Here is a 72,089-nt window from a genome sequence, read left to right on the forward strand (position 1 = left end):
CTTTTGCGAGGAGCCAAGTTTCACGAAATGAAAATGCCGCGAAGGTTCATGTCTACACAGAATTGCTTTGAATGCCAGTGGCATTTTGCGAAAATTTCATGCAGAGGAAAAGGATGTCGCCTCCAATTCCCGAAAATTTCATGATGCAATGATTTCTGGATTTACAGTATACCTTATCAAAAGCCTTACAGAGCATAACAATAAATAAAGGCATTTTCTTTGATTTGCCAATGCTAGCCTAAACAGACCAGCAGCAGTGTTGTTTGAGACATGCTACCAAATTATTGCCAAGCTGTACTTGCACCAGTATGAACGCTGCCCTCTACTGTTCAATAATGTTTAGAACTGCCAGATCAATCCAGTACATGTAGTAACTAAGAGACGGCTGCTGTACACCAACACTGATGTACGTGTTCTGCCTATGGTACAAAAATTAAATGTGTAGATGTACAGGTAAACCACATTAAAGCCTTGGATTCTGAAACATTGCACAAGCTTTCTTGCATTTCTCTTTTTTTTAATATTTGGCACACTTATGTGGTGTATTTTGCGGCGATCTTATTATCTACTTTACAAGTCAGCTGATACTCACAAAATGAACGCTTCATGAAGACAATGCTTCCTGTCACTCAAAATGCACTGTGTACTGTAACCTACAGTGGGAAATCACATACTTTTCTCCTGCAAAGAGATAATACTCGTTTCTTATTCCACCACTTTGGTTATCGATTGTGAATTAAATCACATGCAAAATTGTCTCACTTGTCCAAATTTACGAAATAAAATACATTAGGTGTACATTCCATATCCGTTTCTTGCTGTAGTACTCCAGAATATTCACCCCTGTTAGATATATCTCCCTATACCTGGGGTACACAGCTCTGGATGCATTTTGAAGCAATGCTGGTAGATTTCTCATCTCCTCTCTCCTGGAGTATAGGGATTGAAATGTTTAAATGTAGAAAGAGCTATACCTTTCTTTTATTCATTCCCACTTTCCTTCTTTAACTCTCTCCTCCTGTTATTTGTGGTCGGGTCAATGGTTAAGATTTTCCCCAAAATTAGAGAGATAAACATTCCACACGAAGACTTGGAAATAATCCTGATTGAATGTATAACGAAACTTGAAGTGAGGGAAATACTATAGAGATTGATAACATCTCTAAATAAAAGAAATCTACACATTATGGTACATCCGCATTCAAGTGTCTTTATTATTCTCGAAGCACGGACCTGGCATTACATATGGCGACCCTGCCAGGATCAATTGCTTAGAGGATAATTTTATAAATTTGTATTTTCCTAAGTCTTACATTCAAGATACATTTAAAATTGTGTGTCGTTTCATACAATCGAGTAAATTATTGTTTCATCGTTAGTGTTGATTTATTAGAGTTACAGCCAGTACCAGTGCAGGTTGAATTTGATTTATCTGTTCAGATAAAGTTAGTCATGGCAGAGTTCAAGACTGAGTTCATTGTGTCAGCATGAGCAGTGTGTAAGGAGGATATTGCCCTAGAAAAGGCAATTTTAGTGATAGGGGATGACGTAAGCTCACAACATTCTGTTCTCGATAATATCTTGGTTGCGTTGTCGATGATAACTGATGGGGTACAGAGTGTGGTACTGCTGGAGAGTCCAGCTTGCTGTCAATCATCCGCAGTAACTGCCGTTGTGGACCTAGATGTCGAAGCAGCACAGATAATGCAACATGACCAGGACATTCACCTGTGTGTGGACGGGAACGTCAAACCCTTCCACTTAGCTCTTCTCACGTTGGGAGAGAAACCACTTTGCTGATGCGTGACTCTGGTGGAAGCCAAACAACATTGAGCTATGGCTGGGTCTTTGTCTTTCCAACAAGATGAGCCATCTTACATCCCAACTACTAAGCAAGAAGAACTTTTTGCTGCATCACTGGAGTCTGTGTGCTAACTATCGAAAGTTACGACCATTCTCAGGGTCACCAAATGAACCAAAGGAGGAAGAATCCTTCAAGGTATGGATGGAACAAGTCAAAGGACAGCTTCAGGAGTGGACTGATGCTGGTCTGGATGAATTTGAAAAGAGAAGGAGAGAGAGTGAAGCAGTCCGACCCCCGGTCGACCATAATTAGGGACTTGAAGAGAGATAGACTTAAAGCCACGGTACGGGACTATATTGCAGCCCTGGGGGTAGCATTCGGGACAACAGAGAGTGGCGAAGAAATTTTGTTAAAATTTCATGAGCTCACCAGGGGACCCCACAAGAAAGTATCAGATTTCCTTCTGAGAATAAATAATGTTCTTAGACAAGCCCTGGAGAAGGGAGGCGTAGACGCTGTTCAAGCAGACGTCACTGATCCCGCTTGCCATAAGGCCAGCATGACGCACTCTGGTAGACATCGTGGTTACTGGTACCCTCACAGGTGGACTCCGCAGAGTACTACATATCTTGCTGGACAGACCTCATCCGCGACAACCTTGCCGAGCATGCACGCAATCGTCGTCGGTGCTACTACAGGAACGTTCCATGCGCGGTTTGAAGTACTGTAGTTGCCTCTGGTCTATATAGCTAACCTTGTAGCTTTAACCTTGTAGCATGTGCGGGTCTCTGGAGTGTAATAAGTATCCGGTATTTGGAAACATTTATTTGTTCTTTTTGTTTTTTCACCTTGCTTTGTTTCTTGCCTTGACAAGACAAATTACAAATTAAACTGATTTAGTTGAAAAGTATTCCAGGAGTCATCGTGCAGTGTGTCGTAGTTTATGGTAGTCTCCCTTGGGCAACGCCCTTGTGACAGTCTGTCCTACCCACCTATTGTGTCTGTACAAGAAACATTATGTCTATCTATGGTGTAGCAGTGAACAGCATGTCTCATTCATTCCATAGTCATACATCTCGCCGCCACTCTTCCACAATCAAGTTCTTATCGTTCTCTGGTTTCTTTCTCTCATCAAGATCTTCTGATATGCTGACAACCTCTTTCTATTCTCACTTCCTTTCCGCTCCCCCTGTCATTTGTCACTTCATCTCAGAATATCAGTGATGTAAATGTAAACAACACCTGAAAGTCACCGGGACATGTTTTGTAAACATGATGTACAGTGATGTATCAAATGTATTTGTGTTGGAGTAATATGCTGGAGAACAATGAATTAAGAACACTTGCATTCTGACTCCAGAGCCAAGCAGTCGTGCCTCCATTATTCTCCTGAGTCCATAAGCATCTAACTTCCTCCCACAAACATAAAAATGGCATCGAGGATGCTAACTCCGTCTGCTCCCTTCGATATTTCGGCCAGAGCATCGCATGCTTGGTCGAAGTGGAAGATGGCATTCGAGTATTACATTGCCGCTACGGGAGTCACAGAAGATGCAGCAAAACGGGTATTTCTTCTTCACTGCGGCGGACCAGATGTGCAGCAGCTTTTTGCCACTCTGAATGGAGGAACATCTTACAACTCTGCTATGTCAGCCTTAACAGGCTATTTTGTACCAAAGAAAAACGTTGTATTTGAGAGACACTCATTCCGCCAATGTGAGCAACGTGACGACGAGTCTGTTGATGAGTACTACATGAGGCTTAAGACGCTCTCCTTCACGTGTGAATTCGGTGACAATGAGGACAATCCCATTCGAGATCAGTTCATTGACAAATGCAACTCTAAGTCGCTACGCCGTCGATTGCTGAGAGAGCCGGACCTTAAGCTTGCTGGTCTTCTCTCTATCGCTCGCGCTGCGGAAGCAGCTGATCGCCAAGCCTCAGCGATGGAGATGAAGAACTCGACCCCTCCACTGAGCACGTAGACAAAGTGACTGCTACACAGAGCTATCGAGCGCCTAATGACAGGCGTGGTCGGTGGTTCTCAAACCGCGGTAGACACCGCAAAGGAGGAGGAAGAGGAAGCGTGCCACAATAATCGCGCCAATCTAACTTTGGACCGTGTTCTAACTGTGGGATCAACGGACATCGACCTCCAGATCAGCAGTGCCCAGCTAGAGGACAGGAGTGCAGAAAGTGTCATAAAATCGGACACTATTGTACTGTGTGGACCTCTACCGACTGGAGAAACGCTTCTATTCGTCATTGATGCAGCTACACGGTGGCCAGAAGTTGAAATCCTCTGATCAACAACATCGCAAGTGATCACGTCGCGGCTAGATAAAATTTTCGTGCAGCATGGATTTCCAGATGAAATCGTGACGAACAATGGACCGCAGTTTATTTCGCAGAAGTTCGCGGAATATCTGAAAGCGATCGCTGTCGAACACTGCCGCGTCAAGACCTACCATCCACAAGCAAACGCAGAAGAAGAGAGATTCGACGCTACTCTCATGAAAGCAATCAGGACATCGAAACTGAGGAATAGCAACCGCAATGGCATCGAGCTATGCTAGCTTTTCTTCTTGTCTATCGCTCAACGCCCTATCTGGCGAAATTGGCGACACCAGCAAAGCTCGTCTACAATCGTGAGCTTCGCACGAAATTGCCGTCAACGCCAACAACACCTCGCAGAGCATACAATGTACACCAGTGCGAGACAACACTATCAGTGGTACAAAGCGAACATGAAAGCGTACCATGACAACAAGAAACGCTTGCGACCACGGACTGTCGACCCAGGGGATCATGTTCTCATTATGCAGCAGGAAGCGAGACAAATTCTCCTTGCGATTCGACCCCAAACCGTGGGTAGTTATCTATCGTGAGAAAAGGTGGAAGCGTCAAACTCCGCAGGGGAAACGAGACAGCTTTGAGATACATGTCGCAAATACGCCAGATCCCTGCTCCACAAAAGCCCGATTCACGAGAACGCGACGACCACACCAACTTCGACCTTCACGACGACACGCAGGGTGACCGTCAGACCGCTCCACAGCAGAACGGAGTAGAGCTTTGACTATCGTACAGACAATCACGACCACTGGACAGACTTACATACTTCAGGTCAGGTGTAATCATGTGAATACTCATGTGAATCATAGTGATTGCCTGTCTCGTTCACTAAGTGGACTGATAAATATAAAGGAACATTCAGCTGAGAACTATCAGTGCCACAAGAACTGTAAATAACTGTAAATATATAGATGCCAGTGATGGACTTTTCAAAAAAGAACTCGAACTGAAACACAAAAGGACTCACTAACAAAAAAAGGGATTCCAAAACATACTTTGCAAATATTTGACAAAGAAGTGTAATGTTCAATCATTATGTTTGATCGAAATGTGTAACCCTTGTAGCATTCCGCCTTAGTCTTTCTTTCTTCTTCGCTCCTTCGTTCACGACCACTTCCCTTGTTCACCCAGGGAGGTGGTCTCTCTTTCCACTTCCCTGGTTCACCCTAACATAAACAGCTGACCATAATTTCATGGATTCGCCCTCGATAATTCATTCACCGAAGACTATTAATGGCACTCCTCTCCTCCACCGTTCCCCTCAAGCATAAAATATCATTATGCGGCATAAACAAGATTGTCAGACATGAAAACATGAGTCATGGTCAGCTGTGGTCAACGAACTTTTAGGGTCTGGCCTGTTTACTTATTATGCCCTCTCTCTTCCCTCTTCCACTCACTTCTCATTTTGTCATTCCAGCTTTCAACAACTCATTTTTTTGTCTCGCTCGACAATCAATGCGGCCAACTTTTCAGCTAAATGTGCTGATACGGATTTCATAAAGTAACGGATACTTTTGCCTACATCACGTGTTCGGCTCCTTCCCATAAATAAGTGCAGAGTGTGAATCATTAAACATCCACAAACACATTCTCACACCCTTTATAAGATGTGTATTCACAGAATAAGTTTGGACAACTCATAACGATCTCTGTCTACATGCTTGAAATGAAACTCATATTGCATTGCTCGTATGACATGATTTGCATTTGTGCATTGTCATATTATAATTAGACTCCTAAATCACATTCAATGGCAAGGCAAGAAATGCAGTCTCCGTACCCTCAAATTTGCCTTTTATCTTCCATTCTAACTCTATACTCTTATCTTCTGTTTCTATGGTTACGATACGATGAGTATGAAAGTTTGCGATACAACTTTGTTGGTATACCAAATTTAAGTATGCAGAGTACATATATAAAGCTCATAAAGTATATTTTGATGTATGAATGTCTATCTTCACAAGTTGATGATGTTAGATATCCTTACATACAAGTACATGTATAACACAGAGCATGGATTCATATTCCACTGAAGTTTGACATGCAAAGCATAATTTGTTTCAGTTTATCATGACCGTATTTTGCTTGAAAATCACTTGTGACTGTATTCCGTATATTTCTATGTCTATTGCTCTTCCTTAACTCTTGGCTATCATTTCATTTTCAGACAACATAAGTGATGTGTTTCTTTTCCAAGAAGGGAAGGGATATCGTGTCTGTACAAGAAATATTATGTCTATCAATGGTGTAGCAGTGAACAGCATGTCTCATTCATTCCATAGTCATACATCTTGGTTATCACCGCCACCCTTCCACAATCAAGTTCTTATCGTTCTCTGGTTTCTTTCTCTCATCAAGATCTTCTGACATGCTGACAGCCACTTTCTATTCCCACTTCCTTTCCGCTCCCCCAGTCATTTGTCTTCATCTCATCTCACGATATCAGCGATGTAAATGTAAACAACGCCGGAAAGTCACCGGGACATGTTTTGTAAACATGATGTACAGTGATGTATCAAATGTAAATGTGTTGGAATAATATGCTGGAGAACAATGAATTAAGAACACTTCATTCTGACTCCAGAGCCAAGCAGTCATGCCTCCATTATTCTCCGGAGTCCATAAGCATCTAACTAACCCCACAAACATAAAACCACTATCCTTCATAGACCTATTAATCCGAGTGAGAAGATATGAGGAAGATGCATCTCAAAAGAGGCAGAGGGCACCTGCCAAAATTAGGAGCCTGCAGGCAGTTGGAGAACCTGCAACAGGCCCAACTGAAGCACGCTTGGTGATACTGGAGTGATAACTGCAGGAGCGGAATCAACCTAGCCAGGAAACATTTCCTCCTGCATCTGTCCAAACTGTGCAGATATTGGATGCATCACTGCAAAGACCAACCAGTTTCTATTATAAGTGCGGTGAGGAAGGCCACTACAGCAGAAACTGTAAGAACCAGCAGAATCTTACATTGGTAAACCAGAAGCTCATCAGGTGACTGCACCAACAGTCGGGAAACGACAAAGGGCACCGGTCCAGGAGCAACCAGGGGCCCATGTCAAGCAAAGCTCCAATACCATCGAACCCAGACGAAATGTCCCAGACGGTCTGGTAGAAGATAGTGCAACGTATCAACGTTTCATTGATGGTCAGCCATCAACGTACCTATTGGACAGTGGCTCCCAAGTCAAACTACTCTCTGAAGAACTTAGCAAGAAGCCAGGCAGAGATATGGCCATTGAAGGACTTCATCCTATGGCATGGTGGGGGAGGTCACATACCCTATATTGGATAAATGCACACCAACCTAGGTTTTGATCCATCATTTTCAGGGACGTCCAAATGTGTTCACACATTGGCACTAGTCATCCCAGTCAATCCAAACACGGCTGTCCATCCTGTGGGGGTAGTAATGAACTCTGGAATATTTGAATTCCTGCACCAAGCCTGTCAGATTAAGAAGGAAGGTGAAATCAGCGCTGTCTGTGCGGCAATTTACAAAAGAATGCCTGCTGAGACTGGGACAAATGTCAAGGAGTTACCAATCAAGTGGGGACCCATCCCACAGATGGAAAAGGATCGTCTGCTTGACAAGCTTCAAGAGAGGTCTAGTGTTTTAAGCATCGCCGACCAAAATTATGGATTGACAAATATGATAGAGCACCGGATCAGACTGACCGACGAAACCCCATTTTGAGAACCATTGAGAGGAGTATCTCCCTCTAACTTGGCGGATCTGCAGGCCCACCTGCAGGAGCTCTCCCAAGCAGGGATAATAATTGACTCAAAGAGCTCCTATGTTTCACTGATTGTCCTCATCAGGAAGATGAATGGGAATCTCCGTCTTTGTGTAGATTATCGCACATTGAATTCTCGAACTGTCCCTGATCAATACACTGTACCCCTGATCCAGGAAGCCATTGATGCCCTGAATGGAAACCACTGGTTTTCTGTCATAGACCTGAAGTCTGGGTATTATCAAATCCCTATGGCCGACTGCGACAAAGAGAAGACCTCATTCATTTGTCTGGTAGGATTTTTCCAGTTTGAAAGAATGCCTAAAGGAGTGAAAGGAGCCCCCGCTACCTTTTAGTGGCTGCTGGAACGATGCATGTCAGGTCTCCATATGTCCGAAGTTTTGGTTTATAAGGATGACGTCATCGTTTTAGGAAAAACTCTGGAGGAAATGGGAAGAACGCCTTTTCTGTGTTGACAGTCTACAGGAGTATGGTCTCAAGATTTCGCCTGAGAAGTGCCAGCTGTGCTATACCTTTATGAAGTACCTCGGGCACATAGTTTCTGGTGAAGGTGTGAGGATCGACCCAAGCAAAATGGAAGTATTCCAAGATTGGCCTGCTCCCAAGACCGTGCCTCCTTGGCTTCACCGGATATTACCGGAGATTCGTGAAGGGGTATTCCAAGATTGCCCGCCCGCTTCATGAATTGATTGCGGGCACAACACAAAAGGGTCTTATGAAGGAGGCTGGGAGACCCAAACCTTCAGCAAGTATATGCCAGAGGTGGACTCCACAGTGCTCTAGTGCCTTTGAACTCCTGAAGAAGGCCTTAATTATTGCATCTGTACTGGCGTTTGCAGACTTGCAGAAGCCATTTGTCCTCCAATTAGATGCGAGCCGAGACGGGCTAGGTGCGGTTCTCTGTCAGGATCATGACGGGCATCTGCGCCCGGTAGCATATGCCTGTCGTGGCCCCTCTAAGTCAGAGCGAAACTACCCAGCTCACAAGATGGAGTTCCTAGCATTGAAATGGGCAGTTGCTGAACGCTTCAAAGATTACTTGTACCTTGCTAAAAACACAACGGTATTCACGGACAACAACCTTCTGACATATGTTTTCAGCAAAGCTAAATTAGACGCAACGGGCCACAGATGGGTATCAGAATTGGCAAATTACGACATCACCATCCACTACCGTCCAAGCAGAGTAAACATCAATGTCGACGTACTTTCCCGGCTACCCAAGGTTAGAGGTACAGATGACTACGCAGACCTCAGCTACCTTGAGGCACGGCTGAGAAATGAGGTTGCGGAACTGGACCAACAGATCAGACTTGAAAGCTACAAATGCTGTCCTGATGTCTATGTTTACCAAGGAGGACACACATTCTGCACACCTACTTTTTAGTCCACTGGCCACCTACCTTTCAATATGCTCTGACGCCATACGAGACAACTACGAATTCCTACACATCAGTAATGTGTCTAGCCCTACCAACTGGGAGAGTGCTGAGAATGCAGACATAACAATCAAGAAGGTTACTTCTTGGGTTCAGGCTGGTCACAAGCAAATGGACACGCCATGAAGATGCCAGAGGAACGTATCCTTGCAAGAGAGCTTCCCAAGCTGAGACTCATCGAGGGCGTGCTTCGTAGGATGCTAAAGAACCAAGATGGCGAGCCTGTTTATCAACTAGTGCTTCCTGAGTTTCACAGGATGGATGCACTTCACAGACTCCATGACGAACATGGACATTTAGGGACAGACAAGACTTCTTCCCTCATTCAGGCTAGGTTGTATTGACCCAAGATGGCCCTGGACATTGAGGAGTGGATAGGGGACTGCAGAAGGTGCCTTGCCTGCAAAATTCTTCCGACCAGAAGTGGACCTCTCCACAGCATCCAGACGACTCAACCAATGGAGTTGGTCTGCATGGACTTCCTGGCTTTGGAAATTGATGAAAAGGGTTTCAAGTCGATTCTAGTCGTAACCGACCATTTCACTAGGTACGCACAGGCATTTCCCAAGAGAGATCACTTTGCTCATACTGTCGTTAAAACTCTATGGGAAAAGTACTTCGTGCACAATGGCCTACCTCAATGGCTACATTCAGACCAGGACCGAGAGTTTGAGGGAAAGGTCATAAAGGAATTGACTACATTCCTAGGTTTCAAGAAGTTTGGTACCACACCATACCATCCCCAAGGGGACCAACAACCTGAACGTTTTAACCGTACACTCCTGGACATGTTAGGTACTCTGACTGAAGAGCAGAAAGTCAATTGGAGCCAACACATAGCGAGCCTGGTCCACGCTTACAATGCTACAAAGTCAGCGAGCACAGGGTACAGTCCCTACCTGCTCGTGTTCGGCAGGGAAGCAAAACTCCCAATCAACGTAACATTCAACACTAATCGTCCAGATGGGACATCTGCCCTGGACCACGTGAAGTACGTGTCACAATTCAGAGCAAGCTTGCATAGAGCCTACCGTGCTGCTCAAAAGGCATCAGAGAAATCTGCTGCATCAAACAAGAAGGGATATGATCAGCGGGTGAGAGGAGACAAGCTCATGAAAGGAGATCGCGTTTTCACCTGAAAGTTGGGGCTGAAAGGTCGTTATAAGCTTGCATATTGCTGGGAATCTGATGCTTACAGTGTTGTAGGCCACAATGACCCTTCCCTCCCCCTATACCGGGTGAAACCTGAAAATGGTGGTCCAGTCCGGTCGTTACATCGGAATCTTCTACTCCCTACCGGTTGCACGAATGACCATGACAAAGCGCCAAATGGGAGTTCAAGGGACCAAGAACTACAAGTAAACTTCCAAAGAACAGATCGCGTTACACTCCCTGAAGTGTTCGAGGATCTGACGACATGAGTGAGTCAGAGAGTGGAGGCTGGTTTGTTCTCAAACAACCGCCAACAGCCATTCGACCTGGATATAAGGTGGGACTACTTCACTTGGTTAAACACCCTGCTCTTTGCGATGAATAAATGAAGCGGGATATTTTACATGCATGAGTTATGACTTTCTCACACACGGGACCTCCATTTTATGTCCTATCTGAGGGGCAAAAGTCTGCAACATTTTCTAGGGTCAAGGTGTTAGCAATATGCTGCTAATATCAAAATATCATTACCATGCATGATGTGATTTTTCTTGGAAAAAAAAAAAACCAACATTTTTTTTTCTCTTTTTTTTTTCCTGGAGAGCCAGTGCTATCTGTCCTTGGAGGAGTGGAGCTGAGGGAGAAGATCCACCTCCGGGAATCCATACAGGATGAGAAGAATAATCGCCATGGCGATGGTTGGTATTGCCAGCAGCCACTGGATGTCATCCACGACTTTGGTGTTAAAACTGTGAAGAGAAGAGACATTGTACAGGAATCTTTAATTACATACAGTACTCATGAGGCACAACAAAGTACAGTGTAACCAGGGCTTTATTGTACCTGGTACTGTAAAAGCTGTTATTTTCACAGGAGTTTAATTTCGGTGAATTTCAAGAATCACTGTTCAGGGTTGCCAACCTCTGGAGATCTAAAAACATGATATATGGTTAAAAATTTTGAAGGCCAAAATCATATTTTGGCATACTGCAAATGCAAAAATTTTTGCAGCGCATTAATTTTTGTGTACAGTATTTCACACTTCTTCTGGCTAGCATGAATTCTAAAACCCACAATAGTATCTTCCCAATTTTCTCTGCACATTTTGAATGGGTTGACAACTGCACACCACAGATTCAAGAACCTGCGAAAATGTTTTTTGAGCCGTTCAGCGCAAAAAATTACTCATGCAAAAATATCAACATTTACAGTAAAACTATGATAATTCCACATAGCATTTATGCTGAATCAAATTAAGGAAAAAACTTTTTTTTTCCACATAAAGCCAATATTATTTCCTATTTTCGGGAGAAAAAGCATAGTTAAATATTGTAAAACAGACCATTTGGCAGCTATGTAATTATTTGGCTGGTAAGAACAGGGTTAACAATTGGCCACATTTGCAAGGACAGACCTTGTGAGGAGTAATCACACAGATGATTATGTAAACAGTGATACCATTTGAATATCAATGAAAAGATGCCCTCAACTTTATCGAATTTCCTTCCAAAAATGATAGTGATACCATAAATACACATACCGAGACACGAAAAAAAGCATTGTTCATAATCTGAATGCTGTCAATTAATCTTAAAAGGATGTTTATGATGTAGTTATAACGGCTGATGCAGATTGCATTCTTCTGCATCCTTGCAAACTACACCTTGTCTTGTAATCCGATACCAAAGCTGAAACCATTGAGGAGGCATGTTATTGGTATTCAAAACGGAAATAACTGCCAAGTAGATACATCTTTCCATTCGCTTTGTCATATGATGTGACAGTTAAAAGGGCATCAATATAAGATTTTTGTAGTCATAAAACTCTATAAAATTTGACAACTAGGAGTAATAAATGAAGGGCTGAGGGTGATTCACTATGTAAACAAAACCTGGGGGGCATTTCATGAATCGTTTTGTCAGATATTTTTTCTGACAAACTGTTACAAGCTACTGAAATCCTTGCATCTGATTGGCTAAGAGCAAATTTGTCGGACAAATTTGTCGGACAAAACACTTCATAAAATGCCCCCCTGAAGACAATTTCATCTCAACCTGATGTACAATGAATAGTAATGAATGCTATCTTGGACAAATGGAGGATTAAAAATCTGTCATCTAATGAACAGCTGACATGGCTAGTAATCTGGCCTAGAATTGCCCAGGTATCTTATTGGCTCTCGGTTACCTACCCTCACTACCTGACCATAATGCCAATCAGGCAAAGGCACCCAGGTGAGTTCTACAGGAAAGCCACGGTCATAGTAGATGGATTAATAGGATTACATAATCACTGTTCATTAACAGGTAATCCAATGATATCTGTGCCAACAGATGAACATAGCTGTCAAGCGGAAATTCTGATTGAGGAACTGAGCTGAGTATGCATTAATCATTGTCAATCTGAGCTAATATCAAGGCTTGGAATGGTACAATACCTTGCTGCAAACGCATCTGTGAAGTCTTGCCCGTAGTTATTAGTCATGTGAACCTCAACGAGTGCTGTGATTGGACGGACAGGTGCAGCTACCTGAAGGCTGTGCCGACCTGGTCTGGTAAACAGTATTGGTGGATGCAGACTTATAGAGCCAACAGACACCTAAGCAACAGAAAAATCAGACCAAGGGGGTGCAAATTAAGGGGGCACTTGTGAACGTATCATCATTTCAAGTCTTCGGCAAAAGGGAAAACTGTTTTAATGGACACAATTATGGTAACATTTTTGAGACACTTTAAAGGGACTGTACAGTACTGGTTGAGGTAGGGATTCATGTTTTGAACATTCCTAAGTGAGATAATGAAATGCCTTTTATGAAATATGAAAGAGCATGTAATTTTAAGAAGGATTCAACGTTTATTTGATGAAAATAGGTTTTCAAATGGCTGAGATATCAAAAAAAGAGCTAATAATAAAAGGCGACATGCCCCAACTTTATTAGTATCTCTTTGTTTCACCTTGTTTTTGGATATCTCAGCCATTTCAAAACCAATTTTCATCGAATAAACTTTTGATACCCCTTAGAACTGCATGCTCTTTGACATCTCATAGAGTGGTTTCCGAATATCTCACAAAATGTTAAAAGCTAAATCTTCACCTCGACCAGAACTGTACACACCCTTTAATTTTACTGCTTAAGTGGGATAAAACTCAGCCAGAAGAGACACTTTTGTTATTAGATGTTCATACAAAATACAAACTTTGCACAAGAATACTACATTTGTAATTCCTGAAAGAGGAACATTCAAGAGATATAACCCCCCCCCCCAAAAAAAAAAAAAAAAAAGAACAAAAAAGAGAAAAATGTGACCATGGAATATTAAAAACAAAACATTTTGCAGTAATGGAATCTACCTGTACTAGTATGTACATTGTATCACAATATTGGTTACTCTGAACATTTACAAGTACTATCCTGACAACCATTAAGACATCAGATCAATTATATATCTCATATTCCTTTCTGTCAATCACCTGCTATTCATTACATCAGTAAACAGATCTGAAACTAAGCCTCATGATCAATAATTTATTAATTAGCGTTTCATGTTTCCTTCATCAAATAAATATACTACAAGTGTACAGGGCATAGACCGCTGGACACTCTCCTAATGTACTAGACTGTATGTACAGACTTGAAGACGAGATTTTAAATTACTTTGTTGCAATTATGCACAAGGACATTCTCTTGCATTATCTGAATAGAGTTCATGATTTGAAATGTAGAACTGATTGAAATGTCAAGAGTAGTTGGAAGAGATTTGCAACCCATCAATGTTCAAACTAAAAAAAGTGAAAATTTGTTGTGAAAAGTGAGTACAGTGCACTCCCTTTACAACGAACATGCTTATAATGAAATTTTGCTTACAACGAAGCAAAAATTCACATTGCAACATTATCCACACTATGAATTTTTAATGTCTATTTGTTTGGTTATAACGAAATTTTGATACAACGAAAGAAAACTGCCTGTCCCAAGGACTTCCTCATAATGGGAGTCCACTGTAAATTGTAGTTTAGGTGAAAAAAAGACAAACAGGAGACACAAAGTTCTAAATAATGACTTTGAATAGCATCAATATGCCTCTCTGCCATCTATGACTGGCTATACCTGAATGATGTATGTCTGTTTTGTCCTAGTTGACTGATCATCTTCAATGTCAAAGTCGACAGTAAAACTTGCACCACTGATGTAAGTCTTGAGTTTGGTCTCCACTGTCACAAAGACGCCATACTGCAGAGGAAATGAATAGTTTTGGCAGAAAAGAGTCAGAATGATCAACAGATAATGATGATGATGATCATGATGCACTGGATAATCTATGCTCTATCTCTTTGATGTGTAAACTTATTATAGACATTACTCTAACAGGAATCTTAGTACATGATGAATATTTAGGGGGTTGTCACATCAGGCTTGCGTCGAGGTGCATAGTGCGGCATACCAAATATGCTGAGCTTACTCCGTCCTACGCTGTGCCTATGCTGGCCTACATAACAATATGTCATGGGACTGCAAAGAAGTATGCTAGATGGATGCAAAAAATTATACATGTTTAAATTTTGTGCATACTTGCAGTGTAAAGTGCAGGATGCAGAAAATACCTGGTACAGTTTATATGCAGGTCTATGCAAGACTATGCTTCTGTACACCATGCCAATGCAAAAGTATGCTACCCTATGCCAGTCAAAAAAATAATAATAATAATAATACTCGAGGCTGGATCCAACCACATCTACACACTTCTTCTCATTCTTGCGATAGCTTGCTTCCTTCAAAATATTTCTTTCAGGAGTACACAGCCTAATTTTGGCGTACTATGTAAACCACACTACAAAAATTTATGCACACTTGGTGTGAAAGCCCCTTTACAAGATAATGAAATTACAAATTACGCATGGATTGAAGATGAGGCACAGGATGTGAAACATAAATACTTTCTAAACTCATGTCAATCGAAACTACAGCAAACTGAATACACAATTTCATCTTACAGATACCATTTCAGTATAATGCATTTGAACATGGGTAATCATAAATCTCTGTAATATCAGTGAGGCCGAGAACTTTCTATCAACCAAGTCATCACAAAGACATATCAAGCTACCTTTTTTTTTTATTACACTCTCAACTCCTGTACCTACAGCAACTACCTAAAGTGAAGGGTCTACTGAGAGTTGATACTTATTGTAACACATAACAACTTCAAAACAACTTTGCAGTGTGTTCAATATTCAGTATGATAAGCAATGCACCATTCACATTGAAACAGTTGTTCACATGTTCTCTATGCACACAACTTTCATCTATATATTCTGTAAAATGTAAAAAATGCACATGATGTTCACCTATACATTCTGTATAATGTAAACACACACACACACACACACACACACACATAAATAAACAATTCACTTCAATGGAACAAGGATGGATCCATTGTTTACAATTCATTTTAACCCGTTGAGGACAAGTCCCGAGTATACTCGGGCAGGTGTCTGTGGGAAATGCTCGTTGTAGCAAAATCAGTCCGTCCTCAATGGGTTAAATGGCAGCCAACAAGGATGGATCTATTGTTTACAATATAATTAAGCTACAGCTGCCTGAATACCACTAATTCAATAGTTTCAAAAAGCAGACGTACCTTCCGTTTCCTGAAAGAGACTTTATTGTCATTTGTGGAGCCAGACCATCTCATCGCTGTGTTCTCACGAAGAAGGTCGCTGTCCTCCAACCCCTCACCCTCATCACCAGACGTCGACATCAACAAGATGCTGCCGTGCATCGTGGCAGCCACTATCTCCAGCCCAGGGGTACTCGGGATGATGTCTGCAACTTTCAGCGGGGTCAAAGACCTTTCGGCAAGGTCGATGTCCTCGATGCAGGGTCCCTCACCGGAAGTGGCAATGATGTACATGTTACCATCGTAGCTGGTGACGACCTACAGAAATGACATTTATATCACATGCTTTAAAGTGACAAACACATCATCGCATTGGCATGAGAAAGTTTTTAAAATGTAAATGGCCATACTCATGAAGTTTTCAATTCTCAGAAGCCAAAGATCGTTGCTGGGGTGACAAGACTTTGTATCTCAAATTTTGGTGAAAATGATTTTTTTTTTTTTTGGATTATTGGTCAGATAATCAGTTAGTTGATGTTCTATTCAAATCCCAGCTGTCTAACCCCCAAAATGAAGCCATCATGGCATGTCAAAGGAAAGGCTCTTCTATTTGACATGGTGCTTTGGCTGTCATGTTCTTTTGCTCTCCTGAACATTTGACATTTTGCATATAGGAGGTCTTGTCGCCCCAGCGACGATAATATATAGGTTGTAATGATCGGATTTGAAGCTCCAGTTGTCCTATTTGATTTCAAATTTGTCACCACCTACAACCATGCGCTTACAAATACAGTTGAACCTCTCGTATCCGGACAAGTCGGGACCGGGGATCATCCGGATAAGGGATTTGGCCGGATACGGGAGACTCAATGCTTTATACATGTACATATACATACACACGTACTGATGTAGCCCATTGTAGTACCACATGTAGTAATGTGTATACTGCAACCTTTTCATTGTTACACTCACTAACAGACCCCAAAATAGAGGTTCGTGTTTGCAAGAATGAAATCATTTTCTTTTATAAATTCTTGGGATGATTTACCTAAATAATCATTAAGAAATGCATCAAGTATATGTAATTCATGTGTTTTTGTGCAGGAGTTCTAAAGGAGTTGGGAATCCCCCTTTCCTCCTGTAATCATTAAAAAAAAAATCACGGCAAGATTGCGTCCGTATAATAGAGAGATCCGGATAAAGGGAGGCCGGATAAGAGAGGTTCAACTGTACTCAAGCCCTCCTGAGAAATTTGATAAGAGGAAAAATGAAACCACAACAGATGCTGAAAATGAAATGGATGAGCACAGGCTAGAGTTCATACACAATAATGCAGAGATGAAATTCAAGAACTTTTCAACAACTACACATGGACTTGTTTTCCTTCCCAAGGAGTAGACACTTGATACAGAAAACTTGAAGAAAAAAATTGTCTACTCCCCTTTAAATTGGTTTGCCTAATCAACTTCAAAGCAAACCTCTCTGAAAAACATAGTTACAAATACAAATAGATTCCCAAAAAGAGAGAGAAAAAGTAAACAAAAATAATATAACATGGACTTCTGTCAATTATTTTTCTCACAAAGACTTGCTTTCCTGAACTTTCCACAATGAATGACTTTGCAAAACTTTTTACTGACATGAGTTTTAAATCAAAACAGTTCCAGGATGTTTTGGAGGGGGAAAAATTGATGTACCTTTCAAAATTAACCATATTTCAAGACTTTCTAATTGATCTCTGTGATCAATCTGGGTGGGTGATTAATGGCTATTCTAAGATCAAAAAGTGCCCTAAAAAGAGCAAATATTAAAAAAAACTTCAAATGGCTTAGTATGATGAAATGTGACCGTGCACCTCAAAACGAACATAAAGTCACACACACCGATTTTGCGTGAGGACTGAAAATAAGTGAAATGGGTCAACCTCGCCGAACTTGACTTTTTCATATTTTCTAAAAGAGCGGGTGTTCTTCTACGTTATGTTAAAATTTGGTATCATAAAATGGGCAGGAAAGTGTGTTTTTTTAGCAGTTTATCTCGAACATTTTTGGTAGAATAGTGTGATTAGGTGTGTCTTTAGAATCCCTTTTTCATTTCTGAAAAACCTTGTCCACACTCTTCACTTTCAACTCTAATAACTTTTGAAAGGATAGTGCTACTGCTTTGAAAGTTGGCATTAATTATGGACAGAATGTGTTAATGAGGCATGCTTCATTTCAGTTTAATCTGATAATCCCTTCATTGTTGTTACTCTGGTGGTTTACTTCCTGTTTTTTGTCCCATTAATCGCACAGCCAGCACGGTTTGGTAAAGATTAAGTGCTTGAATAGACACTGTACTTCAGAGCCTCTTTTCTCAGTTCAAACTTTTCCTGAGTTTGTGCTTTCTTTCCAATATTTAGATAGGTTAGGAGAGTCCATTTGATTTGAGTTATACATCATTTTAAAGCTTAACGTCTGTTCTTTCAGAATATGGTCCTAACTAAAAATTCATGTCTGGCATTTTTTTGTTCGTTTTGAGGTGCAGGGTCACAAATATAAAAAAAAAAAAACTTCAAATGGCTTAGTATGATGAAATATTACTAGTCTGATGCTTTATTTCATTTGCCCTTTCACCTGTAGACAAACAGATTTGTATTAACACCCTGCAGGAAAGCATAACATATGTGACCCTGCACCTCAAAACAAACAAAAAGTGGCCAGACATGAGTTTTTAGTTGAGGCTATATTCTGAAAGAGCAGACATTAAGCTTTAAAATGATGTATAACTAAAATCATACGGACTCTCCTAACCTATCTAAATATTGGAAAGAAAGCACAAACTCAGGAAAAGTGTGAACCGAGAAAAGAGGCTCTGAAGTACAGTGTCTATTCAAGCGCTTAATCTTTACCAAACCGTGCTGGCTGTGCAATGAATGGGACAAAAAAACAGGAAGTAAACCACCAGGGTAACAACAATGAAGGGATTATCAAATTACACTGAAATGAAGCATGCCTCATTAACACATTCTGTTTATAATTAATGCCAACTTTCAAAGCAGTAGCACTATCCTGTCAAAAGTTATTAGAGTTGAAAGTGAAGAGTGTGGACAAGGCTTTTCAGAAATGAAAAAGGGATTCTAAAGACACACCTAATCACACTATTCTACCAAAAATGTTTGAGATAAACTGCTAAAAAAACACACTTTCCTGCCCATTTTATGATACCAAATTTTAGCATAATGTAAAAGAAGACCCGCTCTTTCAGAAAATATGAAAAAGTCAGGTTCGGCTAGGTTGACCCATTTCACTTATTTTTAGTCCTCACGCAAAATCAGTGTGTGCGACTTTATGTTCGTTTTGAGGTGCACGGTCACATATCAACCCTCAATGACACCGGTACCGAAGGCACTCTTATTTTCATGTCCATACACGTTAGGGACTGTTTCTTGACACCTGTCTGACATTGGCCTCACAAAGATATAGGGCCTATTGTGTTAAAAAACATTAAATCAATTATCAGCAGTTCTGACATGCTCAGACAAGTTTTTCTCCACAATATCTTGTAAAAACTTGCATATTTTTCCATGTCTACTAAACAATATACTGTTCTCAAAGAGTGATTCCTAATATTGCACTTTACAAAGTCATTATGCATTCAAGACCCCTTCTGCACTTTGCAGATGAGAGTCATACTACCTTCATTCAGACCAAGAACAAGATTTGGACCACAAGACTTGGATTAATGAGGAGCTAAATCCAAGTGGATTATAAATCTCAACAAGGGTGAACACTACAATATAAACAATGGAAATTTACAGGGCACAAGGTCAACGGGATGTGAGTTATTTACCAGGGTATGGGAACTCGGGAGCTGACTGGCAGTTTTTATCGTCGTTTGAAATGAATTGAACCAATGACACGGCGGCCTAACCACAAATCAATGCCCACTGGTGATCAACAGGAAACAAGCACACATTGACACAGATGGGATAATCTATAGACGACAGCACAGCTGGTATTTACACGGAAAGAAATAACGGAATACCTTGAAAAGGTGCAATGACGTCACAAATAAGAGCCCAGTAACCGTCACTGCCCACAAGTTAACCCATTGAGGACGAGTCCCGAGTATACTCAGGCAGGTGTCTATGGGATATGCGTGTTGTAGCAAAATCAGTCCGTCCTCAACAGGTTAATGTAGACATACAGTACAAACGCGCGAAAACATGCAACTAAGTGGCCTAACCACAATGGCAAACACACAAAAACAAGTACAACACATGCATATTCTGATTCTAAGGTGGAATATCTATTTCTTGGTAAAGGGTGATGACATAATTTGCCAGCTTGGTCTTACTCATGGCTGCCCAATCCTTACAACATCAAGTTGACGACAGAAAGTCACTGCCTCACCCTGTCTCTGATATGTGACCTTGCCTCACAAAACCAACAAAAAGGCACAGGACCCAATCTTACATGAGGACTCAAAATAGGTGAAATGGGTCACCCTGGTCAATGTTTAGTTTTTTTCAACATTTTCTGCGAGAGCATATCTTCCTTTGTCTAACTTTAAAGTGTGGGATCATATTACCGATGAATGGATTTTTTTTTTCAGTTTTCTGGAACACTTTTGTTATTGGTCTTTTATAGTGATTAGGTATGCCTTAGAACGTCATGTACAAAGTATGCCCCACTGGGTGAGATTAGACCCTTTGTATTGAGTTATATGTCACTTTTAAGCCTAGAGTTTGCTCATTTAGAATCTGCAATTAACTCAAAATCCATGACTGGGACTTCTTGGTGGCTTTGCAATGCAGCGTCACATATGCTCAAATCAGCCACTGTGAAAACACTTCAGGCACTTACTATGTCTGGACTCTGTGATGTATTGGACAGAGTGGTGATCACAACATTGGAAACTAGCCTGCTTCCCAGGTACACAGGCCACTTAGGCAAAGGGTTACCAGTCTGACCAGACAGCGCCCAGACATAGCTGAGAATATAAAGCAAAAGAAAGACAATATCATGAAAACCTTACTACACTACGGCATTCATACCAAACATTGATATCTATAGTATCAAAATCAATTTATTTGAGCTAAATCTTTTCATAGGAAGCTTCATGGCTGATTCACTGTGAATACAACTTTATTTTCATTACTTTATATTCCATTACATAAGAGTGAAATCATGGGCTAAATTGTGTTACAGGTTCATAGGTCAAATAATCATTAATCAAAAAGTAATGCAGACAGATGAAGTAGGTTTGCCTGATGAAAGCCAGTGCATAACGAAGACTTCTCAGAAGACCCTCCGAACCACCAGTGACATCAACAGAAATACAAATTCCGTATAAACAATGGCTCACTTGAAGATTTCGATAAGGAATATGGAATGCATGTGGTACAGGAGCCTGCAAAATGCTGTGATGATCTGTGCGAAATCATGTTGAGTTTGAAACTTTGAAATCCTGGTAAAGTAGATATCTACATTTATTGGTGGGCATTACACATTCAAGAGTCCATCCCCTGATATACCAACTACCAATAAAAGTAGTGATTATTTTCAACTTCAAGCTACTAAAAGTCACTGTTGAGTGGCAGTACGATGAGTTTAAGTACCCATTATCACTTGGTATGATGACATCCATTACGGTGTCGCCATCCAAGTCAGCCAGGCGTGACCCCGGGAAGGAAGTGCCTGAAATCTGGGCTGACCATTTCTTGTTGCCATGGTTACTCAGACAAGTGACCTCTCCAGAGGTGTGTAAAGCCACTATCTCTAGGTTGCCATCACCGTCCAAGTCACCTACTGATATCTGACAAGGAGACATTGAGGAAAATAAATACAGTCAATATTTTGACAAACTTGCAGGGAAAGGGAAGCAAGACAAAATGTGGTAAAAGTTATGAAACTGAGAGATCCTCTTGAAATTAAAGAATGCGTTTCCTGCTTTCATTTGGAGAAACATTTTTCATAGTTTTACTTATTTCCTCCCCAATCCATAGTGTGAGATTACTTCCACTTGACAGAATAACCTTTGGATTTTAGACAGATAAAAAAATGCCATGTTCACTGGAAATAAAAATCCCACTTCAAATCCATATAGACTTATAACACACAATTAAAAAACCAGCTCATTGATGTCATTTAATTCTTTATTTGTGCTGCCATGATAACACATTTTCTGATCATCAACGCATTAAATGACTTTATTAATACCAAGAATAACAGAAGTGTGTGATACTTCCTGGAAAAAGTCATAAAACTACTCCATGGAATAGGGTGTGCACTGATAAATGACTAAACATTAGTGTGGGAAAACCTGATTCCTCATGCAGGCAAAATCAAAATGACTTATGTCTGCAGTGTTTTAGTATTACTTTGATACCAAGCAAAGCTTTCATGAAAACATTAGAGCTGTTTTGCACTGAACTTTGCCTTAATTCTTAATTATATTACACTGATACAGATGGGCAGTCAGTACTTTATTTTGCCAGATTTGCCACCATCATGTTATCTAGTACAACTCTTGTAAAATCACATCACTGATGCAAATACTTTGAAATAATGAAATATACCTTTAATCCTTCAGTTTAGGGTGAAACTGAAAGGTGCATATTTTCTTAGTTTATAAAGCATTGCATAACACATATTTGCTGATCACATTATGATGTTGCAATTTATTTTAGTGTTATAAATGTAAGTCACCTTTTCATGGATGTACATAACACGCAATTCAATTGCTGAAAAGGAACAAAGAAAGACCATTATTCAATATTGCATTGCATTGAATTGAATACCATGGTGAGAAAAAAAAAGATGTAATGTAACAGATAGTATCAGTGTCCACCCTGTGACTGATGGTCAGCTTTATAGGACTGTCCATTGACCTTCCAGTAGCCAGTTTTAAAGTATTATCTTCTCTTACATGATCAAATTTTCTCAATGCTTTGAGTTTTGACTGTCTCTTGGCATTAGAAATTCCATGTTGCATGCAATTTTGCAAAAAAATGCAAAAAATGGTGTTGCCAGCAATGTCCATCACTATCTGTGTTTTGTTAAGTTATTTTCCAATCTAATAAAATCATGATGTCATGTTTCCAACAGTTTTCTTTAATCACAGTGCAAATATCCAAGCAAAGTTTCACATCAAGGCTTCCTCAGTTCCTACTAATGTTATTGAGACTTGAGAGTCATCTGCTAAAAGTACGTTTTCCATCATAAACCATAACAGGATATGGCTAAGTCATAAGGGTAGAAGGCAAAAACAAAGGCATATAACCACGATACAAACAAGGACTGTGGGGTGATTACGATCCGCTCAGAAAAGAGCAGAAAATAGACTGACCTGACCACTGACGGGCTCGCTGAGACGAACAGGAAATCCCGATCTTGTCTGACCCTCCACATCAACTGCTACTACAAGGCCTGATGCGGTCACCATGACAACCACAGGGGGGTCATGGTTTCCATCCGGGTCCACTACCGTGGGAGAATGCAGGAGATAGGCGGGGACTGGGGCCGATTTCTGATGAGCGAGAGTGAAACGTGATGTCATTGATCCACCAAGGCACAGATAGTCATTTTCACAGGCTTCTACCATGGTTCTCCATGAGAATTAAACAATAAACACTTCCTGCTCGGCTTATCACTGTGTGTATCATAACTCAGACTGCATGAACTGCTGCTTATGTAGGCCAATACACAGGAAACATTAAAGCAAAGAAAAAAAAAAACGAATAAAGGGCACCATAGCATAAACAGCTCCTTTCACTTTGTTCATTTGCTTGTTATTGTTGCAATTTTGCTTATGAAATATCAATGCTATTGCTCTTGGTAGCTCTATTCAACAACACAACTTCACTTTGACAAACAAAAAATTGAGGTCACTAAAGCTATGCTGTACTAAAAACAAACTTTACTCTTTATCATTCTATCTAACTTGGAAAAGTTTTTCAGGGCTGATAATGCTGAAAACAATGCAGGGTCATTTCAGCGTACCTTTGATAGGTGTAGAGGAATCTGCCTGATGACCTCTCCACTGGTCAGATTCAGGATGACCAACGCACTTCCCACTACATCTGGGAGGATGTCGCCGGGACTGACCGTTCTAGGTAAACCGGAAATACGTGGACACAGGAGACATGGGCAAAAGTTAGGACACAGATTACCAACAAAGGTGGTTTTCTACTGTAATTGTGTACCACTAAGTGAAAAAAAAAAATGAAATAAAGATAAACAAGTAAAAGTAACACCCAAGACAAAGTTCACGTAAAACTGTATTATTACCACGGTCTATGGTGGCCACCTGCTTTTGAATGAATGACCGGACATGTGTTGTGGCGTATGTTACAGATATTACATGACAAAATCAAACTAGAATTATCACTGAAGGTGATTAATACCCCCGCCCCTAGTGTTGCTTTATAGTATGTGATGTCACGAGGGCAATGACGTTAATACCAAGTTTGTGCATTTTTGTCGATTTGGAAACAGAATAATTTTAGTTTACTGTACAATTACAGAGTTGACACTGAGTATAAAACTTACAGCAAATGGAAACATGCTTTCCCCCAGCATCACTACACTGAAAGATCATTATACACACCAAATTTGACCTTCATAGCTTGAATGGTTTATTTTGATACTAAAATGAGTGGTTACCATGGCAACACATTTTCCTTAAACTAACACATTGGTGTCTTGCAAAACTACACTTCTAGATCATGATACATACTAAATTGGACTTTAATTGCTCGAATGATGGAAAAGTTATTCGATCTGCAAGGTTTTGGTAAAATTGTGGTTACCATGGCAACGGTTTGTGTGACAAACACAAAAATTATGTGTTCCACATCTATACCTCAGGGCCATAATGCCTACCAAATTTGGTTTCAATTGCTTGAAACCTGTGGAAGAAGTTCACTCCATAGGATTAAAAAAAAAACATGTGGTTTCCATGGCAACGCATTGTCCGTTACAAATACAAAGGACATTTTGCAAAACTACACTTAAAGAGCATCATACACACCAAATTTCACCTTCATAGATCAAATGGTTCAATTTGATACAAAATGAGTGGTTACCATGGCAACACATTTTTCTTATATCAACACATTGGTGTCTTGCATAACTACACCTCACGATCATCATACATACTAAATTTGACCTTAATTGCTTGAATGATGTGGAAGTTACTCAATCCACAAGGTTTTGGTAAAATTATGGTTACCATGGCAACGCTTTGTTCGACAAACACAAAAATTATGTGTTCCACATCTATGCCTCAAGGCCATAATGCCTACCAAATTTGATTTCAATTGCTTCAAAACTGGAAGTTGTTCACTCCACAAGATTTCGAAGAAAACATGCGGTTACCATGGCAACGCTTTGTCAAGTACAAACACAAAGAGTGTCTTGCATAACTACACCTATAGATCATCATAGATACCAATTTTGAAATTGACTGCTTAAATACTATGGAAGTTATTCAATCCACAAGGTTTTGGTAAAATTATGGTTACCATGGCAACGCATTGTCCGACAAACACAAAAAACATGTCTTGCACATCTATACCTCAATATCATCATTTACCCTAAGTTTCATTTAAATTGCTTCAAAACTGTAGGAGGAGTTCGCGACGCAAGATTTTGCAACAGTCCGACTGACCGCCCACCCACCCGCCTGACCAACATCATGGTGATTCCTATTATACCCCCTTCACACTATGTGTGGCGGGGGTATAATTAAGACTGTATATAGTGGCCAACTGTTTACACAGACCATGTTATTTATAGTTCCCTGAGTGGTTGCTATGCACAGGTTTGATGCATTATGTTATCACATTTACCGGGGAAATTATCTGTACAATAATTTTTAAAAAAAAAGAAATTAGTTCAATGGTAACCTCTGATTGAGCACACAAATATAGGCCATGCATACATAACAAAATATTTCACTCTCAAATGTTGCACATGGGATAGTCTTCAAACGCTGCTTTGACAGAATTGAGAGGAAGTAGAAAACAGGTGTAAACTTCAGCAATACCGGCAGACTTAAAACCCAAAGTAATGCTAGTGGTATTTACTTAGTTTAACATGGAGCACCTTTGAACACCTGTACAACAGATGTACCAGTATCAAAAATGCTCTTCCACCACGCTTCCAGAGAGCAAGCTGGGAGCAGCATGGAGGAAAGTTTTCTGGGGTGGAAATGTTTACGAGGGAGGAAGCCGGGAGAGGAAGTGGACGGGGCCTGTCCTCAATAATCAGCTGATGTACTTTACACAGGTGGGAAACCAGACAAGGACTAAACATGGGTGGACAAAAGTGCAGGTGAAGAATGAGAATAAATATTGTAGTTGATGTTCATTGGTAGACTGGCACAGTTCCGGGATTGAATGCTCAAGAAGAAATTCTTTGGGGGCACATATTACATATGACATGAATGAATGTACTTCATATCGTACTTGTCTTTCTCAAAAACATACACAAAGTGATTCTTCACTAAGTTTAAAAAATGATGTATAAATGTCACTTAAATGTTAATTTTCTTACATAAGGATAATATTGACAAAAGGAGTAAAATGGTGTTTGAGTATTTTGTTTTCAGTCCACATCAATTCATCACATTGACTTGCTCTAAGCCTTGCTTTCCACTCTCAAATTTACTGCTCCAACAAAAGATTAATATTAAAGACAATTTGCTTTCCAGGATTGTTGCTTACAGTAAATCTAAGCTTTACAGATTCCAATAGTTTGTAAACACAGATGACTACCTTTAAAAATCTAGTTGATGCAATTGAATATCATGACAGATTCTACAGAGTGAAAGGCTGGAATTCACACAAGCAATTTAAATTTAGACCATGGGTTACATAAATTTTGAGAGCATAGTATTTCAGAGCTAATACTCCATCATGTACACTAACAGATGTTTAGCAATGAATGCACATCATGGTATTATAAGGTAACATGCTTTCCAATAACAAACAAGGAAAAGTAGAAATTACGCGGTGCGTAAAATATGTCCCCGCTGGAAGTAGCATTTAGTAGCAAAATGTACAATATAGGTAAAAAGATCAAGGTCAAAGGTGAAAGAAGTCAAGGGTCAAAATTCTATGTAGAAGTTTTGAAGCCCTCACCTAGTGCCATCACATAAAGCAAACGGAATCGAAATCGGGTTAGAAATGGCGAAGGAGTAGCATTTTGTAGCCAATGTACAATATAGGTAAAAAAAATCAAGGTCAAAGGTCAAAGAAGTCAAAGGTCAAAGAAGTCAAAGGTCAAAATTCTGTGTAGAAGTTTTGAAGCCCTCACCTAGTGCCATCACATAAAGCAAACGGAATCGAAATCGGGTTAGAAATGGCGAAGGAGTAGCATTTTGTAGCCAATGTACAATATAGGTCAAAAATCAAGGTCAAAGGTCAAAGAAGTCAAAGGTCAAAATTCTGTGTAGAAGTTTTGAAGCCCTCACCTAGTGCCATCACATAAAGCAAACGGAATCGAAATCGGGTTAGAAATGGCGAAGGAGTAGCATTTTGTAGCCAATGTACAATATAGGTAAAAAAAATCAAGGTCAAAGGTCAAAGAAGTCAAAGGTCAAAATTCTGTGTAGAAGTTTTGAAGCCCTCACCTAGTGCCATCACATAAAGCAAACGGAATCGAAATCGGGTTAGAAATGGCGAAGGAGTAGCATTTGGTAGCGAAATGTACAATACAGGTCAAAAATCAAGGTCAAAGGTCAAAGAAGTCAAAGGTCAAAATTCTGTGTAGAAATTTTGAAGCCCTCACTTAGTGCCATCACTTAAAGCAAACGGAATTGAAATCGGGTAACAAATGGCGAAGGAGTAGCATTTTGTAGCAAAATATAAAATATAGGTCAAAAATCAAGGTCAAAGGTCAAAGAAGTCAAAGGTCAAAATTCTGTGTAGAAGTTTTGAAGCCCTCACCTAGTGCCATCACATAAAGCAAACGGAATCGAAATCGGGTTAGAAATGGCGAAGGAGTAGCATTTTGTAGGCAATGTACAATATAGGTCAAAAATCAAGGTCAAAGGTCAAAGAAGTCAAAGGTCAAAATTCTGTGTAGAAGTTTTGAAGCCCTCACCTAGTGCCATCATATAAAGCAAACGGAATCAAAATCGGGTTAGAAATGGCGAAGGAGTAGCATTTTGAAGCAAAATGTACAATATAGGTCAAAGGTCAAGGTCAAAGGTCACAACTGAAATTCTGTATAGAAGTTTCAAAGCTCCCATGTAGTGCTATCATATAAAGCAAACAGAATCAAAATCGGGTTAGAAATGGCGAAGGAGTAGCATTTTGAACATTTTGATCACACACGGACGCACGGACAGACGGACACACGGACACACGGACACACGGACACACAGACACACACACGTACGGAGCCCGTTTCATAGTCCCCTGCTCGAACTCGTTCGGCGGGGACAATAATTATTTCAGATCACAGACTAAATAGAAACTGTGGATTTGATATCAGCCATCTTTGTACGTTTGGGTGAAAAAGTCTAGAAATGAATCGAAGTGCTTGGTGTCCATTTCCACAGCAGGATGTTCAGTGAACATCGGCCCATATGACAGGAAGGTTGTGAGAAGTGATTTCCTGCACAACTCGCACGATTCCGGGAAAGTAACTTTTAATGCAGTTTTCTCATAAGTCAACTCATGGCTCATATTAAAGACCATATTCACAAAACTCTGCATCTTCTGGCGTTTAACTCTCTAAACGTTTCTATCGAGGCATCGATGCCTTTTGAAGTTCTTCTCAAAGACCATCAAATTTCACCAACAGGCTGAATAAAGACATTACAGAATGTGTGTATGTTAATCAGCGTGAGTTGCCAAATGGAATAACTTGTGAATAGAATTTATGTGTGCACACTGAAACTTGCAAATAATGTCTATTTGAGATTTGAGATTCAACCCTCAACAACACCCCCTGTGCAACAACATGGGTGAGGGAGATAATCTTTGTTGAATATAATATTTGTTCATCCTGATAATTGAGTATCTGAATATAAGAACAACCCAAGTCCATGGAAGACCATTTCGAGTAAACTTAAAAAAACTTTATATTTTTTTTTATTTGTCCAATAATATTCTATTTAAGTGTAATGGGAAGGCAACATTGGTAACTTAGAACATATATTATTATGACAATTAACATTTACATTAATTGTGGAGAGGCCATTTTGTGTGATGGACCTGGATCGTTCTTTGAATCGTATGGACTTGGGTCGTTCTTTGATTCATATACATGACATTCTGCTATAGAGATGAGAGAAGGATGATAGAGGGCGCTATAATATGAATGTAAGAATGACCCAAGTCCTTCATTCTTACATTAATATACGATTTAACTCATTCATGTCAGGCACTTCCGGGGGTAATTAGGATTTATCATTTATACACAAGATGAGTCCATGCATAAGCTACAATTTCCCATGTCAGACTGAATTTGGCCAAAAATTGGACAGGGTCGTTCTTATATTCAGGTCTTCAATTGCATACAGGGAATACCCTTTGGATATGACACAAAGAGGTTAATTCACTTGTGAGGTATTTAAAAGAGACCATACATGATTTGCCATTACATGCTTACTAGAGGAGCCACTATTCTGTTCAAGACCCCCTCCCTCAACCCCAAACCCCCCCCCCAAAAAAAAAAGACTTGCACCAAAGAAGGCCATCCCCATTAGCTTCACCTACAAACCACATTAGATGATGTCAACAGATAACTGATTTGTCCTCTCTGAAGGTATCACCTTGTCTCATGAATGGAACACAATTATATTTGTAGGACAACAATGCATCAACAGAGAAAGAGACGATTTCCTATGAAATGAATGACAAAGAGAATATCACTACAGACTTGTCAATGGCAGACTGCTTTGTCTGGAATCTGTTAAAGGGATAGTATGGTATTGGTTGAGGTGAGGATTCAGCTTTTAACTTTTTGCAAGATACTTAGAAACCACTTTATGAAATCTTAAAGAGCATACATTTCTAACAGGATTTCAAAGTTTTTGATGAAAATTGGTTTTAAAATGGGTAAGATATCTAAAACAAAGTAAAACAAAGGGATCCTAATAAAAGGTGGGTGCCATCTTTTTTTTTTTAAGGATCACTTTGTTTGGGATATCTCAGCAGTTTCAAAAACAATTCATCAAATAAACGTTGAATTCCTCTAAGAATTATACGCTTTTCCATATTTCATAAGAGGTTTTTCATTATCTCAACAAAAAACAAAAAAATCATCATCAAGACATATTGGAAACCTGAAGCACCATCTCAACTGAAACTGTACCATCCCTTTAAGTACACCTACTGCTACAAAAAAGTGGTTCTCCTAGATTGATTTGGTGGTGTTGGGAAAGGATTAAGATCTCACATGCATACATTGTAGATAAAGCCACAAATCAAGCCAAACTCACGAAATGTAGAAAATACTTGAAACAAACATATAAAACATATCTAAAGAACTTGTCATAACTTTCTGTGGACATTTTCATGTTAAAATAAATAAACACATATCACTAATATTTCAAAGTCTTTATTCACAGAAGAAAGTTGCTCTGTGACACTATATCTATGCACACTGTATTACTACCGTCAAAATATGAGAAAAAAAATGTGCATAATACTTATTAGACTAGAATCAGTATCCATACAAATGTAGTTGTACTTGTCCTTGAACAACCTGTTTCAATCAAACAAGTTATCAGTATAAGCTAAGTTTTTCTATTTCCTGTCTTTATTTTCATTTGTTCATTTGTTTTGGGGGTATTTTGAGAGAAAAAGTTGGCATTATATGGCTTTGGTTTAGTTCGTATCAAACATGGTGTTCTCTACTTTCTAAGATATACATGCTATTGTGAAACATGATGCTTCAGCGGCAAAGTTTGAGTGTGAGTGCATATATACCAGGGTATTATGTGTGTGTGGGTGTGTGCATGCGTGCGTGAATGTGTGTATGTGTCTACTGGAACAAAAGCACAAGACTCTTGTTCATAATATATTACAACAGCTGATCCTTTCAGCTTGTGGTTACACAAAAGGAGAAACTCATTATCTATTTCATGCCCTTGTACATTTCCTTCTATTTGCACAACTTGCACATTTTGAATAGAATCTGCTAATCACTTGATCTGTTTATTCACATGTGAAACAACCCAGTGTTATTGTACACCTTTCCGCCACGCAAAAGTTGGCAAAATCAAGTACTAACATGCTGCTTTATCCACTACAGGGAAATCATGTGATATTCTTCTGCACACTGTGTTTCCATGGCAACAGATATTGCAGTGGTAAAGTGATCTAAATATGCTGTCTCACTCTGGTCATAGATCTCACCTGATTTGAGACTGTGATGATACACCTACGTATTAAAAGGTTTGACACAGGTCATGTGGTTTAACAGACTGCTGATCTGCCTACTGGTACCACAAGGTATCAAACAACATTGTGCAATGTATACAAGATGTGTCAATTGTCTCTGGTAACCAGGATATTATGAACTAATGTATACCTAACACAGTCAACCACAATCAATCTCTGCTTTGCTGTATGACTCAAACAAAGATAGTTTTTGAAATACCGCATGGGCCTAAAGAAACATCTGGATTCATATGAAAAAAAAAACACAGAAAATTCTTGTAAGAAGCTAATAATGAGATACTCAAGGTATTCAAGTATGGAAAAACTCAAATGTTTTACTTCTAATGGAGATGACTATAACCTGTATGGTATCATAATGTAGAATGAAAGAGATTCATATTCACATTAAACAATATGGTAAGAACATTTAGATCGTTATCATCAGATTGCCACTCACAGACCAGGGATTTCAAAACTTTTCTTTCGTGAATATAATTGATACCTGATTTCTTGAAATCTCTTTATCATTTGTTTGATGGTAGATGACATCAGTCATGTGCTGTTTGATAGTTGGCATTCTACCACACAAGTCCTTTCAGGACAGCAATTTTAATTACAATTTCTCTCTCCAACAGCTCTTTCCCCACAGGAGTCTTACCAAGGATCCACCCAAGTCCGCATTCTCAATAGCTTACTTCCTTCGTTTTTTCTCACTTCATTTTGTGATATGCATCTTTTTCAATTCCTCTCACTTATCTCTATTATTTTCCACCATTTCCTTCCCCCTCTCCTTACTCCTTTCTGGTTCATCTTTCTCCTCCGACCAACTTGCAAACAATTATACCTGATTATCACTCTATTCTTCCCTACAAGCTGTCCCTGTCTCCTATCCTTCCGTCTCCATTAGGACAGCCTCAGCTTCCAGCTCACAGCTGCCCTTTGACTATCACTAAATTGCCTTCCTTTACACTCTCCCCTTGCCGCTTCCCTCCTCAACTCTCCTCTCTCTAGGTTCTTCTTTCACCAACCACCAGTCCTTTCAAGGACTACATGCACGTGGTGTCACTGCAAACCTCTCTTTCAAGTTATTACTTGTATCATATAGAGGATTAGAAGTATTTTCCCAAAATGCTGCATTCTAAAACAAAAACAACAAAAATATCACACTATGCAACCATTTTTTTTTTGTAAGTAAAAATGATCTCACAAACTTGTAATTTAAGTATTCACTGGTTGAATTCCAATGCTATAATAAGTGCCTTAATTCTGCTTCAGTCCAGTCCCGTTAACATTTTCCTTTGTAGATGCTTTACAGTCATTTCGTAATACATAATAAACAAAGTGACAAATCATAGAGAAATAATATGATATCACATACTGCATACGCCGAATATTTCGCGAGGTTTTTATTTTCGCGAATTTCGTGAGTCAGGTGCTATTCACAAAATTAAAGATTCGCAAAAATAATGACTCTGATCCCGATATTCAATGTGACACATGGGTATACATTTCTCCGTTCAGTGCAGAACTCCACGATCGCGAATTTAACCACTCGCGAAATCATGGCGAAGTCACGCTTCGCGAAAATTTAGACTCGCTAAATATATGGCGTATACAGTAACAAACCATCATCTTTGCTTGATACACAGTAGGCTCATAGTCACGTTGTTACCATGCATACTCATCAACCCTTGTGTGGCTGTTAAAGCATATTTCCTATAATCTTCTGCCCATGATACATCAGTTTGCTTCTATCTTTGTCAAATAATGGCCACCCAATCTCTGTTCATTTAAATGGTAGAGACCTCCAATTAGAAAAGTAAAAATCATGTCATAGACAATTGTAAAATGGAGTCAGAGTGGAGAGAGAGTTTGTTAAAACCATACCCAAGCCAACGCCCTCATGACGGCTGCAGTGTGATACATGAACAGGAATTTCAAAATCCTTTTAAAGCCTCAATACATCAACACAAATATTGCCCACTCTTTAAAACAATTTCCTGAGAGTAATTCTGCAACAGTTACAGATCTGTCAGTACAGTAATAATCACTTAGTGACATGATAATCTTTAACAACCTAACTACAAGGTGAGTCATTAGTCTGTCTGTCTATCTAAATCTTTTCTGCCAGGATGAGCTCTGGATACGTGTAGGTTCTACAAAAATCAGCAGGTCTGCGGCTCTGGGTCAATATAACATTTTATTCTTTATTGGACAGTTTTGCTAAACAACGCAAACATACTGTAAAACGAGGGATGTTCGCGTGCATTTTAATTTCACGAGCACCAAGATCCGCGAAATGAAAATGCACGTGAAAGTTCTTGTCTACACTATACGCATTGAACGCCAGTGACATTTGCGAAAATTTCATACCACGAAAAAGGCCGTCGGCTCCAATTCGCGAAAATTTCATGCCATGAATACATCATGTTTTACAGTAAGTATTCCTTCCTGGCTTGTCTGAATTCTGTGATCGGAGTGAGTCCAATATTACTGTGATGCTGTCTTTGGAGTAGACTACTATATTAATGTAGAGTCAACCACTGGAGCATTGTTTGCCTTATTTCCATGTAATTTTTATAAACTGTGTTTTGAAGTCACTTAGATGAAATGCTGCCATAAGCAATACCTGTAACATGTAAGTCTTCTTCAGTCTGACTGGAGAATTTGTATAAAACTGTCCCTTTGAGAAGAACTTTCACTCTTTTCCACTTGCATTTTTTTTTGTTTCTATTGCAGAGTGTGTATTGCTTTCCCATTATATAATTAATCTGTACATATGTTTTGTATTATTTTTCTTGACTTGTATTTTTTTTTTTCAAATTGTTTAACAATATGAATTGACAAAAATGTATACTTCATATTATGTATCACTTTCTGTTTGATGGAAATAAATTGGATTGAATGAAATTCAATTGAAGACCAGCAAATGAGACATACACCTTGCTCAACAGTGTGAACGTACTCCATTCAATTGTCAATGACTGCACACGTGAGAGAAGAATTACTGCTGGCTGGACAGTGGAGGTTACAGAGTACATCCTTTTCAGCCATCTCTGCAGGTGGATGAACTCTACGCTGCCAAGTGTCTGGTTTCAGCAACTTCTTGGCAAGCCTGGGATGAGGCATGCTTAAATGCTTTCGTGAGGCTTGGAAACTAAGCTGAGAGTGCTGCCGCCACGGACTCTCTACTTCCGTATGAAGATTGCCGGTTCTTTCTTGGACTCTCATACAAAGTAGAGATGTGTTTATTGCTCAAGTCAACGAAGACATAAGTAGGGTGAGGAGACACGTGCACAAAACTTGACTTGATTTGGTGGAATAACTCTCTCAGAGCTCACAGATAGTAAGTATGCGCAGTACCGGTATTTCAACTTCTGCTTTGCCCACCTTCTTTATGTTGTAACCATAACCAGGCTTCTGTAAAAGTGGATATTTTCGTGTGAGTGCTTTTTCACGCTTGGCAGGGTAAGACAAATTTGCCGATTATTTAGTTCCACAGAGTCAAGATATTAGTGAAACATACAGCAAGCAGATATGTGTGCCGAAGCATGCATGCAGTGCATGCATGCTTTTATTTTCATGCTAGTTTCTGGTCGCATGAAAAGCACAAAAATTTCCTCACTGTGAAAATTTCCACTTTTACAGTATGATACATCAAATGCAGCTAACAAAGGTCTATGATAAGAAAGCTCACAGAGGTATTAAAATTTGTCAACCTATTTTGAAAAATTACAGCGAAATCATCTATCTAGAGCAAGTCATCGTGCAGTAGAGTAGCACATAACCTAAGTATGTATACAAATCAACATGACCATGCTAATTATTGCTTAATCTAGGATGCTAGTTCTTTTCATTAAGTTTTTTTCTTATTCTTTAATGTCTTAGGCAGTAAACTGATTATCTTTATTAACCCTGAGTTAAAGACCAGAATTATGGTTGATCAGCATTTTTAAAGCATCCCCTCTCTGACTGAACTAACTAAGCGACAATAAAGCCCACTGGAGTACTATCATATTGTAACATCCAGCACTCTAATGGCCAGAACTTCAGGTCTTGATGTGCTTATCCTTGTAAGTGCATGGTCAATTTGTATACTATATACAATGTTGATGGCAGCTGTAAGTTATAAGACCAATCTAAAAATGCAAAATCTGAGAATGGACAGAACATAACAGCAGAGGAAGAGTCTCTCTCAAAAGTGATGCATTTATTAAACCACTCCTCAAATAATCATGTTGAGTCATGTATTAAATCTAAGGGGATTTACAGTATCTTGAAGGCACTGGGTAAAATTGGACAGAGTGCAGGTGGCAATATATTAAAGGGAAAGTCCACCATGAAAACTGATTTGTGTGAATAGAAGCAGAAAAAAATTGCAAACAGGAGAGTGAAAGTTTGAGCAATTTCTGATGAAAACAAAGATAAGTAATGACATTTTTAAGTTGTGATCCATCAAACACAACTGGCAGTTCTGTGACGTCACGCACGAGTTCACCCCCCCCCCCCCTCCATTTGCTCTGTACTATACAATAAGAAGTTTTCATTTTCCCATCAAGTAAATTTCTAATTGTACATGCCCTGTAAATACAATCACTATAGAAAACATTGATACAACCCCTTCATGCAACAAAAAACAACAACAACAAAAATCATATATTCTGTCATCGATAGCAGCAAAGAGAGAGGGGGGAAAAAGATTTAATAGAATTTTATGTACAGGAAAATGGAAGGAAAGCAAATGTGGTATATCACAGAGTTATCAAATTATTTGATTGGTCACACCTTCAAAACCATCATTATCTTTATAATCTTTTAATATAATTTGGTTTAACTATCAGTTCCCTGTTCCTCTCATATTTCTGGTTTTAATCAACAAACTGATTTAAGGGGTTGACTTTCCCTTTAATGCTGAGACTGAGAGTAAGATTACCCACTTAGCTATGCCTGCACTGGATAACACTTGACCTTAAGTCCAACTTCACCTGTTTAGTGTCCCAGGGAGAGCTTTTGACTTCCCTGGTAATTGGATTGGGAAGTATAGCATCAGATCAGGAATTCAACCTACCTTGGAAATTTCTGAAGTTATAATCTGAGGATATTTATGGTAATATTAGGCTGCAAAATCTTATGCATGCAAAGCAATGTTACATCATCAATAGAAAGTGTGATTACCAGGATCAAAGAAATTGGGACGATTTTTTTTTTCAAGGATCTGCTGGCCTAGAAGTGGATTGTTTGTGATATTCTGTTAAAATTGTTTGTTTCCATCAGAAAATGTCTGTGCAAAGTGCCACTGCTTGTGTGAGATTCACTTGAGGATATTTTCTTTATCTTTTATTTTTGAAAAAAAAACAAAAACCTCTGGCTTTGGTTTGTTAACTCATTTTCACTTAAAATAGAAGATTATCATCATGCTGAAACAGTCCTGCAAAACAAATAAATCTTAAATTTACATACCATTTGAAATTGTACCTTGTATTCTGAGATCCTTGCAGTTATATGACTGGATATAAAAATTCATTCAAAAAACAAAAGCCACATTAAGTGAATATAGTGTGATTGCTAGAAACTCACAAGTAAAAAGTTGTGCAAGCTCTATATATTACCTCAGTGAGTCAAGCTCATCATAATACGACACAGGAAGTGCAAGTTCCTCCTTTCTGCCATCTCTGTTGAGGTCTGCTAGAGTTGGCGTGGCCAGGATGTGAGCGTCACAGGCGATAAATTCACTGGTCTGCGCAGTCAGATAGAGTCCGCAGGCAGAGAGAGTTAGGGAGAGAGAGACGATAAATTCAATCACAACAAAAACTAAAGAGCACTTGTGGTTTCGTATCTCTGAGAGACTTGTTGATATCGAGCCAGCGTGGGGGCTACTCCTCTGCAATCATGTTCAGGAGAACCAAACGGGAATATATTTTCAGCACCATATTTTCAAGGCGGAAGAAGAAGAGGTAAGACTACATATTGCTTTAGCTCTTGCTGTCTGGTCTCTCTATGCCTACATATAGACATAAGCTTTGCCAAAGTGCACTGCATAGGAGCTAAGTAGTGTACTGGCTATGGTAGTTTGTTATTAGTACCTACAATGCACACTATCATGTTTTAGAGTTTAGTGATGACAAAACTAGTTTTACATAGTCTTTACATGAAAAGCTAATTGAGTTGTATAAAACTTAAGTAAAAGCAGTTTGTCTTTTCACAAACTGGATTCTCTGAAGACCTGTGGAACTTCAACCCCCATTTGTGTGCGTGTGTGTGTGTGTGTGTGTGTGTGTGTGTGTTTCACAAAAAACAGCCCTTTGATTAAGATTTTGATGAGGTCACACTGTTTTTCTTTCAACTCGGTGAATTGGTCTGTTTTCACTTTTGATATTTCTAATGAATTAGTCAGTGCAGCTAATATCAGGTGTGACTGCATATCATAGAGGCAAGTTCATAGCCCTACAACAGTGTGATATGAATAGCATTCTATTTTTATCAATTCCTTTCTAAAAGACTTGATAGTGAAAGAAGTGGGAATGTATGTAACAACTCTGAAACTACATAAAAGATATTGTCTACGACTATCACAATTCCCAAGCTATAGCACTTCAATTACTGGTGATACTAAGTGCAACTTTCCTTTTCAAAGTTACAGATGTTAACTTGCTTGAACCAAATTGGGAATATCAAAGCACTTTACCAGGAAAACTTTGAGCAAAATCAGACAGATATGAAGAAAGAAAAAAAAAAGAATGTGAAAACACTAAAACAATGTTATGATACTTGAGTAAAAGGTCTTGGAAATGGTCTTACTTTGTTAAATTTTGCTGCATTTTAAAAAAAAAAACATCATTAACTGCCATGTTGCTTCCATTGGACTGCACTCATAAAAAATGTGAATCGCTATGTCGGGTACATTTCCCTTTAAACAGTTGCACAAGTAACATGGCTCTGCGTTGAGACATTCACATCTAGGTTAATTCCTCCAAACATTAACATGCTAAGTCTCGCTGGAGGAAAGCGTAATCCAAATTCCCAAGCAGCCTGGCACCAATGAAAGAACCGGGCGAGCTTGACATTTTGTGATAGATATAACTGTAGCACAAAAAAACAGCAAGCAGTTCTTCACATGAAGGAAACTCTCCGATTAGCTCAAACTTCTCGAGCACATACGAGGTCAGCTCCTCACTGCAGTGGGGCCTCAGTGCCACTTCCTTGCCGATTGTTGAAAGTTCCTCTTAAATTCCCCCTCTCTCGTTGAGTAACAGACGGCACACCGAGGGCCCTGCCAAGTGAGTTGGCAAAAGTTTAGAAGCCTGGACTTCTTCAAAAACGAGATCACCTCCAATAATCCTCTAATTTGCCGTATCAAATGACAGAGGCTACCTACAGGGAAACAGAGAAGGGCGAGTAGATTCTGCTACACAGAATGCTTTGGACCAAAATAACACCAGACCTTACGAACTCATGTCTTCTATTTCACATACTTCATACTGGGGGGGGGGGGGGGGGGGGGGGGAGGGGTGAAAACAAGCTAATCTTTATAAGTTAAGATTAGAAAGTATTTTTATCACAGCATTTTGCTTATGAATACTCTTACCTTTGTGTTGAAATTTCCGGTAGTTTTGACAAAATCTGAAACTCCCTCATCGAGTGATCTGCCATCTTGAAACCACTGTCTTGCAACATACATGGGAGGAATCTGTATAGTTTAAAAGAAAAAATGTAACTTTATTTAGAAATGAATCCTCGGTGACAAAAATCAAACAAACATCTTATGAGTATACAGGGTGATAATTGCATTCCCATATGCATAATTCATTGCATCATCATCAAAAGCCTATGTGCAACTGAATTATTGTATTTTATTACTTTCAAGCATTTTGAACTTTTGCCTCTTATTGCTGCTTTGTTAAACAAATTGTATGTTCAAATGAAACATTTATGCATAAAAGCATATTATACTGATTTGATTTTTCACTTTGTACATATTACATGATGCAGTAATAGGATTATTACAGAATACAGGAAAGTATCAATTTGGGGAGATTGACACAAGAAGCTGATATCACAGTCATTGAATGTTTCTATACGGACAGCAGCATTCCCACACAGAAGCTACAACCTACTCTCCACATTCTCAGGTCCTTAGAATTCATTGGAAAGAAGCCAAGGGTCACTGAACTTAGTGTTAATAGAATATCAGGTTCCAGTTCTCTTAAGTTCTAAATCCATTGCAAGCCTTCCAATATTACATGCGAGTCCCACACCAATCTTATGGGTTCATAATCAATGTACTATCAACGGGTACAGTAGACTTGCATTGGATTTTTAAAGGCCTTCAGACAGATTAAGCACTGCAGTGATCTGCTTTGAGTAAGCACTAGCTCTCACTACTCAGACTCTGAGAGCCACAAATTTGTGGCCACGGGGCAGAGCCATGAAACAAAATTTAGAAATAACTTTTTGACTTCGTACATCAGGAGCAGAGGGAGGGGCAGAGACTCCTTCCATCCAATGAAATTTGATGAATCACTGAATGCCTGACCTCCATGGTTTCATTACCAGTAATTTGTTTCATAGGGAGTTGTCTTCATGAATGATATATAGCGTAAGTCATTCTACCATGCTTTTCATACCTCTTTCTTGCTACAGTACATGACACACTTCATGAAAGTGAGGAAACATATTACTTCAAACTGAATGCTGTAACAGGCTGATTGATTGGGACCAGTAAAAAGCACAAAAGCAAAAAACAAAAACAGAGATTACAAAAAAAAGTAATAATTAACAGAAACAATGGTCTAAATAGTGATATATTCTGTTTATCTTCAATGTACTGATAAATAAAAAAGGATGTGGTAAATCTTTCCTTGTAAAACATACACACACAAAATATCATCTTTTCAGCAGATAACTTGCTATATGTGCACAAGTCATGATCTCACTACATTTACTTTCAAAAGTGTCATGATCTCACTACGTTTACTTGAAAGTGTTGTCATAAAACGTTAAGTCACTATTTAATTACTGTTGACTGCACCTCTGTACTCGAGGAGAATGGGTACATCTAATATCACTGATGGTGTATCTCGGCATAAAGTTGTAGGTTTACTTGATAGTACCTTTCATTGAACATCATAGCTTAACTTAAAAGGAAATGCTATCTTATACTAATCATTCACTTGATAGCTAAAAGCTGTTGAAAATGTGTAACACAACAATAAGCTATTCATGCCAGTATATAATTTGTTTGGTTGGGAAGATGGGGCTGATATGCTTTTTTTCTCTAAAAAAAAAATAATAATATGTGACCATGCATCACAAAACAAACAAAAAGTCACACCCCTTGATTTTATATAAGGACTCAAGAAAGGTGAAATGGGTCAACTGGGTCAATTTTAAGCTTTCCATATTTTCTGAAAGAGCTATATTCTTCTTCTACTTTACTCTTGAGTTTGGGATCATAAATTGAATTGGAAAGTGGGTTTTCAGCAGTTTTTCTACAACCCCATTTTTGGTAGAGTAGTGTGATTAGTTTTTTTAGAGGCCCCTTTTCATTTCTTGAAAATCCTTTGCACACTCTTCACTTTCAACTCTAATAACTTTTGAAAGGATAATGATACTGCTTTGAAAGTTGACATTTACATGGATGGAATGTGCTACTAGAGCATGCTCAATTTCAGCTTAATTTGATAATCCCTTCATTGTTGTTGCTGCAGTGGATTACATCATGTTTTTTGTCCCATTCATGGCACAGGTAGCACAGCTTCTATAGAATAGAATAGGCCCTGTACTTCAGAGCCTCTTTTCTCAGTTCAAATTTTTCCAGAGTGTGTGCTGTCTTTCCAATATTCATATAGGTAAGGAGAATTTGAATTGAATTATACATCATTTAAAAGCTTAGAGTCTGCTCTTTCAAAATCTGCCCTTAGGTAAAAAAATCCATGTCTGGCGACTTTTTGTTGGTTTTGTGGTGCAGGGTCACATATGCTCTGGAACAATTTTTTTTTTTGTATTAAAAAATATTATGTAGTCACCAGAAGTCATGTCATGCTTTCACTTTCTCATCCGCTCACGAAAATTCTTGCCACAATAAATTCTCATGCACTTTCAAGAAAGAAAAGAGAATAAAAAGTCCTTGTAAACAATCAAATGAATTATGAAATCTACTCTAGCACTAATTGACTCACTTGTCACATTTCTTGCATTTCTATAAATCACAGTTCAAAGAAAAAAAAAAGCGAAGTCTAAAAATCTGGCAGTGGAGAAGAGCCAAGATGAGTTTTGTAGATATGTATCATGTGATCTCAAGAAGAAAACACCGATGAGAGAGGTATTTCCAAATGACGTCTGTTCATGTGGGAGTGGGGCTCAGACGATCCTCACTGGCTGGCCCGTGAATCATCACGCGCCCGTCCCCACAGCTCTCATGAGCTGGTTGCCGTGTATTCCCAGGGGGATTTGTATGCATACTGCTCACTGTTCATACTCATGAAGTGACCTAAGCCATATCTTTGTAATACATTGCATGAAATGAAATTAAACTGAATTGGATTGATTGGAATCATAGCAAATTGAATTGAGTTGACCTCACTGCCTTATGAAAATTTGGATTTTCAGCTTTCACTTAGATTTTGTAACAATAATGAGCAGAATTTATAACATAAACATGAAAGACAACAACAAAAACATTCATCAATCACCACATCTTTATGTCAAGTAATATATAGTACTGGTCTACATTTGATGCATTAAGTATAGTTTACATCAAATTCACAAGTTAGTTGTAACATGCAGCCCTGAATTGACTAATCATAATGTTTCAAACATGCTTACAAATGGTATGATACACTGCACCTTATACGCATCATATCATGCACATTGTGAAGGATCTGTATTAATATGATTTTCACTTTAAAGAGATGACATACTGTACCATCAATAGCAAAGTGGATGACAAATGCCAAGGTAATAGTTCAGTGAAGCACATCAAAGACTGTTTGTAAGTTGTTATCTCATCTCCATTTCTGACCAAATGCTCTTTGCGATATCCCTTTAAAGGACAAGTTCACCTTCATTAACATAAGGATTAAGAGAATGCAGCAATATTAGTAGAACACATCAGTGAAAGTTTGAGGAAAATTGGACAATCGATGCAAAAGTTATGAATTTTTAAAACTTGTGTGTTGGAACCGCTGGATGAGGAGACTACTAAGGCTCGTGATGTCATTTGAGTACAACAGTATAAAGAAAATGTAAAGAAAATCCGAAATATTTTCACTTTTTTTGCATAATAAAAGAGCACTTGACTTGCCTCTTTCTAAAGGCAATGGGAATAATATTACCCATAACATATGTCAGTAACAAGTCAAGGGAATGTGTACTTTTTTCAAAAGATGAAATTTTGTGAAATTCTCTTTATATTTTCCTTATATTGTTGTACGCATGTGACATCATACCCTGCAGTAGTCTTCTCATCCAGCGGTGACTGCACAAAAACTTCAAAAATTCATAACTTTTGAACGGATTGTGCGATTTTCCTCAAACTTTCAATGATGTGTTCTACTAATATTGCTACATTCTCTCAATCCTTATGATAATGAAGGTGAACTTGTCCTTTAAAGAAATAAACCCTGAGTCTGGAAGTGAGTGCAACGAGTACTGCTACGTAGATATGATTTCTACTCCAGACCATAAAAACACTGCCACAGTGACAGGCTTGCTTGGTGTGTGATCACTCACTTTAACATTGCTATATATAAAGCACAGAGGATCGGAAAACACTAAACATAGTTGTATGAATCAGGAAAGCAATGCATGTCGGTTTACCAACACAAAATTAGCAGTTGAAAAAAAAGGAAGATGTATAGCTGAAGGTGTGCAGAACATCAAGCATGCAACACATCACATCAAGGCAGGTTTTCAAAGCAAGTTCAGTTTTTTTTAAACAAAGAATTTACAAAAAGGGGGGGGGTTCTCTTTTAATATTGAAAACTGATACAAAGCAAAAGATCTGAAAAGTCTGGGAGAAATGTACTAGTCTTTATTCAAGGTTAAAAAAAAAAGCTCATTAAAGTCACCTTGATGGTGTTCTATTCTGGTTTTCACAATTACCATCTTGGGTCATTTGACTGTGATATTGCGGGCATCTATACAGATTCTGAGTCATTAACACACACAAAAACAACATTCTGAGTCTTTTCATGAATTCGTGTTTGAAATGAATTTCCACTACAATGGAAGTGTGCTTTCCTCACTCTCATTTTATCTGGGAATTTTACCCGAAATATTCATGTGCATTCAGAAAATGCAAAAATACTAGTGATATGAATTTGCTCACTGAAGTTTGAGGAAAACAGAATGGGCCATTCAAAAGTAATGAATCTTTATGTGAAGTTTTGCTTAAATCCATGTGCCGTCATCATTGGATATGAAGGTTAGCCTGTTGAAGACAGGCTAATTTTGCTACAACACCCATCTTCCACAGATGTTTGCCCGAGTATACTAGGACTCATCCTCAACGGGTTAAGACAGTCCCTGATGTCAGTAGTGGAAGGTTACTACAAGAATATCAAAGAGAATCCACATATTTCTATTTCTCTAGTAGAATGAGAGAGCACTTGACTTGCATCCTTAAAGCAGGCAGAAGGCACTATATTATATTACATGAAACAGGTCAGAACAAGTCAAGGCTTTGTGTGCAATTCACTTTGAACAAAAAGATCCTTTTTTTGTGAGTTTCACTGACCTATTCTAATATTTCTGGATTCACTGAATCCTAATATCTTTGTTTGGGATAATTTCCCTTTAAGTAGAGTCATAAAGAAAACTCAAATCTTGGCTTAGTATAGAAAGTAGAGACATCTAGAGCATGTACGATAAATATTAGAAAAGTATATCTAGGTGATAGTCACAAGATCAAAAGTCATTTAGAGATGCCCATCAAATATCACATTAGGTGTCATACTGACACCCAACCTCTTTACATTTGATTTACGATTTGTCCATCACAATTGTGACCGATCATATGCAAAACATTTTACTGTATTGAATTGTGCCACGAAAGCTTTCCTTTGGTGTATAATCTTTCAGAGTGCTGGGTTTCAGTCTCATTACGTGCACAATTTCACATTCAATTCTATAATTATTACATTATTTTTGTTTGAATAGCCTGAACTACAATGTCTTATCAGTCTGGATAAAGGGTGAAACTTATAGGTTACATCAAACAAAACACTGGCCTACATGTACATTTTATTTTGATGCTGCCAGTGGGTTTTATTTTCTTCTACCTTTATTAATTTTTTTTTTTGGGGGGGTAGGGAAATTGTTATTTCTGTTTATGTATATGATATTGGTATGATTGTTTTAAGCTCGATTTATGTATAAAATCTTCAATAACATAATGCAATCACAGCCATTGATTTTATCAATACACTTGGATCAATTTTCTCTTCTTCTTTTTTAAATTCATGCATACACACATATAATATGTATGACTGTATTACCATGGTTTAAGGGGCAATTAGCAGAGATAAGCATACATCCTTTAATACACTCCTGTGTGTAGGGACCTTTTGTGTGAAAGGAGAGATGATCGGTTACAAACCATCAAGTCCTTGGGGGTGTCCAAGCACAGGTTTACATATTTGACTAAGGATGCCTCATCACTCTCACATGCCATACACCTGTGTTACATGTACTTCTCCATGAACTGTTCATAGGCATGAAGTCATTCCATAGACAAGGCCTGCAACACTAAAAGTGTCATGTGAGTTTTACTATAGCATGGCTATAATGTTTATCTAATCGGCTATCTGAGCCCTTCTCCTTCAGGGCTATACCTCCCTTTCATACTTAAATCTTACAGGCATTAATTTGATATACAGGCAAGAAAGCTGACACAAATTGATAACATAATATAGAGTAACTGTGTTATGACAATGCATAAGCTATGCTTTCTCATACATAGCATTTGCAGCAACATACAGAAAGCAAGCCAACTGTATGTACAGCAACTTGTAGCTTGTTACATGCAGTTCCAAAGCACAGCCTGTCTATGCTATGTAGTATAACATGTCATAAATGATGCTGCACTATTATGATTGCACAAACAGGTTTGAAACCATTATCTCCACAAATCTGATATTTTATTAACTGATGATGATAATATTCATCATCATCATCATTGCCATCACCATCACTTTCATCACAATCACTTTGTGTTCATGAGCAAACTGATCACCTCTTCAAAGTCTCACTGTAAACAGGGTTGTCAATTTTGTACATGGCACTGCAGTATTCTGAGGGCTGAAAAGCATATATTGGGTGGAAAAACAGCATTCCTGCAGCAGTTCCTGCAATAGGCATGTGTAGTAATACAATTTGGGAAAAACAATGTTTTTCTTGAAATCTGTGATTTGATTTTATTTTATTTCATATATATATATATATATATATATATCCCTAGTTGGCACCTTAGGGAGACATATTGGGGGGAAGTGTCTTCATTAGGGAGACAACTGGTCATTAAGGAGACAATTTTCGTGTCTCCATTGCGTAAATTGCCATTGAACATGTATTTTAAAATTTGCATATAAAACAAATGGAAATGTCTTCCAAATGACCCATCTAGGAGTATATATATATATATATATATATTTTTTTTTTTGGGGGGGGGGGGGGAGGGGGAATGGAAACCAGCACAAAACACTACAAAACAAGTACAGTTGGCATCTCTTTGTATAATATCAGACATCTGCTAGATTATGTACTAGTAATGAATTGTAGCTCTCAGCAAATAATTATCATACTTAATGAGACTAAGAATTATTACAATGAAAACCCTACTGCATTCTGTGTTATAATTTTAGAGTTTCGATGACTAGATAGCACTTCATGAATATTATGCTTGCTCTAGCATTAGAATATCCACTTTCACGCTGGAAAAAAATATTGGCAACAATCACAAATGTAACTTGGTCATTGCACAAAGAAATTTCAGAAGATTTTTGTAGGAGTATGAACTTATATTTTAATCCATACATGGCTAGAACACTTTCCTCCAGGATTTCACTGCCTTGACAAAAGTGTTAACCTTTCCATAATTTCTTTCTTTGAAGCAGGAAGTAAACGAACGTGTTACTGCATTATAAGTGAAACTGATCTCATTACTGGGTGCATAAACAATTCAGCTTAATCACTGCTAATGGTGGTACCTGGATCCAAACGGACAACCACGGGAAACCTTTAAAGAGAAAATAAGTATGACCCCACTCTCATGCACAGGATAATAGTATTGGTGGGACTGCCAATTTTCTATCAAAAGTGAGTGTACAGTCTGTAGTGTGATACATTTCATGCTGCTTTGAACCCCACAAAGTCCCAGAAACCATCTATCTTTTCATATAATTTTTGCTATTCATTTTCAGTGTTTCACAAGAGCAAAAAACAAACAAACAAACAAACAAACAAACAAATTTAGATTTCTTTCATAAGCTGGTATATTGTAGAGGTAGGTACAGACCTTTCCTCAGAAAAGTAAAACTAGAAACATCTTTATGGTGACGGGGGAAATAATAATATTATATGACAGAGAAATTGACTGCCTACTGAAGATACATTGTAAGCCACTAGTTCTCTTTGCACTTCTAAATATGTTCTGGGAATCAAAACAAATGACTATAAGTGAAACTCTCTCAGCAGCCTTTTGGAGCCAGGCTACTTCACAGTTCATGATTAATACTCTCATGGGTACCTCACTTGTCATCTTACTTAATGCTATTAGGTCCTCAGGATAAATTTTGCTTCAGAAATAATCATCTTATAATCACTAAATTGGCAACTCTGAATTACACTGGATATCTGGTATTGGAGAAAGATTAGATGGAAATTGTGAAATTCATTAAAGGGATGTCATAGTTTTGGTTGAGATGGGGGATTCAGATTTTAACTCTCTGTAAGATAATTAGAAACCACCTATAAAATATTAAAGACCAATACAATTCTAAGAGGAATTCAAAGTTTATTTGATATCTACAATCAGTTTTGAAATAGCTGAGATATATCCAAAAACAAAGTACACGTTGTATGTAAAACAAAGTGGTCTTAATAAAAGGTGGGTCACACCTTCTAGAAAGTTATCTAGGACCCCGTTTACAGTGCGAGGCTCGGCCCAGCCCCGCTTCAGTGTAAACGCGCAAAAGGCCAAATGCGCAGCCAATTTAAGTCTGGCTTCCAAACCCTCTGCCCGTACTATTTCGCTATTCAGGATATTAACCCCCTCAACGTCGAAAGCTAGTATAGTTTAAGGTGGTTTTGTCCTGCAAAGGATTTTTCCTTCGGCAAAGGCCTTTGCCCGAACGGCGACTTCGTCGCCACGGAATCCAGTTGGCAAAGGGTCTGAAAACCAGACTATACCAAATTGCGTTTGTTTACAAGCAGAGCGCCACTACGAATATTGAAAGGTTTGAATTAAAAGCGCGGCCGAGCCCGGCAGTGTAAACAGACAGTGGGGCTCGGCCCCGCAATTGAGGCTGGGCTGGGCTGCGGCTTGGCCGCGGCTCGGCCCAGCCCCGCTCTGTAAACGGGGTCTTTGTTTTGGGGTATCTCAGCCATTTCAAATAAATTTACATTATGTTCATTTAAGGGAGAAGCAGGAACTGTAATACTCTAAATTGTGTTGCCATTTTAAGAATCACTTATGAATATAGTGATTTAGAGGATTTTCATAATTCTGCAACCAAAACAACCAATTGTAAATTAATAGTACATAGCTTGAATGAAAGAGAAATGTTTTTCCCTTCCTTGTTAAATACTGACTATATCAAAAGGTACATGACCAAATCACACAATTGAGTATCTGGGACTTAATGGTTCAAGTGTCTCAGAATACAGTCATAATTCAGTAAGCAAGAGGTTTGTAGTTACCTGGTTTACTTTTAAAATCACTTTCACTATGTGTTTTTTTTTTCCATTCTATCTGTGGATGCTTTCATAAATCTTAATAAAGCTGAATGTGCATGGTCATGACATGAAATAAAACTACAAACAACTACTTACATGAGGACCTCTGAGCTATTAAACTTCACTTTCCTTTCCAACCTTTGTAAAATGGTTAAAGTGAAGACGTTGAACAACACTGGCCCTTGGTCTTGATTCAAGGCATTCCACCATATTTGTACACATACATGTACCTCCTTCTGTCACATTCAAATATCCCAGCCTGGGATACTTAAAGGGGATGGTGACGGGGCGATCGTTAACGGGCTGTTAACGATCGCCCCGTCACTGTACAGGCATGCTAACATGGAAACATTAAACTGCACATTACTTTAATATGAGACCATTTTGAAGCAAATAATTTTCACAGAACAATAGATATGTGATAATGTACTCTTAAATGAATCCCACAAGGATTGGAACAATCATCCCCCAGCATTCCCATTGATTCCCACTGATCAGTTACTAGCCATCCCCTTTAAGGATAGATCAAGTTATGCTTTGTAAAATGAATTGAGTGATTGTTCTATTGCTCAACACCAGTATGGTACTACAGATAATTTCATGTCGTGAATCAAGAAAGAAATGACACTGAATTGCATCTTCAAACATGGTCTGATACTATCTGATAATATCAATCTGACAAATATCAGTCAATGTAACACATACTTATCATGGCACGGGATAATGTAACACCCAAGTAGGAATACCATATGTGTACCTGGCATCCTATTTTATTCTATAATTTCAAGCTTTATAGCAAATGCATTTTTAATCATTTTAAACCCTAAATCTAATATGAAATTAGTGATTCAAAACATACTTGTTGTTAACACATAATATTGTGTTCTTGTCCCCTTTTTTATCTTCCCTCATCATTCACAAAACATTCATTTCACAATAAACCTGAAAGGAAAAGGTGACTGTTTCAAAACTCACTTCTGAGCAAAGCATCAGAATTTCTGAATTTGCAGTTTAATGCAAAAATCACTCATTAAAATTTTTAAATGGTAAAGAGAAATTGTAAACATAAACTATTTGATACAACACTGAAATATGCTCGGCATGCAAAGCTTAAACCACATTTTTCTCTCAGCAGAATGTCCTGGTCTGGATCTTTTTTAACAGGAAGCTACCTAAGTGAAATATAAATCCATGGGAAGTCCGCTAATGAAATGTGTTCAGAACACTCACTGAGGTAATGGTGTATGTTTTCCTCTCCAACAGGGCAAACTCACTGGGGACGGGGTGAGTAAATTCAACATGCAAAAAATGTGACTTTCTCATTCAAAGTGGATTTAAAACACTACAAATATCTCATGATGTCTAACTTTCATGGATATCTAAAAGAGAGAACTAAGATTTGATACCCCTTCCAAGAAAAAAAAAACAAAGCAAAAGAAAACGAAGATAAAAGAAAACAAAGACAGGTAGGGCTCCCTTGACTTACATTGACATGCACAGAAGTTAAGCATAGTATAAAAAGTAAAGCTTAGGCATAAAAGACAGGAGTGCTACTGGATGTCATCTAAAAATTCTTATAATCTAAGTTTGAAAGATGATACAGTTGGTCTTATATTTGTCAAAGTTTAATCCCAAACTTTCCACAATTTCAGGAGTGAGAATTCAAAATATTATATCATTTTTGTTTTTGTTTTGTTTTTTCAAATTCAATTGTTTTGCTTATGTATCTTAGGTTCCCTTACTCGACTGTATTGAGTCTTTGAATGCTAGACAAACTGCTGCTGTATGGGATATGTACAATGTATATAGTGCAAAATTGTGACTTTGGCAAGCTCAAGAGTTAAAGGTACTGTTTACCATTGGGAGCAGTGATTCAAAAAAAAAAATGTTTGAGATACACATTTGATGCATATAAATGTGTAGGTCAGTTGTATCACAAAACATCCTACCATATAAAATTTTTGCAATAAAGCCTAAAATATAAGGAGATATCACTATTCTTCTCATTAAACCATAAATGTAGACGGTTTAGTCTGGAAACATTTTTATTATTACTATTGTTCACATTTTGTATATTTAATACTTGACATTGATTATACTGATTAACATTTTTACATTGGTTGTTTCTATCCCTAACTCACATTTTAGAACTATTTTGAAGCACTAAAGCTGGGTTTTTGTTTCATCTGCAAATGGTAAATTATGCCTTTAACAAATATTTACATCCCAAATTTTACTCTTTCCTGTCTCTTCAACTATGTTTTCTAAGGTGTAAGAAGGCATGGGGACTCCTTAAAAGACATGCATGCTATGAAATTAACATGTGCGCACCCAGGGGTAGTTTGTTTATTTTTTGTTTAATCATAATTCATCAAAAACCGTACTGTGAACAATCCTTTTCTTCACGTGCAAAAACTTTTGCTTCCTCTCCTAACCCGTTGAGGACGAGTCTCAAGTATACCAGGGCAAGTGTCTATGGGAAATGCGTGTTGTAGCAAAATCAGTCCGTCCTCAACAGGTTAAAATTTGCTGGCAATGCGGATACACTTGACGTGTAGCACATTGAAAGTGCCTGATCATGAGAGCAATTCACCAGATACATCATGGCACAACCTTGTAATGAAGACAATGTTGTAGAAATATCAACGGATGTATAAATATCCTAGAAAATATATCATAAAACTGTGTCACAGACCAGTGCTGAATACACCCATAGGTTGTCATGGGTCCGCTTGGCTGTGTGCCACTTTTGCTATTCAATTAGAACTGAACTGGTGGGATCTAGACACACACAATCACATGATACATGCAATCTTAATAATATGCACACAGAATATACTGAGGAATTTGTTGATAGCAACCACATTTGTGCGCATGTGGATAGCAAGCTATAGGGAGCATTCACATGATGAAGAGCACCATGTATATGTGCATTGTATGCATACCATAGAATGTAGTAATTCCACCCTTTTCAATGCTACTGATATTGTTGCCAATCAAAAATGGGTAACAAAAGTTTTGAATGAGTGAAGCACTCAAAATCACATTCCTAACAAATCAAACACGCAGTTTTACTACTGCACATTGTCAGCACAACAATCTAACATGCAAACTCTCCTGTTTAGGACACTCCTTAACAGGCAAGTAAAAACACATGTGATTTCAATTTAACGTGTCCTTCCATGCAACTGACCAAGTACTCTGGAAAAAAGGGTGATGACACATCCTTGTGGGTAGTGTCTGTCAATATCAGTCACATTAGCAGTCAACTGTCCTTAGGGCAAAGACTGTGTGTTACCCTCTCTATTTTCAGTCTCTTGCATAAGTCAGTATGTACAATATGGATAATACAAATAAAAACACAGAATTCTCAGAGTAGAAACTATACAGACCTATTCTACAGCCCTGCAATAATTCTTGAGGCACTTGATATTCGAAAACACAAATGTTTTATTGAACAAATACATTTTGAATTTTGTTTTGAAAGTATTCAAAGACGTTACATTTCTAATCTGTGAAAGTAATTTATTCCAGAAATTGGGTGCTGCACATAATTATTACAATCAATAACCCCAAATTAGTTTTGATAAGGGTTATGAATTCAATTTTTTCCTATGGGAAAGCCAATAATGTATCACTTTTAACCCTAATCAGGCCGGGCTTTTTTGGCTATGCTAAGACCGGAGGGCGGATTCCGTCCCCCCCCCCCCCCCCCCCCAAGACCTCGGCCATCAGAGGAGGCGGATTCCGCCCTCCCCCCCCCCCCCCCCCCCAGATCTCAGCCATCAGAGGTGCAATCAGGACGAAATTTGGCAAGTCATAATCTACAGGATTGTGCCATAATATTTTTTGAAACAATCAATTTTTAATTTTAATTAATTAACTATGCAAATTAAGCTCAAGATCATATTTTAGCCTAATTAAAAGCATTGAGAGCCTACTTTTTGGTCTGCAAATCTGTTTTGGCATATTCAACAATTGTACATCACAAAAACTTCCAAAAGTCATTTCAATTCTGATGTATTTTATTGTTTTCAGAATTTTTTATGTATTTCTGTTTTTCAACTTTTGTTTTTTCTGTTTTTTTATTGAAAATTGTCCCTGACCACTTTTCTACCATAATTAGCATAAAATTAATCAATGAAAGTGATCAATTGTAAAAATAATCAGGTTTTTATGACTTTCATGACAGAGCACTGTTTTCCATAGGAAATGTACACAAAATTGTGCCTGTTTTGGGGCGACATGCTGTTACAAAAATGGGCATGGCTTTGTAAAAATATGCATGGACATTGCAAATTTGGTCTCAAAAGTTGCACGAGACTTGAACAAAGAAAGTCAAGAAGCCTCGCGACAAGGTCTTCTCGCGTTACAGAATTACAGCGCGAAACGTCGAGGGGGGCAGATTCTGCCCCCCCCCCACCCCCTGGCTCCTTTAGGGTTAAAAGGTAATAAGTACCTGCAGTGTTTTCTCGTGAAGCAGAGATCCATCAGGGCGTATGTACATCACTGATCCATCTGTAGTACATATTACTATATCTCTCTGCCCATCTCCATCCACATCAAACTGTAATGAGAACAATAAGCATTATCAAGGCTACTATTACAACACACAGGATCCAAACATTAGCACATTCATGGGGGGGGGGGGGGGAAACAACCTACCACTAAGTACCAGGATATCTTACCAATGAATAATACTCATAAAAGACATTTTGCAGTGTTTTAAGCTTACTTTTCTTGAAACACACTTTACATGAAATTGATGTCAATCCATAGAAAAAAAAAATTACATTTATTTTTCATTACATATCGGCTTCACAAATGTATCAATCTATACCCGTACATAGGTTCTGTAAGATGTAAAAAAAAAATGATAGCAATGCTTTGCTTGAGTACCACAATAATAAAAGAAAGCATGTAGTTCTCATAATATATCAGATGAAATCACCAGACATGGAGAAATTAACATGAAACCATCACAGCTTAGCTACCCACTCATGAGTACTACGAAGTACAAGTACTTAATTCTCCCAATTACATTATATTATTAAAATGAAGAAAGAAACTTATGTATAAATGTTGTGTATGAGATTTCATGCAACGCTAATCAATCCACAGAACTGTAAACAAGCAATAGCCCTTTCTGTTCGTGTCATATGCGGAGACTCACAAACTCAAATCATCCCTTATTTGGGTGGGTCATGAACGATCCAACACTTGTCTCACATCCAGTTGCCACGCTATTGTCAAACAAACTTTACAAACTTTCATTACAATGGCAAGAAGGTGTAAACAAAGTGCAACATTTGTTACAGAACAACAGCCACAGCCCCAAGCCTCCACACTTGATCAGGGTCAGGTGACAGCAAACAAAAGAGCATTGAGGAAAACATGTCTTTGAAACCTACCAGTATGGGACGTGCGTGTATTGTGCTATTGGTGAAGTGGTTGGGCCAGTGAGATCCAGAATGTGGTTTCAGGTTGCCCCCTTCCACGATGCTGATTGTTCCATCAAATGTAGCTATGACGACGTCAGGGTGACCATTTGCATCAATATCAGCGACCAGCGGAGAGCTGATGATGGGGCTGTTGCCGACATGGTAACTCTGAATAATATCAACATCATAATGACACCTGCACAGAAGATAATCATAAACAAGAAGGTTGTGTTCATTAAAGGCCAGCATGCAAAAAAATGTCAGATTGGTGAAAATCTGATGAGAGGAGAGATAATATACATTCCGATTGATTGAATGTCTTTGCATCATGTATAATGTACCTTGCTTCATTTAACAAGACATGAACAGTTCATATTTTATAGATTTGCATCAGACACAAACTATGTCTGCCTACAGTATGCATAAAAAACATTAATTACATGACTGTGTGCATCCTGAGCAGAGGTTCACTTCACTTGCTCTAAGTTACTAGAACTGAGAAAATAATGTGTGGTGTGAATGTGAATGTGTGGTTCCAATATTATGAATATCACAAAGAAAACTCCTTCACATGATTTAAAAGAAAAAAAAAGTGGAGCAGTCATTAAATTAACCAGGGTACCACTGAAAGTTGTGAAAAGAGTAGCATGTTTTGTGGTCTGGTATAGGGGCTTGCCTCAGGATGCCTATTTAAAAGGCATGATGGCAAACTCATGTAAGAATTGTGGGGCCAATGCCCTCACATATTCCCAGAGTTCAGAAGTACACCAGACACTAGATTTCCTTACAAAATGTTCTGCATCAAATGAGTTTGAGCAATTATTTTAGACCAAGTCATGATACAGGAATGGCATCATCACTGGCAGATTGCTGACAAGAAATTGTAGCTCATCTTTATACAAAATGTGCATACACACTGAATTACCAACAAGTTGATATTCACTTTCACTTGTGTCAAGTGGTCAAAAGATTTTATTTCTTTTTTTGTTGCATATTTGGGGAGTGTCCCATCAAATCAGTTCTAAATTAAAACATACTTTGATCAATACTAAATAGGGGAGTTATACTTGTGAGCCATACATATTGCATAAATGACCTTTTTTTTCATACAAACATTCCAATATCACAAGCAAACTTGCTTGAAAATAGTACTCCAGGCTTTCTCTGTTCTGTTTTTGTTTCTTTTCTTATTGAGCATGTGACACAAAAATTGTGCCAAAGGATGATATTCACTTTTGTAAATGATTATGAGCTCATGTCCACATCCTGCTTTCTTTTTGAATGAACTCTATCACTATCTTATCACTTAAGAATTGGACAGAAGATTACATGCAAAGCTGTGAGTGTAATTAATGTACCACTTCTCTAAATGAAAATGAAATCAACAATTCTTCTTAAATGGAAACTTCTTCTGGAAAAATCATAATATATGACACTTCTCAAATTCATTAGCAACCCTCTTTGTATTGCATCTAAAATTTGGCCAAACACTGTTCTTTCACTAGCATCACGTTTTCTACCAACTTTCCCCTCAATAACCATTAAAGACAAGCTGATTTTGCTACAAAATGCATTTCCCATCTAGACAACAGCCCAAGTATACTCAGGACTAGTCTTCAACAGGTTATTAATATTAGAATGGGATGAAACTTATTCATTAAATTTCTTTCCTCTACCCTTTAATGTTGAGGGCCTCTTCAAGCCCCTTCAAGTAAAGAGATCATTTATGTCATAAATGTCACTTTGTGACAACAAACCCGAGAATTGCCACATGTCAACTTGACGAGATGTCACATGTACCTGATCCCCCCCCCCCCCCCCCCCAATATAGAATGAGGGATAGGAAGGTGACTTGCCTTGAAAGTTGAAAGCAGATATGAGAGACAATTGACAATACCTACGACCAGTGATAATAGGCAAATTCTTGGTGGGCATCCTTCGTGTCCCCCACACCACATGCTTAACAAATCAGCCTCTCACTGTCCTTGTCACAGTAAATGCCTCTACGTGCTCCATTTATCAGGGCCAGAAATGGATGTGGGGGCTTACCTGTATATATATCTCAAGTCCCCCACAAACAACAACAAAAAGCTTTTTCTATGCAAACTATTGAAAACTTCTACACTAACAACATTATGTACTTGACACATGGATGGAGACATATACAGACAGATCCAAGAAACTCATTAGTTAAATTTACACACTTCTCAAACAAATGCATACATCACAATAAAAAATGAATAAAACATTGACCAAGCTGTGAATGACTAATAGTTTGTCCAACTGGAGCAACATTAACCACAATGTTTTTGACAATAAATGTTGATAATGCTAATTTAGTTTGTTTAGAGTGAAAAGTTTGTAAGGGTTAAACACACAGGGTGACATAGATTTTAACCTTAGAAGTGGAATTTAGATTACCAGGTATGTATCCATAAGAGCACGATCATGTTGAGCAACGCATGGCGGCATTTATTTGATGGCTCAAAATGTTCGCTAGAGGTTACATGTACCTTCCAAGAACAAGCTGAAATCAATGCCAAAGCATAGTTTTTAGGTAATGGTTACCAAATGCATATATTGCATAAGCACTTTAATGTGGTGGTTGTCACCACTCTGTCTATACACTGCCATTCAGTTTCTCTATGTATGCAGTGTTTGTACAAGGTAAGTTAGCATCCCTAGCTCAGACTTTGTCGTAATTAGTGGAGACACTAATTGGGACAAGAGGCAGTGTGTTTCATGAAGCTACGAGTGTCTAGGCTTATCAAACCCTGACTAACGTTAGACCTATATTAAAAGGAAATATGCTGAATTGTGGTTCTAATCAATTATTATTACTACGTTCTAGACTAGACACTAGACCACACGATTTCGTTTGGAACAGTCTTGTGAAGTGTAGATTAATTACTGTCTACATGTTGATGTGATGTATGCGTGCACCCATGCATATTAGCTAACAAGGCCTGCAAGGGTAGGGTTGTTGTTGTTGTTGTTGTTTTGGTTTTAATAGCGTGTAAACTAGGGTAAATTAGTGAGAGTAGTCTCAGTACCAGGAACTGTATACGCCATATATTTCGCGAGTCTAAATTTTCGCGAATTGAGACTTCCCAACGATTTCGCGAGTGGTTAAATTTGCAATCATGGAGTCCTGTACTGAACGGAGAAATGTGTACGCGTACGTAACATTCATATGAGGATCAGCGTCAACATTTCGCGTGTTTTAAATTTCGCGAATAGCAGCCGACTCGCGAAATTTGCAAAAATAAAAACCTCGCAAAATATTCGGCGTATAGTGCACTGTAGAGCAGTAATTTACAGCAAAATTAGTGGGGGTGGGTGGCATGAGGGAGTCTTTTCCCAGATTATCTACACTCCATTCATTAATTGATAAAATCTCATAACTGTTGGTTGTCTATAAATCACAAATATTTTTCTTCACACCTGCACACATGACACGACACACACTCTCACAAGTTCTAAAACCTGCTGTTGAAATCTAACGTTGGGTAGATTTTCCACATTAAGCAGAGGGCCGGGGGCCTCAGGGCTGGGGTGAAAGGGCAACATGGTTGATTAACTTTTTAGTTTGGGGGTTTTCATCAAAATTTTTTTTGCATCACCCAACCATCCTGATCATAATTTCTCACCAGTCTTCTATTCAAACTCTCAGTCTTGTGCTGTGGGCATTTCTGATTCTTTAACCTTAACATAGTCATTAAACCGCCCCATTATTAACGTTACATCATGACATGACATGAGGGGAAAGTAACGTTAAAGTGTTACATTATATCTGCATAAATACAGACTAAATTGCTATACTCGTGGTGTTTTACAGTGCAAATACAAGTAAAGTTTAGAATCTGAGTGTCAACATTAGGTAAAGGGCGAGGTAAACGTTTACTATTTAGTGTGTAACTAGAGACTGAATATTGACCGAAAATACACTCCATTTTCTTATCCGTAGTAATTGTGCTAACATCGGGTAACAAGAGAAGAAGAGTCGCAGTTGGTGCCGCATAGGAACCCAAAGTGGAGTCTAAAAATAGGGCAATGTGTGTGACAGGCGTACCATCAAACACATTAAAGCATGCTGATACAAACCCTTCCCGAGAAACTCCGTCCCCATCCACGATATACCCGGTCAGTGTTGCCAAAAAGCCACAAATAACAGTGACTAATCGCGGGAACCAGGCAGCCATATTAAAACCAACACAGTAAGTTACAGAGCGGCGTTATTGAACGCAGCGCTAGCGCAGCGTGCGTGTGCAGCAAACCGCTAGCTAGAGATCTACGTACCACGATTTTAGCAGACGACTTTGTGCACAAAAGCTATATCGCCCTCTAAAGTTCAAAGGTTGCTCATTCACTAGCAGAGCGTCGGGGATCAAATGACGCGCCTGGTTTTGCGTCCACGGCGCCGCACAATAAAATTTGAACATAGATCAAAGTTCAACCTATCGGGGACATTCACACACGATGCTGAGTGCTTCTGCTCAGGCAGTATTTTACAAAAGATGACACCGTTGCTTGCTCATAGTTACATCTAATTCATGGCCACTGGATATCCATTTCAGGTAAATAGGAATGTTTGCATATCATACATCCAAATAATGATGTTATTGTATATTTTCTGGCAATGGTGATGGATGATGATGATGCGCATCATCGACGAGGTTGGGTCATTCCTATCTAGGCTCTGAAAGTTCTTACAGAGTCCATGGCAACGCTTATTCCGAAGTTGTTGTTGTTGTTGTTTTGGTTTTAATGGCGTGTATCACTCATGATTGAGTATTTACGCATTCTCAGTGTGTTGCTCTCGCTACAATGGCAGTGACGTGATTCGGTGATTTTGATGGTGTTAACAGGTGGTAGAATCGCAGATGTAGACATGACATCATTTTACTAGGCGATGAGTTCACTCCTTAATGGTTGACCCAAACTTTCGATGATCATCCACCAGAAAAGCGTCCGAGAGCAGAAGAGGTTTTGTTATTCTTTTTTTTTCTAAGAGGCCTAACAATCTCACTGTTTGATATTGGTTATGAGGTGAAAATAAGCTTTCTTACTTGCCGTTCATCAGATCTTGGAACATATTTTCTTCTCCAAATCATTCACCTGTTCCCCGTTTTCCAATATGGCAATATTTTTTATTTTTTTTTTAGTATAAGGAGTATCTGGACCGAACTATTTTCATCATTAATCAATTTTGATTAGCTACCAGCAGCACTATAGTTGCCTTGCAGTTGCTGTCAACTGTCCAAAAAGAAAAAGGCAACACCATTTATGGATACTTTAAAAACTTCTTGAGCTTTTTTTCTTCAACCTTACCTCGTCATTCTAGTGGATAATCGTGGTAAGCATCATTATTTCTATCACATCATCATCTTCATTGTCATATAGACAATCTTTGTATTATCTTAACTAGACTTCTATAAAATTTTTCTTCGAATTCTTGTTTGCGCCATCCCTTCAACTTGAATTGTATTGTATTGAAACGCGCCTTGTAAGGAAACAATACACACTTGTAAGTAAAATACTTTTAGTCCCCTCAAAAGAACTTTTTCTTTTTCCTCAATCTTCGAAGGGCTTTGCAGCCTTTCACGAATATTTACTATTGGCAATACATGTATAAGAGTTAAATGCTTTGCTTAAGGGTACAACAGCTACTGGCACCAACGGATTTGAATCAGGGACCCTGCTCTCGATTGAGAGTTTGTGGCCTCACACTTTTGGAAATTAATGAGACACAACCATGTTCAGCGCCTGAGGCTCAAGATTCAAGACTCAGAGTCAAGGCTCCAAATCAGTTTTGACAAATAGGCCTACCCTGACAGTCACTCACGGGACACCCAACATGAACTGGATGGTCAAGGCTATAGTTTGTTTTTGCGAAGACTTTTTTTTATAAAGATTTCTTTGCAGACAACAATGGATAGAAGGGTGTAATGTTTGCAAACTCTACTCATGAACATGCGGAGATAACTGACCACACTGTTGACAAAATGTATTCACTAGGTCGGGTCACGAGTATGTTTGAATGAGTCCTATGTCGCTACATTCAAATTGCAAGACACGTGTTAGTGTTGTCTGCTGGCATGTGTACTTTGGTCTGGCGTTTGCAAGGATTTTATGTTTAGAGATTGATTTAGGCGGAAGAGCAAATTTGCTTGGATTCCCCTTAGTGCATATAGAAACATGCCTTTCGAGATAAATAGCTGAATTCCTCGTACGATTATTAATTGCATGAACTGACCTAAATTATCCTTTATCCTACTCACCTCTTCTCAAGCCCTGGCCTCTTCCCTTCTGAACTTAATTCATGGAACTATTGGCAGGATGTATAAATATTCAAGGATTGCCTATGAGTTCAATTTAAGTTGCCGAGGAACCTTGTGTCGATGCTAGATAGTTTGGGAGTCGATTAAAATAAGTGCAGGTGTGTGTCATCGACATTGTTTTGCCAGCCCCATCCTAAGCTCTCTTTTTTTTTCAACTGAAATTACCCAACACTCGTTAAATATAGTGGTGGTTGACGTGTGATACTTCTTATCCCGCAAGTTATTCATGGAACAGCTGCTGCTTAAATCCTTCTTGATTTTCTTTTCTATTAATGTTCTGTGCGTGCATCAAAATAGTGTCCATGTTCGGGGTTCTCGAGGTGGGTTTTTGTGACGAATAATAAATCACTCATGTCACAGCAATTCCACGACTTTGATTTGCCCTTTTTTGTAAAAAAGTGTGTGATTTCATTTTCCTTGAAGAAATGATACAAAATCCACCAATGGCACGTGTTGTAATATATCGCAACATCGAATATTTAATGGTTACATATTTGAACACCATGATACTGCGACTTTGCTGCCTTACACTGTTTGAACGACTTACCACTTTCACATTTTTTATCAGAAATTTCAGACTGATTAAAGTTGCTCAAATGTTATTGTGAGTTCAGATAATCATCTGTATTGTAGAATAAGTCTAAAGTTGTGGAGTTTCCACTATTTTGGAATATATCTCAAATATCTTGGAGGTGTCAATGCCATGTTCGTCCGATGTTTTTGTGTACCATATCGATTGTAAATAAAGGACATAATTACAATCTTGACCGTTTACTCAAGGAGTGAAGGACAGCACTGAGAGGTCAGGGATCAGGGGTCCTATATGCCACCCTTGACCATAAAGTGTCTCGGGTCAAGATTTTTATTCCCTATGTTATAGATTTGATTCACAATATAAAAACAATCATCCCCATTTCGGCTATTCCTTATTCGAAGATGGCAGGCATTCTGATGGGTTTACAACTTGTAGCAACTCAGACTTGGCATTTTTTACCTCATTATCGTCGTGTCCAGTTTAGACATACAGACACTATCAGCTCTACTGTATGCTCTAGGTGAGTCTAGCAGAAAACGTGCAGTTCAAGATGTCGTAGACATCTATAATGTCCGTCACATATAGTGATGGACAATCTTAGTACGGCAGTGATGACATAACAATTTTTTTTAGCCTTTTCAACTTAGATTTCAATTGAAATGTCGAAGACTTCATTAGAACGACAAGAACAATAGAATGCCTCTAGGCTTGGCGACTACAATGTTCAAGCACATTTCCTCAGATTTCCTAAGTTATCTCTGAAATGCTTCTTGTTATTGTAATTGTTGGTTTAAGGCATCTTCCAGTTGCCTTAAAACCAAAGTTCGATCTATCACGCACTGCATGGTGACAGAGCACCTGTCGTGACTCCGCAGTAAATTGTTTTCTTGTTGACTTTCGCGTTACAAAAATATCCTTATTTCGGTTAAAACCACCACTTTGTAGTGTGGCTTGCGATTGAAGTTAGTCATTATTTCCGTGCCATCTTTGCGTATAATACGCTTGCCTCTGATGTAATCAGAAATAGAAAACTAGTGCAATACATATATATTTTTAAATATATTATATTGTACTTCAGATTATGATTCATGAGATCCCATTTTGTCTTCGTTATGGTTTGGACTCCAATGTTTTCAGCAAAAAAGCTTTATACTTTACAATGATTACGGCATACTTCATGCTATATAGAGGAAATGCACAGGGAAAAAACAACGAAAACAGGGAAGAAGTCAGCAAATACGCTATAAATGATGTGTCCCTTTAAATGACAGTAATAATCCACAGCATGATACCCATATAGTGATCACACGCAAGGGCTGTATTTATGGCAATGATTGCGTGATTTTTTTTAAGTGAAGCTCATTTGAATTTTCTCAGAAGCACAGGTTTTGATTTTGGTTTTGCTTTGTTCTTGCACGAATCTATACCCACTGGTTATCAAAACTGATATCAGTTGATATCGTCCATAAATACAGAGAGCGAGTTGATATTTTCGAATGATTGAGGAAATGTCACGTATTTTTGGTCTGTATGGGTTCACAACAGAGTTCTATAAACAACAGTGTCATAGGGGCAAGATAGTTGAACGGGATGCCCTGCGGGATGCCCAAGAATACTGTTTTAGGTGCAAGGTTTACTGACATTTGAATAGGAATTACTCCCTTATCATCATCTTGTTTCATTTGGCTCAGATTTTCATGGCTCTGTTCATTGCTATCATCCCACAACACAATACGAATACATTTCTCTTGGGTAAACGTCCATTGGTGATAATAATGGGGGGTTTAATCTTGACATGCCCTGCGGATCTTTTCCTTTACGTGTGCCATTAATGCAACAATATTTGCCAGCAGACATTCTCACACAATATAATATAATCCGCGTACAGTCAAACGACAAAAAGTTATCACTGTTTTCTCATTTGTAATTGCACACTAAATACATGAGGATCATGCTAGTTTCGAAAAGTGGACACATAGTCACCTTCATCCGAATTCTTAAACAAAGTCAATCTTTTTAGTATTTATTGTTTTATCCGACGTTTAATACGAGAAAATGTTGACTTCGTCTTGACAATGCAATTTCACTGTAATGGATATGTATACTGTTCGAAGTGGCTCTTTAAATTGGAGTAAACCGAACCGATAGAATAATAGAAGTTTCATCGAACTCGGAGATACATCAGAAAGTTGAAGGACTTCTCAACTTTCATATTTTCATAACCATATGCAAATATTGATGAGGTTATGATATTCTCGCCCCACAATCAAGTCTCCCATTGACCTAAACCCAGTGTTTTGATTCATTTTTCTCTCCTTTTTGACATAGAATAAAAACAATGTCTTGTATATTCTCTGCATCGTAGTTATGTTGAATAACCTATACCAATGTCGACTTTGAGGGAGATGCATTGTTGTATTTATTTTTACCAAATGCATTGTTTTTATTGTATATTTCTGCAAAAACCAAGTCCCATAACTTTCTCATTTGATTTACAATTCTGATGGAACTCTTGCCATTGTATTTCTCTGAGTTTATTCTTTTAAATTCATCATAAACTTTGAGTGGGAAGACATTGCAATTAAATTCTATATAGTGTTGAATGAATGATTTTATGTGGAATTCGAGACAGACACAGGGATTATTGTCTCTGTCTGTCTGGTTCATAGTTGAATTTTCATTCAGACGAGATCACTTGCTCTAAACCATCAATCGAACAAGTGTTAAAACCTCAAGATTTATTGCTATATTTTGATGTTTACGTTCTGGAAGTCGTATGTATTATACAGTCTGGCGTCACGAGTGTTAAGGAAGGAAAACTCTGCCCTCTGCCGCTATCTCATCACCAATGTAAGGAAAGTTCTAATTCGTCGGTTCCTTCATGAGGGAAGTCAACTCCTGCTAGAAAGTTATTTTTGGTTAAAGGGGCAGATAAAAACAGCAAATTAATAAAGCTTGAAAGAGTTATGTTATTAAATCAGCTAATACACCAACCTAAATTCAGAAGTGGTTGATCTGTCACGCCATGCAGATGACGTCATCTAACTGCCCTACACCGCATTCATGTTGTAGTAAAAAAAAAATGCATTTCTTCTTCCTTTATTAATGTTTCCCTCATTTGCCAAAGAAACCACTCTTTCCTCGTCCGTTTTCATTTCATTTCATTTCATTTCATTTATTTCCACTTTCATAATTGGTTTACAAACTTTGCATTAAAAACAAACAGACAAACAAACAAACAAAAATACATGGTGTCAAATATGATAGTGGCGGAATCATGAGAAGCACAAAGTAGGCTTCGATATGATTCAAACCAAGATTGAAGAAACAAGTGAAGAGTTTGTTTGCAAAAACCGATAAGTCCATATTTGCCAAATGGAGATATTTCCGATTAAAGGTCAAGAAAAATAAAGAGAATAATTAGAAAATTTTTGCTTCTTTTGACCATAACTTCAAAAATATACCTTCATATGTAATGACCGATATATCATTTAAAAGGTATTATTTTGTACTTTATGACAGAGACGGTAATTCAAAATCTTCAAAAATGGACTTACCGGTTTTTGCAAACAAACTCTTCAAGTTATGAACATCTTTATGAACTCCTCTAATGACAAAGGGTATCATGAAATGCAACTGTGCAATTATTGTTTGCTGTGTTTATACGGTATGTATTTCGTGAATGGGCCTATACTCCGAATCCGTTAGAAAGATTTCGACTACTCTTTTGAAATTTGTAAAATGCAATCTGTAGCAAGTCATTATATTTCAAGACATTGTAATCACGTGTTACTTTTATGAATTTCGCATATATGAATGTGTTTGCTGACATGGATTCACCGAATGCACCAAGTCAGTTTTCTTGCAGTGTCCATCTGCACGCACAAGCTCGATCTCAGTCTGAAGAGCTGGGAAAATTTATTTAGTTTAGTCGCGTAAGAAACTGTTTCACTGACTGTGCTCCTCACAATCGGATGATTTCCACACAGGGGGTATAGATACGATACTGCTTTGGAAATCTCTTACGCGAGTGCAAAATTATGAAATAGGGGACAGAATGTATGCACTGCATTACAATGTATGTTCCATACGCCAGCATGAAATACCAATGCGACTTTCGTCATGTATGTGAAGTGTTGCTTGATGGTGCCACGAGCTCCCGTATTACATTATTACTAGCTTCTTTAACATGGTGTGCCTTTGGCAGAAGATCTAATCTCTGTAAGCAGATAAGTCTTCTATTTTCGTGAAACAGCCAGCATCAATGAATACAATACACGTGTATTTCCATCACTGTCTACTTTATCACCGTGTCGGAAATATCAACAGAGTTTCTTTTCTTTTTGGTGTTAGATATAAAATTATAGAACAAGATATTTCCGTAGATTGCGAACGTATGAAACCCGGACTGAAACCTAAAGTTGTCCCTCAAAAGCTTACGGATGTCTCGGTCTGAAGAATTTTACCTGTTTTATTTTGTGTTGAGGGGGAGCTTTTCAGGGAAACTGCATATGGCACGGTGCATCCCGCCGGCAATTCTTTAAACGGTCCCCACATGTTACGGAATCTGTCCGTTAGCGTTGTGTTACCACGGAAACGATGGAAGTCAAGGTCGCTGGAAAGGTCATACTCCCACAATCTCGCGAACATTTCAAGGTATATAGGTATGTACTTCATATGACCTTACCATGTGTGCGGGGTGTTATTTGCCATGCTGAAGGACCCAAATGAGACTGGTTATGGAGGGGACCAGGATGAGAGAGAGTATATAGGGGGGGGGGGGGGGGGGGGGGGGGAGTCGATTCCTCGTATCAAGGATGGGGGATAGTGGGGACCCGAAAGAGGGAAAGAGAAGAAGTGATTTTGGATGTAGACAGGTAGCGTACAATTTTTATTCAAAGTCTCGATTAGCTTCCTGTCCATAGTTGTGCTCTTTCTGTAGCTTGTCCTTCTAGTTTGTTTTCCTTCTTTCCTCTTTTGATTCACTCGTGTCCTGAAGGTGTCGTTGTGTTCCAATTCACCAAGCTTTACCGAGATTCCGTCGAACTTTTCGGTTCTCAGGAAAATAAGACAGGAATTAGTCTTTACTTACCAGCCCGACATTAAACGTTTGCTGGTTTGCGTATCCGAGTAGTAGCCACGCACTGAGAGGAGTAAAATTGTCACATGCACGATGTTCATGTTCAAGCTATCTACTTCCGACACCATTAGGCAAATAAGAGGGGAAGACTCAATAGCTGACGTATGAAAAGATATCTTCTGTATAGGATAATGACGATATAATTATGAAGAGAAAGCCACGAACCAAAATGACCGACCTTGGCTGTAAAAGCTCTGAATACAGTATATCGCACAAAGGCTGCCATGGATTGTGTTTCGGAATAAAACCTGTATCTCTCCACTTGTTTGTTCCATTCTAGAATGAACATGTGTGATGTAGGTCTACTGATCAACCTCGATGAGAAGTACACCGCAATTATTTCGTTCAGTTTCCGTCTGTTCTTTGATAAGTTCACTCTACAGTCTGACCTACTTGCAGCTTCCCGTTACTGGCTATATTTCATATCTCTATAGAGACAACGAATAATTTCATTTATGTTCCTTGATTTATTGTTGTGTTTGTTTGTGTATACAATTATTCTGCACATTATGTAGATATAACATGCAATGTATTTCATTGTCGTCATGCAAAGTATACACACCCTAATTCTTTACATGTTTTCTTGAGATTGGTGTTTGACGTCAACACCCACACCACCACCGCGTAGGAAATCCTTTGTATGCCATTTACCCAACTCTTGTTTGCTTTCAGATTGCACAATAAACACATACAAAAGGTATATTTAGACTCCCTTTTAGTCCTTCGCCATGCATTTCTGTCTGTCCAACAGATCTGGTTGTTTCAATGCGTTTTGGCATGAATTCAACCACCCCCTATACTCAACAGGATTTATTTTTCACTAAATACTTGATAAACCGCTTTTTCTTGTAGATAGAATGCACTTTCTCTTGACAAACCAGCAGCGTAATTGATCCCATGTACCATTGTCTCAAACACAGATATAATCATAGGGAGTGTATTTCAATTAAAATCATAAAGTTATGATTTCCATGACATGATAATAACAGCAATGTTCCGTTATCTGAACTTCAATGTCATATCTGTTCATCCTTTATAGTATAAAAGACCTTAATTTACTCACTTTGCAGTTAGGAAATTGAACAAATATTATTTAGGACATTTCAAATCAACCTCTATTCATTCGTTATATACTGTAAATTTCTTTAGCCACGTTTAAAATCCCTTCTGAGAGAAACACTGAATCTCATACGTCAAAATCAACTCTGTTTTCATGTGTGCTTATACACCTCGTTCTGCAGTCTGTCGCCAGACCTACATATTCGACAGTTGCAAGTTGGAGGTGAAGGCTCTTTTGTTGGTTCTCTAAAGAGTGGGGGTCGACCTCAAGTTCATTTATTGAATGGTATACAATGACCGAGTTGAGATTGAGGTCAAGTGTATAGTGGGGACGAGTTTTTTGCCCCCTTCAGACCTTGTCTGCGGATTTTTTTTTCTTCATTTATTTAGAATCCTTTTGTATACCAGTAACGAGGACGTTGTGAATAAACGCGTTTGTTTACAGCAAGCCACACAGATACAACTGGAAATGTAAACGTATATGTAAATGACTGGCATTTACCGGTCATTAGTCAACCATTGTTATGTACACGATGACAAAAAAAAAAAAGAGTAAAGAAGTGGACGCACTGAGCCGTAATGCAAACAGAGAATTGTCCAGCAATACTGTAGTTAAGAAGAATCCGTACAGATTTACCACGTTACGCATGATTGTTTTCCTTTCTAATGATTTAGCTTTCACTTTAATCTGGAACGGATCCTCATTATTCGAAATCATATCCACTATGTCCCTTTTTTGTCAAATATCTTACATATTTATGTTCTGTACTTGCGACTATATTTTCTAACATTTTTCATTTATCTATATTGCAGTCATTAAAGGGATCGTACAGTTTTGGTTGAGACCTAATTTCGGGTTTCTAACAATTTTTGGTGAAATAATGAGAAACCTCTTTTGAAATATGAAAGAGTTTGTAATTATATGAGGAAATCAACGATTATTTGATGAAAATTGGTTTTGAAATGGCTGAGATATCCAAAAAGAGCGATTCTGATAAAGTGTGGGACCCACACTTTATAACGATCGCTTTGTTTTACCTTGTTTTTGGATGTTTCAGTTATTCCAAACCCGATTTTCATCAAATAAACTTTGAATTCCTCTTAAAATGGTATGCTCTGTACTATATCATAAGTGTTTTCTTGGTATCTCGCAAAAAATTAAAAGCCCAATTCTCATCCCCACCAATACTGTACCATCCCTTTAACAATACCCTTGCGCAGTGTCTTCGACCGACAGATCAGTTGTGATTCATTATTGATTGTAAATGATAATACAGAATAATCCCTCATCAAAAGAAGATAAATGCATAAATTTCCTCCATTGAAAAAAGAAAGAACAGCGTGTTAATACCATACCGTGTGTACACACACATTGAATGGTGTACACATTGTATGTGGAAGGCACCATGGCATGATTACGCTTTAGATGTGCCTCATGTTTATAATACATTTCGGGTATCAATGGTAAACAACAGTTGTGATTTGTTCATCTTGTAATCTGTCTTAGTGTCTCAAAGCGATCTCCATTCAGGGAGAAACTTCTGTTTGTATGGAAATTTGTATGCAACAGATATATATCTATGAAAAATTGTTTAATTTGACCGATTTTATACATGGCCATCCGTACACTGCGGGATACTGAGATGAATGTGCGAATAAAGGGAAACGAAATCATTCCTGCTTAGGCGAATCTTTCAGGACAAAAACACGATGCATTTTTTCAGACATATTGGTATTATCCTGAGAAGATTGGGACGGGGGCTATCATCACATTATTACATGATCTCGATTTTGTTAGTTTTCAGCAAACACCCGAAATTAGCGGTTACGGATCATCGCCGCTCTCACCGGAGCGACAAGCTATCGGCCAGAAAACGAGCCGGAAAACCAAAGCAATATTGAAAGAGTTCGCTTGAGCATAAAGAAATCGTGGGTTTTCGTCTCGTGTTAGTCTGTTTGGAATGTGGCATACCCCCAAATGCGGCGCCTATTATTCTCGGCCGTTGTTCGCGAGTAAATCTGTCGGAGTGAATCGCGAGTTCACGATACCCACACGGTGCTCGGCGTTTCGTGCAGACGCACGTATGGTGGTGGTGGTTCCTGAGTAATTGGCAATGTTTGATACTCAAGATGTCGCCTGCTAGAATAAGTGTGGACCAGCTTTCGCAGACCCACTATTGATATGCTGAGATGACCCGCTACCGAAGTAGCTTACGTTTGAGGTAAATTTAATGGAGCACCAGGTCGCAAGGACGTGCGCTTTGTTCAACGATGAATGTTTCTTCACGTAAGTTGTATTGATCGTTTGAAAGTAACTGTTTGAGATGTATAATACGTTCTTTCTCTTCTTTTCTTTTTCCTTGCCTGCAGCTCAATGGCGGCCATACAATGGCAGACTCGGGAAGGGGGTGCAGGATCGATGGACGGTGACATACCGGTAATCACTCCCGAGCTACCACCGACAACCCCGATCAGTCGCAAGTCTCACACGCTGCCCCCTCGCGCACAGCACCCGGCGGCTGGAGACTTTGCTGAAGGTGCTCCAACCAACAACAACAGTGCGACCCTCTATCGAACGCACACCCTACCATCGGGAACCGTAAAACCAGAGCGAACCATCCGGCGAAGTTTGAGGAGTAGTGTCAAGAGAAGATCTCTCAAAATCCTGAAGAACCTGAAGACGAATAGTTTGAGAATGAGCTCCCACAGCAAGGGGAGAAATCACGACAGCTACGCAGCGTACACCTTGCCGTCGGACTTTTTACCTTCGTCTTGCATCATTGATACGGACGAAATTGACAAAGGTGAGGTGATCTTCTTTGCATACAGCGATGATGGATCGTCATACACGAAGCAGGCCGTCCCGATATGTAATGCATGTTGCCCAAAGCACCGTATCCGGTGGAGTAAATCTCATGAGGAGGACGATGACAGTCATGGTGACGACTACGACAGCGGGGGCGAGTTCGGAGACTGCGACGAGCTTCAGGTGGATGAAGTGCTCACGGATTATTCGATGAAAGAGGCCCCGGTTCACATCAACACACTTGGAAAACTTCCGTCCAATCACTCCTTTGAAGCCATGTCGGATGACGAGTTTCATTCTTCGTTTGCGTACTGCACGACAGAACGGTTGAATACCATCAGACGAAGTACTCGTCCTCGGAAAAGCGATAAAACATCGTCGTCAGCTAGCCTCGGTAGCGCAAGCAGTCGCAAGAGCAGGTTTGTGGCCAATGTGAACAGAAAGATGACTTCAAAGGCGTGGCCGCTGAGGTCACTTTGGCAGTTCCTGACTCGGCAAAAAGACGAGTCACACAGGGTGAGGAGAGAGGAAATGGTTGAGACGATGGAATCAGCAACGCGGTACATTCGAATCGCGTCGCACTTCGAGGACGCCTACATATCTGTCAATCTCATCATCCAGACCGTTGAGGGAGCCTCGCAATACCTGCGAGATGTGCAGGTCGATCTTATCAGGACCGCTCTGAAAGCGTTCTTCACCGTTGACGATAACGTCGACGTCGCCTGGGCGGATCACGTGCCGACGGAAATTCAGCGACAGCTGGCGTTGGGGCTTGCCCGTGTCCACTTCCCCGTACCGGACATCAGGCAGTGCGTAGCCTGTCTCTTACTGTCACCAGACGCTGCTGTTCTTTTGAGACGTCAGCAGTGCATCCTTCTGAAGAGTATTGCAGAGGTGCTGGAGTGCCACGAGCAGTGTCTCTTGGTGATGCAGACCAGGGCAACCAACATGGATCCTGGCGTCAAGCAGCGAACCGACAACGGTACTTTGTCGTACCGACATCGTGGACACCAGGGTCTATCACCACCAGCATTCACACCGCAACCACCTCTCTCAGCTTCATCAGCATCAGCATCATCATCCTCATCAACATCCTCATCAGCATCATCATCTTCAACCTCATCGGCTTCGTGTCGACCGTTATCAGCATCATCTTTCTCGCCCTCATTAACCTCACCGACGTTAGTTTCGTCGCCAAAGAACGGTGTCGCTTCATTTGAGTGGATGACATACATTCCGTCATTCTATTCATGATTGTGGAAAACAGACGAGCACATTATATCGGTGGATTTTGACATTGTCGTGGAAATCACCTTGCCAACAAAATGCGGAATCCATGAACTCGCTTACTTCGCACAATGGGGAATCATTAGATGCGTTCGACAAGCCAGGATTCTCTCTATGCAATGTGTGCAATCACTTTGATATTCGATGCCAAAGTTTGCCAGAAGAATGTTTGAAATTTGTAACCATAGCGAAATATGTGCATACTTTTTAAAAGAAATATGTAAAGATACGAGAGAGACAAAATGGGCTTTTCGAATATATATGTGTGACCTGTTACCTTTACTTAATCATACTAATTTTTATCCCATACTTTGAAATTTTAGTGAATTTCAATACTGCATTCTCGATTTTTTTTTTAAATCAATTACAGCAAATGAAACCAAATTTCTGTTATGCTGTCATTAGAACTACAAGTTTTGACCTCAGAACAGTTTGAGTTTACGATTAGAGCATTTCAGTAAGAATTGCAAATATTATCATTTTCGTTTGAATCGCTTTCACTCTGCAGTACCTGAAGATATGTATCAGAGGCAACTCAGGTTCGAAGTGAGCAAGAGTCATTTTATTATAGCTATACATGCAAAGCTGTTTGCTCACGACTGTCCTTTAAGAAAAAAAGGTTGAACATGATTGTTTAATTTGGTTCACGTACAGGGAAAAAACCCAGAATGTCAATGCTTCCAACCTCTGGCTAATTACGGGAGTAATGTTTACCATCTGGAATCAATTTTCTTCAGCGTGACAAAGGAAAGGCTGAGCACTCAATCAAGGAAATTAATTTGGGGCCCTAAGCTTTAGCGCGCGTGCGGATTGTTTGAATAGGGATGGAAAACAAATGTTCTGAAATAGCGCCCGTTTAATATTTGAATGGCGAAGGTTAGCGCAGGATAATCAATGGTGATCTAAGTAAGATTGAAACAGGAATGAACAGGAGATGTCAGATGAATTCCAGACTGTGCTAATGTCATGAAAACGATACACCATGGTTTCGAATTATGTTTTTGCAGTAA

The 72,089-nt window shown here is 38.8% G+C and overlaps 2 protein-coding genes across 2 annotated transcripts; one reads left to right on the forward strand and one right to left on the reverse strand.

Annotated features, from left to right (window-relative positions):
* The first annotated feature begins 3,234 nt into the window (after positions 1-3,234).
* Positions 3,235-3,789, forward strand: LOC139737567 (uncharacterized). Its single transcript, XM_071648250.1, has one exon. It carries the CDS (start codon positions 3,235-3,237, stop codon positions 3,787-3,789), a length of 555 nt encoding a protein of 184 aa, XP_071504351.1.
* Positions 3,790-10,845: 7,056 nt separating this feature from the next.
* On the reverse strand, positions 10,846-58,114 carry LOC139737597 (uncharacterized). Its single transcript, XM_071648277.1, has 13 exons — positions 58,016-58,114; positions 53,882-54,107; positions 52,930-53,037; positions 39,103-39,204; positions 37,127-37,254; positions 24,121-24,229; positions 23,468-23,647; positions 21,738-21,934; positions 20,983-21,109; positions 16,157-16,453; positions 14,623-14,745; positions 12,952-13,112; positions 10,846-11,263 (listed from the first exon to the last, which is right to left on the reverse strand). Exons 1-13 carry the CDS (start codon positions 58,111-58,113, stop codon positions 11,125-11,127), a joined length of 1,995 nt encoding a protein of 664 aa, XP_071504378.1. The 5' UTR covers position 58,114; the 3' UTR covers positions 10,846-11,124.
* Positions 58,115-72,089: the final 13,975 nt, after the last annotated feature.

Source organism: Diadema antillarum, unplaced genomic scaffold (assembly GCF_040938485.1).
Source record: "Diadema antillarum isolate AM-2024a unplaced genomic scaffold, OU_Dant_1.0 seq00000696_RagTag, whole genome shotgun sequence".
Lineage (NCBI taxonomy): Eukaryota > Metazoa > Echinodermata > Echinoidea > Diadematoida > Diadematidae > Diadema > Diadema antillarum.

What these genes read in the sequence shown, in the direction of transcription:
- LOC139737567 (XM_071648250.1), top strand. Translation starts at nt 3,235, where the DNA reads ATGGCATCGAGGATGCTAACTCCGTCTGCTCCCTTCGATATTTCGGCC.
- LOC139737597 (XM_071648277.1), bottom strand. Translation starts at nt 58,113, where the DNA reads ATGGCTGCCTGGTTCCCGCGATTAGTCACTGTTATTTGTGGCTTTTTG. An exon ending in TACACGCACGTCCCATACTG is followed by an intron (nt 53,038 to 53,881) that starts GTAGGTTTCAAA and finishes TTCTCATTACAG; the next exon opens with TTTGATGTGGATGGAGATGG. An exon ending in AACAGACATACATCATTCAG is followed by an intron (nt 13,113 to 14,622) that starts GTATAGCCAGTC and finishes TCTGTTGCTTAG; the next exon opens with GTGTCTGTTGGCTCTATAAG.